At 32.5% G+C, this 72089-nt stretch overlaps 6 protein-coding genes and 1 pseudogene across 6 annotated transcripts; 2 read left to right on the forward strand and 5 right to left on the reverse strand.

Annotated features, from left to right (window-relative positions):
• The first annotated feature begins 7208 nt into the window (after positions 1-7208).
• On the forward strand, positions 7209-11269 carry LOC11408252 (rRNA-processing protein fcf2). The gene is made up of 6 exons (XM_003616519.4): positions 7209-7371; positions 8566-8802; positions 9090-9150; positions 9878-9955; positions 10045-10160; positions 10794-11269. The coding sequence occupies exons 2-6, from the start codon at positions 8567-8569 to the stop codon at positions 10903-10905; spliced, it is 603 nt and encodes a 200-aa protein (XP_003616567.2). The 5' UTR covers positions 7209-7371; position 8566; the 3' UTR covers positions 10906-11269.
• Positions 11270-13866: 2597 nt separating this feature from the next.
• LOC11416901 (transcription factor DIVARICATA) lies at positions 13867-16362 on the forward strand. The gene is made up of 2 exons (XM_003616520.4): positions 13867-14909; positions 15640-16362. The coding sequence occupies exons 1-2, from the start codon at positions 14512-14514 to the stop codon at positions 16055-16057; spliced, it is 816 nt and encodes a 271-aa protein (XP_003616568.1). The 5' UTR covers positions 13867-14511; the 3' UTR covers positions 16058-16362.
• A 2127-nt stretch (positions 16363-18489) lies between these two features.
• Positions 18490-23368, reverse strand: LOC11415803 (coronatine-insensitive protein 1). Its single transcript, XM_003616521.4, has 4 exons — positions 23016-23368; positions 22461-22834; positions 19915-20386; positions 18490-19569 (listed from the first exon to the last, which is right to left on the reverse strand). Exons 1-4 carry the CDS (start codon positions 23115-23117, stop codon positions 18736-18738), a joined length of 1782 nt encoding a protein of 593 aa, XP_003616569.2. The 5' UTR covers positions 23118-23368; the 3' UTR covers positions 18490-18735.
• Positions 23369-39472: 16104 nt separating this feature from the next.
• LOC11426545 (uncharacterized) lies at positions 39473-45438 on the reverse strand. The gene is made up of 4 exons (XM_003616522.4): positions 44802-45438; positions 44606-44721; positions 41354-41597; positions 39473-41189 (listed from the first exon to the last, which is right to left on the reverse strand). Exons 1-4 carry the CDS (start codon positions 45192-45194, stop codon positions 39861-39863), a joined length of 2082 nt encoding a protein of 693 aa, XP_003616570.2. The 5' UTR covers positions 45195-45438; the 3' UTR covers positions 39473-39860.
• Positions 45439-52232: 6794 nt separating this feature from the next.
• Positions 52233-55437, reverse strand: LOC11415804 (probable signal peptidase complex subunit 2). Its single transcript, XM_024783242.2, has 5 exons — positions 55265-55437; positions 55006-55157; positions 54027-54108; positions 52690-52832; positions 52233-52544 (listed from the first exon to the last, which is right to left on the reverse strand). The coding sequence occupies exons 1-5, from the start codon at positions 55343-55345 to the stop codon at positions 52448-52450; spliced, it is 555 nt and encodes a 184-aa protein (XP_024639010.1). The 5' UTR covers positions 55346-55437; the 3' UTR covers positions 52233-52447.
• Positions 55438-58107: 2670 nt separating this feature from the next.
• LOC11413740 (peroxisomal nicotinamide adenine dinucleotide carrier) lies at positions 58108-64574 on the reverse strand. The gene is made up of 11 exons (XM_003616525.4): positions 64284-64574; positions 64107-64184; positions 63474-63548; positions 61112-61242; positions 60973-61027; positions 60746-60856; positions 59796-59864; positions 59633-59725; positions 59438-59506; positions 59174-59228; positions 58108-58609 (listed from the first exon to the last, which is right to left on the reverse strand). Exons 1-11 carry the CDS (start codon positions 64362-64364, stop codon positions 58416-58418), a joined length of 1011 nt encoding a protein of 336 aa, XP_003616573.1. The 5' UTR covers positions 64365-64574; the 3' UTR covers positions 58108-58415.
• A 2363-nt stretch (positions 64575-66937) lies between these two features.
• LOC11409681 (receptor-like protein EIX2) lies at positions 66938-68345 on the reverse strand (annotated as a pseudogene).
• Positions 68346-72089: the final 3744 nt, after the last annotated feature.

Raw genomic sequence — 72089 nt, forward strand, 5'->3', positions numbered from 1 at the left:
TAAAAACACTAAAAATATATATTTTCAAAAATATTTGTTTTGAAGAAAAACTAAAAACAATAATAATAAAAAATTGAAAAAAATGCTTTTTCCTCCGCCATAAAAGGACCTCCAAGGGATTATTTTTTATTTGGCACGCAACTATACGGTTAATTTAGAAGATTCACAATGATTTTATTTTTTCTCAAAAAGAAGGTTGTTGTCCGATGTTGATTCAATTAAGAGTATTTCTTGACAATGACATTTGGGTAAGAGGAGTGATATTTGAACAACCCTTTATTGGGACAACTTCTTAGACAACCATCATATACAAACAAATTTAGATATTGGTACAAAAATCAAAGCAATAGAGAGAAAATAAAAATATAATGTGAGTATGAGAGAAAAAGTTGTCACATCAGTTGTCAAAAAATGATTGTTCAAATATCATTTCTCTTTGAGTAAACATTCATGTGTACCGTTCTTTTTAGTGAGTGGTTTGTGAACTTGATGGATTGTATGATTAGGTAGACATCTTGTTTGTTGTTTAATTTTTTTGGTTGTGGGGGTGTAATGTTAACCGTTGTCTTTTTCAATAAAATCTTTGTTATGCAAAAGAATATAAATTTTAAGTGTGAAAAATTAATTTGTGCCCTAAGAAACTAAAGATATAAACATTTTTGTTGAAAATTGTGCATTCAATATTCTAGAAATTTAAAATCTTATCTTTTCAAGACAAAAATTATGATTTAATTCTATTTTTATATTCTTAACTTATGTCTTAAGGGCACACGTTAACATTACCCTATTATAAATAGTTGTACTTATTCGTAATTTTTTCATGCAAATATTATTTTCACATTTTTATAAAGATAAAGTTATTTTTCATATTTGTCTTCGTGAAAACTGATCATTCACATACTACACTAGTTTCTATAATTTCTAAAACATGTCGCTAACATTTCCAAATTGATAGTAATAACTTAACCAAACTTCCTTAAAGAAAAAAACTTAACCAAACATTTTTTTTAAAATAACTTAACATAAGTACTTTTATGAAGTTTTTATTTGTTCATGAAATTCGAGTTATTCGATTAAGGTCTAACAAACAATTTAACTGTGTAAATAAGACTCTGTAAAAAAAATATTGTGTAAATAAGACATTAAATCCACTGAATCTATTTTTAAAATTTTATTTTGGGGTTATGAGGATAATAGAAAAATCTCGTGGATTAAATGGGAATCAATTTGTACTTCAAAGGAGGATGGAGGGTTTGGGGTAAGGAGGGTCGGTGCGTTTAATTTATCTTTGTTGGATAAGTGGTGTTGGAAGATGTTGATTGATAGGGATGGTTTGTGGTATCGAGTTTTGAAAGCTCGTTATGGTGAGGAGGGGGCGCGGTTGAGAGAGGGTGATGGGCATAGTTCACCTTGGTGGCGGTCTTTGTGTAGGGTTAGAGAAGGGATTGGTGAGGGTGTGGGAAGTTGGTTTGAAAGTAACACTCGGAGGATGGTTGGTGATGGGAAAAATACTTTATTTTGGCATGATATTTGGACGGGGGAAATTCCGTTAAAAGTGAAATTTCCTCGCCTTTTTGAGTTGTCAGTGGTTAAGGAGTGCTCGGTGGACGAGATGTTGAGGGTGATGGGGGCGGATGGTGGGTGGGAGAGGTTGTGGCGTCGTCGTTTACGGGCGTGGGAGGAGGAGAGTGTGAGGGAGTGTTCTATGTTATTACGTAACATTGTTTTGCAGGAAAATATCAGTGATGACTAGCGTTGGTTGCTTGATCCTTCTCATGGGTATTCGGTGCGGGGAGCTTACCGTTTTCTCACTAATTCAGGCGAGTTGGTGGATCAGATGTTAGTTGATGACATTTGGCATAAACAAATTCCCTCAAAGGTGTCTCTGATGGTTTGGCGTCTTCTTCGCGACAGACTTCCCACTAAGGACAACTTGGTGAGGCAGCAGGTTCTTCATATTGATGGTGCAGCTTGTGTTTCAGGTTGTGGGCATTTGGAAACAGCATCCCACCTGTTTGTAACTTGGAACATTTTAGCTCTCTTTGGTTTCATGTTTGGTCTTGGTTGGGCATTAATTTTGTACCTTCAGGTGATCTTCGTCAACATTTTATTCAGTTTACAAAGATGGCGGGAATGCCTAGATCAACTCATTTGTTTTTCAGGATTATTTGGTTTGCCTATGTTTGGGTTCTCTGGAAGGAAAGGAATGATCGTGTCTTCCAAAATACGACTTCTGATCTTTCAACTCTAATGGCAAAGGCCAAACTAAACTCTTACTTATGGTTGAAATCAAAACAGGGACTATTTAGCTACAGTTATCATGACTGGTGGAATCATCCTCTCCTTTGTATGGGTGTCCAGTTGTATTAGTCTTTCTCTGTTTTGTTTTATTTTTTGGGAGGTGCTGCCTTGTTAGGTACCTTGTTCTTGTATATACTCTTGGGTAGTCTGTCTTTTGCACGCCTTGTGCAGGATAAACCATGTTGTTAATATCATATCTCATTTTAGTTTGTTTAAAGAAAAAGACATTAAATCCACTCTACCATATATAATCAACGTACAAACATTTTGATTGAGATGATAGTCGTTTTTGTTTTAGACGAAAGGAGAATATATTAAATAAAAATAAGATTATACAGAGATTGGGGGACATTAGACCTGACCCAGGTTTAAATGAGAATACATCGTGTTAATCCATGGAGCATCCCTAATCAATCCTAACAAACAAACATTCCTCACGGGCCTAACCTAGCGAACCCGTGTACGAGCGCGAAACCAAGTTACAAAAAAAGATGAAGAGTGTGTGAATGTATGGATAAAAAGGGTTATAAAATGGCGAATGGATCGACCGCCAACACGGTTTCAAGATCCACGTACCAGAAACCCCATGAAGAAAGCAGCAGGCACAGTAGCTCTTTCGAGTATAACATTCCACAGTCACAGGGACTGAGACGAAAAGGAAGACGGTACCAGAATGCAGGCTGAACTGAAGACTTAAGACCTGCTGATCTCAACAGACCTGAAACATCACATAATCAATCACAGAACCACCAACACACCGGTTTCAAGTAGCGCTTGAGCCCAGATCGTGGAATCAAAAACATTAAGGGTGCCTTAATTTTGGATGGAAATGATAGAGCGGAGGAGATAATTATCTTAGATTTATTTTGTTTGGTTCAATTATTTGAAGATGATGAGAGAGGAAGATAACTTAGCGAAGTCTCTTCTAAGTCAATTTACCATATACAAAAGATTCTATAATTTTTGTAAAAAAAAAAATCTATAATTTCTTCCATCCTCTCTGTTAAATAAAAATTGCTTTAATTTACATTTTTTTTTATATGCAAAATTTGTAATACTCATTTTGATCTCTAACTTTTCTCAATTTTTATTTTATTTTGATCTCTATATGTGTAACGATTAACCATAATAATTCTTCACTGTATCGAAATTTTAAAATAGTGTATGATTGCGCATTATGGTCCCTTTTAGATTAAACTTATTTTGAACTTATGCAAAACAACTTATACAAATAAATAAGCTATTATGTATTATTTATGAGTTTATATATGTATTTATGAAAAAAAATACAAAGAAACAATTTTTGTTGGTGAGAACTTATAAAATTAAAATAAAAGATTATTTATTTGCATAAGTCTAAAATAAGCATAATTCAAACGTGTCATATGTTAGTTAAAATAGACCCTTACGTTAAAATACTTTATTAATATTGTCATTTCAATCTCTCAAAAAAATTACTTATTAATATATTGGTTTTTATAAATACTTATTTACTATTGTAACAACATATTTATGAAAAGAGTTAATATCAAAATTGATAAATTATTTTAACTAACGAATTGCACAATAAACAATTATTTTGAAATCTCAATACATTAAAAAACAAAACAACTGTGACTACTCTTTGCACCAAGGATCAAAATCTTATTTCCCTTAATTTAAAAACACAACCACCCTCACACAAGACATGAAAGAGAAAATTGGACAGGAATACAAACATGCACAAAAGCACCACCTCCACTAACACCACTACTACGCACACCAAAAGTTAAAAATAAAAATAAAAAATGCAAGTTGGGGTTTTATTCAATAAATGTGAATTTATAGATGGCCTCCGGCTATGACTACAATATCTGTATACAACATCATCTCATGATTCAATGCAGCAATGGAAGAAGTATTAACAATCTTTTCGTTAGCCAAGCTACGTTCACACATGTCAAGTGCATCGCTAGCATATTTGACAGCCAAGCTTATCATTTCCGGATCCTCGCGCAATGCACCTTGTACCTCGCTAACCACCGTATTGTAATCATCACCGCATTCTTTGATAGGTTGAGAAGAAGGATATTTTTTCACAATTTCTTTGACTCGATGTTGGGATTTTATTGCCTTCTTTATTGCCACAGTCTTTAAAAAGGACCTGCAAAAGGTTAGATAATCTTTGATCAAGGTAATTTTAGGGTAAGCTTCTATAAGTTTGAGACAACGTTGTTCGAATTCTTTCTGACGAGGTTCTTTACATACACTTTTGTACAACTTGGGGCTTGGTGTTGGTAGTGAAATGGCATGGGAAATAAAGATCATTGAAATAACGAGCAAAACGGATAAACAAGCTGAAGGTGCCATTTCTCTTTTGTTAATTATAATGAACTATAGAACTTACTTTATGGTTCTTAATTTATAGGCAAATTTTACATGTCATCTCAAAAATGACGGTTTTAAAACCGTTCTTTTTAACAAAAGAATACTAAAGAGTAAAGACAGTTTTTTGCGTAAATCGAGTCAAGCAAATCCACCAGCCATTAATACTCTTTGTTCTTTTTTGTTGACCCGACTCAATTCACACCAGTATTGATATGCTGTATTTTTCAAAAAATTGCCATTTCATTCAATTTTCACAAATCACGAGATATTAATGGTTGTCATTTCCTATATATACATATACTCCGATTGATGAATTTCTTATGTATAAGATCTATAAACGTGATCTTCAATTATCCTCGTGAGAATAGTTTAATTGCAATATCTAATATTCCCTCCGTCCTAAATTGTATGTCACTTTAAAAAAATATTTGTCTCAAATTGTATGTCATTTTAGAATACCAATGAAACATTAATGTTACTTTTCCTATTATATCTTTAACTATTTATTACTCTTTCTTTTTTCAAATCTTTCATTTATCTTTCTCATATCATTTATTAAGGATAATTTTGTAAAACAACTCATAATATCTTTTTCCCATACAATATTGATTAATATGTGTGAAATGCCCAAAACGTCATACAATTTGGGACGGAGTGAGTAAATGAAGTTTAAATTTTGGATTCCCCATTTATTTATTTTTAAAAGGTGGATTTTTAATCACCAATCTCCTTGACAGAAAAAAAAAAATTCATCTCCAATTTTAATTTTTAATTTTTTTGGTGTGTTGTCATCTTCAACTTTAAAATCAGGGCCGTTCCTACGAATCTAGAGGCTCGACTCTGTAAGTGAAAAGAGGGCCGTAATAAAATAAAAATATTTTTTTTAAAAGAACAATGTTTTATTTAAATTTTTTAAAAGATAAATATTTTTTAAAAAAGAACAATATTTTTTGGTGTGTTTGATTTGAATGATGAGATCTGAATATGAATATTCCTAATATATGTGTATTTAATCAGAATCTGTAAATTAAATTTTCTTTATTTTTTATGTTGGTTTTGAGTTTTATCTGAGTGTGTGATTAAACTTTTGTTAGTTAATTTACTTGTTTACATTACCGATTTTCAATTTGAAATGGATTGAAGGGTAATTTTTTAATGTGTTTAGCATACTGTTAAAGAAAAACAGATTTACATGAGATTAAATGTTGGATTTTGAATGATGAAAATGATGGTGGTGATGAATTTTGCCTAGATGAAGGTGATGACCTTTTTATTATTTTTTTGGGTTTAAAAGAGTATAAAGATAAAAGATGGATGACGATCTTGACCAAAAAAGAAAAAAAGATGGATGAAGGTGATGAAGAAATAGATGGAAGAAGATGAAGAAAAGGAAAAAAAATCATGTGTTTGTGGTCCATTTTAAGATTCAATGGTCTTGCCAAGGGTCTATTTTGTTTGAAAATGATCGAATGGCTAAAATTAAAAAAATTATTAAGGTTTATGGTGGACAACTCTTAAGGTTGATCCACTATAGACATTTGAGGTTAAAGTTAACGGTTAGTGATCAATTTGACTAATGGAGGTTAACTTGAAGGACCAAAACGTTGATTTTACGAGTTATGGGACCAAAATGAAAACAAACAATTACTTAGGGGACCAAAAGTCCAATTAAGCCTATATTTCATGTTATTAGGTAAAGTTTGATTCGACGCAATACCTACACGGAAATCAGGGCTTACATGGGTATACCAAATGAAAAATCTAGTTTGACCGATCCATGATCTTTTTCGTGTTCAATTATATTTTACGTTAGTGTTTTTTGTTCTTGAATTATCTTGTTGAAATTGTTATGTTTAATTCATGTTGTTTTTGTAGAATTTAATTTAATGGGAGATTTTTCTGTTTTGTGTGTTTTGAATACATTCAGATTATATAATCAGAAACACACCCCTTACCAAAGCACAAGTTTTTACACGGTACGAGAAAACTTCAAATTATATAATATGAATTAATTAACTGCTTGTTTTAGATTATATAATCTTAACTGTATCAAGATTGGGAACAATGGCGTGGTCAACATGGTTCGGTCGGTGGCTGGTTTGTTTCATTCAAGTTGGTCATTTTTACACATGTCATTGATTGTCGTTATAGTTGATGCTTTGTAATGTGGCTATAAAAAATCATTCATCATTTCAAGTTGATCCTTTTAACACCTCAAAAATACCAAAATACTTGCAAACGATAGTTAACTACCGTTTCAAATGCACTTTACTACCATTGAATCTTTCTTTCTCGTTGGGGACGGAACAATAATCAACAATTTATATCCAAGTGAGAAACACAAATATCCCCAAAATGAGAAAGAAAGGTTTAACGGTTGTCGACGGGACGATAGTTAACTGCCTGCTGGGGGGTATTTTGATATTTTAAGGGTATTAAAAGAGCAATTTTTGAAGTTAGAAGAAAGGTATAACAAGCGGGCCCATTATCCCAAATCCAATTCAATAAAGACAAAAATAAACATGATTTATCAATTAAAACCCTAAATCCCTAAAAAATTGCAATTAAAACCATACGAATAAAACTCAGTAACACAACAATTTGGAATCGAACTCATCTTGCCGGAAATCAAAAGGCTTGCCGGAAAAAGCTGACGGAGTTGGTCGTTGTCGTCGAAAAGCCGCCGAAAGTGTAAAAGTTCAGGTTTTCATCTTTCTTCGTTTCTTTTCGTAATATTATCTAATGTATCAGCTAGTTCAGGTTTTAATTGCATTTCTTTTCGTTGAATCAATTGATTTTGAAAGTTTATTATTTGATTTGAACTCTTCAGAATGTGAAATGAAACTTTAAGCATTAGGTCGAAATCTTAATTTAATCTTCTACAAGAATTGTAAACAGTGAATAATTGTTCTTCAGATGTTCTTTTACATTAAATAAAAAATGAACTAAGTTCCAAACAAACAAAAATCAAACCTTGTAGTTGTAGCAATAAAACACAAAAGCTCCATCAAAGCTACAAATTGAAATTGCAATCTGGCCGGGAAACTTAAACAGAGTTTGTCGCCATAAACAGTGAGAAAGTTCAGGTTTTCCTTCCTCTTAATGATTTTCCTCCCCCCTTCGTATGAATAAATCGCTATTGTTTTACTATTTTGTACAATGTGGCGTCAAATAGCTGCTATAGTGTTGTATCTTAGAGAACTTGAACTAATTACTATTGTTTTTCCATACATTAGTATTTACTGTCGTCAAATAGCTGCTATAGAGCTGTATTGTAGCGGAATTTGAATAAACCATGGTTGGAAATTCATTTGACATACCATTTAAAACTGCAGGTATCCCTGAAACAAGTTAGGCTTATTTTTGAGCTTATGCAAATAAATAAACTTTTATATATCCCTGAAACAAGGTAGTTTATGAGAAAAACAGCTCATGAAATTAAAATTTTCATCAGTGAGAACTTATGAATTAACATAAAAGCTTATTTATTTGCATAAACTATTTATCATAAACTCAAAAATAAACCAATCCAAACGGGCTCCAAATCTAGCTGTCTATATCGCTAAGAATTTTAAACAGAGAAAATTTGTTCTTAAGATACATTCATTAAAAATAAACTAGAATACATCATATCTATATTTTAAGGTTTTCCTCTTCTGGTCATTCATGCCCTCACTTTTTTGAATCTGATTGGTCGATTCTTCTATCTAAAGAATCACTCAGGCCTTAAGTTTATTTGATTCATATCATTTAATATTTGGGTTTTTTTTTTCATTGCATTTTGTGAATGATCTTATTTTATGTAGTTTCATGAATTATCATTCAGCTTGAGCTTTGATTTTTTAGGCTTAATGTATTTGGTTTTGGAATTTCACTGTGCATTTCATTTTGTTTCAGAATGTTAAAGAAAAAGCCAGTGGTCGGCCTCTCATGGCAACCACAGTTGCCTATTCCATCTCTGTCAAAGGCAACAGGTGATCCATCTCATACCACATCTCAAACAAAGACACCAAGTAGCACTATTTGGAAACCCAATTCAGAATTGGTTAATGGGCTATTTGTTCCTCCAAATGATCCGAGAAAATTAAACAAGTTACTGAAACAGCAAGTTAAGGATACTGCTGGGAAACAATGGTATGCAATAGATTATGATCTTAAGCATGTTACTGTTTCTTAATGCAATCAAGGTTGAATTTTTTTGATTGATTGTCTATATCATTTTTACGCTACTTAACCGGGTCATTTAGTAATAGGTTTTGTTTTTAATCAAATATATTTCGTTTAGTATATGATGGAGCATTATGACGTTGAATTTTTTTGATTGTTTTTAATCAAATATATTTCCTTTGATTTCTCTCTCTGTTTTTTTAAGTTAGAAATCATTAACGGGAGTTATCTAATTATATTTAAATCTTTACCAGGTTTGACATGCCTGCTCCAACCATCACCCCCGAGTTGAAGAAAGATCTGAAGTTACTACAGGTGCTTGAGCTTGAACTTTATCATTTATTATCCTCCCTCCCCTTCAATGTGAATCTGAAATATATTCATTTTCAATATGCCGATGTGATATTTGCTTAGATTAAACTGATAAGCATCACATTATACATGTGCGTTAGCATTCTAGATGATAAGAAAGAATGAAAAACAAGTCTAGAGTACTGCTTTTCTGCAAAGATGCGGTGTTTATCATTTCAGTTAGATTTAGGAGAGTAGTTATTTTTGAGGTTTTCTTATTAATCTCTCACATCAATTCTAGTCCACTTCACAAGCTAGATAGGTTAGTGTTGCCTTACAACTATCCTTCTCACAGCATTGGTCTCATGCTTCTTGCTGGAGATATTAAGTTTTCAATGATCCGTGGATTTGGCTACTTCACCCGAGTTTTTGCCCTGATCTATAAATTGAATTTATATGTTGGTTAGAGTATTGATGTCAGACTTTCTTGACATTGTGAAATAAACTACAATGCTGATGGATGTGTACATTGAAGTAATTATAAATGTTACCATAGTTCATTGGTTCATTTCTATAACATTTTAAAATAATTAGACATATTTTTACTGTATTTGCTAACATGGATTCCAATGTATCCAACAATTTATGTCAATTTGCTAACTAGCTTTGTTGTGTACACCATTTCTCTCATGGCTTCATTTGCGGGTAATATGATCCTTACATGTTGATATGTATATATTGGTTGATACAGTTGAGGGATGCTATTGATCCAAAGCGGCACTACAAGAAGAGTGGTTCAAAATCAAAGGCTCTTCCAAAGTACTTTCAGGCAAGTTCAGAGTTGTTGAGCGTCCCATCAAAATTTGATTTCTGTTCAACATCTTTTTAACCTTTTTGTTGTGATTTGAATATGATCAGGTGGGAACAATGGTAGGTTCTCCACTGGACTATTACTCAGGCAGATTAACAAACCGTGAGAGGAAAGAATCAATTGCAGACGAGTTGCTTTCCGATCAAAACTTTTCAGCTTACAGGTAAGATAGGCATTGGAAAACATATTTGCCTGGTTAAGTTTGAAAGAGCATGCAATGCATCCATTTTGTATGCGCTTGTTCTAGCTAGCCTTCATTTGAGTGAATTAATATTGGAAATTCCCATTAGAGTTTGGTATTATCGTTTTATTTTTGCTGCAGTCCTTCTGCTTAACAAGTGAATGGTATGAAAATATGCTCATAATGTTTTGGCGGTAGCTAGAGTACTGTAGGTGCAATCGCAACTGATACACAATTAAAAATTATGTAACCACTTTGATAGGGTTTCATTGGTTACTGCGGTAGCTAGATTACTGTAGTTGCACTTGCAACTGATATGCAATTAAAATTTTTGTAACCACTTTGATAGTTCATGTTTCATTGGTTACTCAACAACTTCAATGTTGGCTAAAGTAGTTTCCAAGAACAAATATTATGCATCAACAGGAAATTAATATTGGTAAACAGAAAGGTTTAAGGTTCAACTTTATGTGCATTGTGCATATTAGAAGGTTTAAGGTTCAACTTACTTATATGAATTAAACAAGAATCTCTTTATTGTTATTAGAAACTTGTTCCTGGTTGCTCTTATGCTTTTTAGGCACTTACTTTACCCCCTATTAACATCTTTAATAGGAAGCGGAAGGTTCGAGAAATTGAAGAGCACAGGCGACCAGCTGGGAATGAAAAGTGGAAGATCCAAGGTAAGAGTACTCGTAAGCGTGCAAAAGAAAGGAGGAAGTACTGAGTTTCACACACCTCTTGGAGCTAATCCATGGAAATTTGACTTCATTACATTCAATCTTGTTCACATGCCAAGAGAATAATGCCATGAAACAGGTTACAATTACCGAGTTCATGTAAAATAGCTAAAGAATGTTGTTATATTTTGGAGGTTTATTTAAAGTGTGGTCAATGTTTTGAGTCTTATTTTTTGTATTATGGAAATTCATTTTCGTGTTTTCTTTCAACGTTACTATCTTTTTTGTTAAGAATTACTAGTTATTAGTTCTTATCGTTGTTAAACGACTTTTTTAAAAATGTATGAGAAAAACAGTAGCTGAGCAAACAAGCTGTCTTGATCATAATGATAAGATCTAGAGTTAGGTGAATTGTGTTGGCCTGTTTATGCAATTCTTGAGATATCCATTTGTCGATTCTCATCAATCATCAAACCTTCTCCTTGAGCAGAATATAACCTTTCAGTAGCAACTATTGGTTCTTCATAATTCCACTACAACATGTGTGTCTGCAGTGAGAATGGTAATTTTAACTTCATGTTCTCTTCTACTGGGAACCTTTCCCATATCCTTTATTTCCAAACAGCATCATTTTAGTGCTTAATCACCCAAGGCCATGCTCCTTCATTACTGCATCCTTATTGCCTTAAGAGAAACATTGATTGCTCATCACAGCAGTTTTTTTTTTTTGGCTTAAATATGCATTCTGTCCCTGTAATTTGGACGCGTTTTGATTTTCATCTTTGTAAAAAAAAAAAAATTAAGATCCCTGCAAAATAATTTGAAATATGAAGAAAAAATTGGAAATTAGTTTTTTTAAAATCTGGAATTAATGTTTGAAAAATAAAAACAAAATTTATAACTTTTGAAAATATAATTTTCAAAATTAAAAAAAAAAAATGAATTTTTGAAAATTTAATTTTCAGTTTTTTTTATGATTTTTAAATTTATTTTCAGATTTTTTAAAAAAGAATTTTCAGAATTTTGAAAGAAAAAAATTAATTAAAAATCGAAATTTTAATTTTCAGTTTTTTTTTTATGATTTTTATATTTATTTTCCGATTTTTTTAATTTAAAAAAAGAATTTTCAGAATTTTGAAAAAAATAATAATAATTATGTGGCATGCCACTTCAACTGAATAGTGGGGCCAGAGATATTTTTAAAACAAAAATAAATTTGCAGGGATGTTTTTAATATTTTTTTTTTGCAAGGACAAAAATCAAAATGCGCCCAAATTAAGAGACGAATTAATATTTAAGCTTTTTTTTTTTTTTTTACAGATCATTACACCATGCCATATTAGACTATAACATTATATTTCCAAAACCCTTTAAATCATCATTCCAAATCACCCTCAATATGTTTTATTAAAAATTTGATTGCAATTTGTACATGCACACAATTGGGAATATCAGTCAAAATCCATTCAATCTCTGGATTCATCTTTTTATGAAAAAGTAAAATAAACAAACTATTAGCTCCCTTATGGGGTATGGATGCTCCAATTAGTGTTCAGTGATGAATTTCATGAAGTCAACCTTGATATCATTCTAGAGCTATTTAGAATCCAAAGTTCATTCCATTCGAACCAAGAATTTTGATATTATCGTCGTCTCAACCTCAAACTACTTTTCTAACTTTGCATAAATACATGTTTAGAAATCATTCTCTATCCCTTCAATACTTTTGAAAATCAGTGTTACATGTCTGGCCTCTCCCATTTTTTCACACGGAATCAAAGGCAAAAATGATCAAAGATTTTATATGACCTCTTCAACCCCTTCCCTCCTCACCCCATTGACGTTAACACAATTATGTTTAGCCTTTTTCTCTATATGATCATAACCTACACCAAGTTCCTATAAGAAATTTGTAGTAAAATTGATGTGTACATTGCTAAAATAAATTTGTGTGTAGATATATCCAATATTGATTTTTCATCTTCCAAAAAAAATAGTACGATTAATTTTCTTGTGTATAGATGTTTCCAGTAATGATGAATATAAGTTCATAGGACTAAAACAAAAGCAAAAGTATATTAACAAGACTAAAAAAATGACAATTGTGAAACACAAAAAAAATTTGGTTTGAAACCAAATAAAAAAAAGGTTCAAACACAAGGGAAAATATAAGTACCAGTACAGGACCAGAAAACATATTAAAGTCGTGTTTTTATCTAATTTGGGAAAATAAATAGAGATAACGTGTCTAAGAGTCTTTTTATTTTATTGATAAAAAAGGTAGTGTATCAATAATATTATGAAGACAAATGCTAGCTAGTGCTCAAAGTATACAGTTAATGAAATAAAAATGGAATCAATTGGATTGAGTCTATGAAAATGGCTAAATTTGGTGACGAAATAATGTTCAAATCTTAACTGAAAGAGATATTTATATTTGTCTAAAATGTCTTGAATATGATTACTTTTATAGATGAACATTTTCTTATGTATTTTTTTAGATTTGGTATTATACAATCATTTTGTGATAGTTTTTAGACAATTTTCATTCATAGTCACATTGTGTTCTTTCTCTCTCTCTTTATCAGAGAAAAATAATAAGATTGTCTCATAAGTTATTAAAAAATGATTATACAAACATTATTACTCAATTTTTTTTATATTTCTATAAGACTAGTTTTATTTTCTTCATATTCTTTCTTCATATTTAATTTTCCAAAACTAAATAACACAACCCACCAGATTAAGGTTAATTTGATACTTGCACGACATTACCTTCATTTCTTAGATCAATATATGAATAATAAACTCATACTTTACCCCAAAAAAGTTTGTGTATATTTTACTAATTTTTGAACCATATCCTAATTTAAACTCATTTGAATACTACAATTAATTAAGGACAACACTTTGTCGTTAGTCATAGGCTTATAGCTACAACCTAGTACCTACTACCACCTAGTGTCACATTCTAATATCAACCTTATTATTATCTTAACTCTTAACAAAAAAAAAAAAACTAAAATTTCTTCTTCTTCCTTTTGAACTCACTTCTACTCTCTCAATACACAATTTTGTATACATTTATGTATGTATGTGACTATGTGTGTAATGCCATTTGCTTTTATTGTTGCTTCCTCATGAAGAAACGACAAAGTGAAATAGTTATATCCATCTTTTTTCCTTTGTTTGATTGAAAAGAATCTATCTTTTTTTCTCTATTGGATCTTCTTAGCTTTCTACACCCTCTTTCACCCTCTTGCTCTTGAATGTTCCTATAATATTTTCATATCTTCTATCTTTTTTGGTGCTCAACTTTTTAGTCTCACTTCAAATATTCAACCTTTCTTTAAGAGGGTGGTGTATAATATTCTTGGATTCATCCATCAAAATCAATAGTCTCAAAATTCATTATTTTCACACTCACACTAAAATTTTTAGCGCATAATGATTTTCATAAAGATTCTGTATGATACTAAAAGGTATGACTTTGATAGATTCTCAACTTTATCTTAATAATCACACAAGTAAAAGATTCTTGTTTCTGTTTTCTATGTGACATGTTGATCAAAGTTGTATAATTTCCTCTTTTTTGTGGTTTTTTATGTGTGTTTAAAACCAAACCTTTTGTAGTAGTATTTGTGATTTAAGGTATGGATTTGGAAACCCTTTATTCTCCTTATTTTATGTTGGATACAAATTGGCTTGTTGAAGAGAGTTACCAAACAGAATGGAGTAGAGAAGATAACAAGAAATTTGAAAGTGCTCTTGCTATATATGATAAGGATACGCCAGATAGATGGCTTAAGGTTGCTGAGATGATTCCTGGTAAGACTGTGTTTGATGTGATTAAGCAGTATAGGGAATTGGTAGAAGATGTGAGTGAAATTGAGGCCGGAAATGTTCCGATTCCTGGCTATCTTGCTTCTTCTTTCACCTTTGAAGTTGTTGAAAAACAAAACTATGATGGAAACAGAAGAAGGCATGTCACTGTTAGAGGTTCTGATCATGAGAGGAAGAAAGGTGTTCCTTGGACTGAAGAGGAACATAGGTGAGTTTCATCAACCTAGAATCTTCAATTGTCTTTTTGTTTTTGTTCTTTTACTCCTTTCTCTATGGAAGTTTTTTCTTAGATTATGGAGGAAGAAAATATATACTACTAAAAAAGGTTGAAGTAAGACAGAAGTTAGAGACGGAAAAAATAAAATTGGTCACTAAATTAGCGTCTGTAACACTTAACGATGGAACTAGAGACAAATTTCTCTTTTTTTCCGTCTCAAGATTTCTGCCGCTGTTTCAATTTTTCTAGTAGTATTGATATTGAAATTTTGCTAATGAATCAAATTCATGGATATACTGAAATAGCAACTCAATTTTTCATTTCATTTTCCTAGATTTTAGGTTTTTAATTTCTCATAAAATTCTAATCGACTTTTATAACAGCTGATTTGTTAATCTAGTGAAATATTTTGATTTTAGTCGCAGTCACGTTGTGATCTTTGAGATTGCGAAAAATCACAATCACATGCAGATGATGCAGCCTCAATTGTATCTGTGCTACATTTTTAAAGACGGAAAAAAAAATTATATTTCGGACTCTTTTTAAACGGAATAACTTGATCATTAGTTTGGATAAGTATATTAAATTTTGAACTTCATGCAAAGGCACAAATCAATTGACATGTTAAATTGAGTTGGTTTAAGAGTTTGCCTTTACCCCTTTTAAAAGTTACTTGTTATTGAATTTACTCTTTGTGCATGTTTGGAATTACGGCGTACAGACGTTTTCTGATGGGACTTCTAAAGTATGGCAAAGGCGACTGGAGAAACATCTCGCGCAATTTCGTCGTGACAAAGACTCCAACACAAGTAGCAAGTCATGCACAAAAGTACTACATAAGGCAAAAGGTTTCTTCTGGAGGGAAAGATAAAAGAAGACCAAGCATTCATGATATCACAACTGTCACTCTCACAGAAACTTCTTCTCCATCAGAAAACAAGTCTTTATTAGTCAATGTGTCTCCTATGCAGCAGAAAATGGGTTGGAGTACTAGCCACTACAATGATGGATCACCACAAGGGCAGGATCTTTATGATTGCTCTTTCCATGAGGCTTATGCTAAGCTGAAAGTTTCCGGTTTCGCAACGGCTTCTAGAGACTTCAACAAAGGAGCTGTTTTTGGTATTCATGCACTGTAATGTTGATGACATGAAGCTACTTGGTTCATGAACATCATGAACCTTAAAGCAAACTGCAATAATGTCTCGATCCTTTAACAGAATTTGGAGTGGACTTCTTTTGTTGTATTTTTTTTTTCTTCTCTTTATCTTTTAAGTATGATAGTGATCATGTCTATCTTTTGGAGTACTAATTTGTATCATATGATGTCCCATTCAGACATGCTGTGTCTCAAGAGCAATATGACAAACATCACTAATAATTAAATTCTAGTATTATCACATTGAACATGTAATTTGCTTCTAATAATAAGTTCTTATCTAAATTTGGATTCTCTGCTATCACAATTTCAATAGTCGAGAGTCACGTTTCTAAATAAAGACCATATCACCGTATATATTTTAAAATTGATTCGGTGAAGTCAAAAGACGAACCGTCAGATCTTCATCTAAAGAGAGCGTGGCCAAAAACAAGATTTAGAATTGAAATGCCTCATAATATTCAAGGCAAGCTCAAAATTGCTGGTTTATTAATATCAACTCCTTGGTTAGGTCTAATGTATGAAAAATAAAAAACCTCAATTTAAAATTGGCTTATTAGATATTCCAAAATTGAAAAAAGAAATACTAATAATACATGTAACCAACCATATAACAAAAAAATATATATCTTTAGCAGCCAGGTCATTTGCTCATGTGGCTGACTCATAAAAGCACTTCCACTGAAATTTAGAGCAGCATATGTTACAGTTATAAGCTTTTTTATGTGATTCAAAATGTTATTAATCATTTGTTTTCTTTGTAAGTGCAATATGGCCAAGTTGACCATATTTGTTTTATGAGAATCACTTTGTTAGTAGAATCTGAGTTTGCATTCCACTTAGTAAGAATCACATGCTTCATTGGGTCAGAAATATTGGCAGATTCACGTAAGCATATGCCAATATGGTTCACACAAGATCACATTTTACTCTTTTATCAATATCTCATTCTCAACCAATCCAACTCTCTCTTTTTTCTTTCTTTTCTTTTGATTTATTTTTTTGTTGCATTCTCCAATCAACTTTTATTTGGTGGCAGTACTATTGCATCAGCTAGTGTTTTTTCTTTTTACTCTATAGTAGTCTTGCAAAGCATCATGCTTTATTTTATTTTGATTCTTTGTTTTACTAGAGAATCCTATAACATATGCAATGTCTACATTTTTGTTGGTATGAACTCTATTACTAGAAATAAAGAGTGTAAATTCAGCACTTCCTAACTATTCTTTCATATGAAATAGACTATAATGTGTATCTAGTCTACATAGCTCATCTCATGCTTATTTACCAACATTCTATACCAAAGACCACTCCTTTATGATCTAATTTTCCACTTCCATTTTCCTAAGAGGGCAACTTTAAAAACCCTCAACTTTAGAAACTTGTTTGATGTTTGTACCAGATTAATCTTTACACTTTTTTAATATCAAATTGGCCATTTAAGTAATAAAATGTTTGCACGGTTGCCCTTTTTCATTTAACTTTTTTTTTTTACCACATCCAACTATGGTAAGATAAGATAGATATATGTGGCTATTTTGATGTTGATTTGGATAAACCCCACTTCAACAAATTTGTTTTTTTTTTTTTTTTTAAATTTATTTTATTAAAATAATAAAAAAAATGTAGAAAATTACCGTAATGGAGAGAAAAAATAGAGAGGATCTTAACCCATACAGTACAGTTATCTTATCTCGTCTCTTCATTTATCTTTCTTATTCATTTAAGGATAGTTATCAAAAGATAATGTACATATTAACATATTTAATGTGATTTTTTTTTTTGAACAAGTTTAATGTAAAAATTATTATTCTGGGTCTTGAGATAGAGATGGTACAAAGGACATTTTGAAGCTTTTTTTAAAAGAAAACTACACAAATCTTTTTTCTTTTTACCAAAAAAAAAAAGTATACAAATCTTAATCATTTTAAAACTGCACCCCATGTATATCTACTTTCCAATATGCAATATACAGATCATCCTTTTTCATGCAGTTGTGATGGGTGGCATTGATTGTGTGGGTGCTTACAAAAGTAACATCACTGATTTTAAGGTGCTGCCAAACATCAAAAGATATTTTTCTTAGTATAACTGTGTCTGATGAACCCAAACATAACATGTGGAGTTGATTCCACTAGAAAGAAAAGAAGAAAAAAACAAAATCAAAAATTTGAATTCCACGACCACCTTAAAAATTTCTAAAATCATTTTTGTTTTAGTTTTTGTGGATACTTCTTTTCTTCAACATGTTTAATTAGAACGGTCCAAACAAACAAATCTCACACATTTGTGAGGGAAAATCCATATCAGTACCCTGGATAAGCAAAATCTCAATTCTCACACACAAAAGGACATGAAAAAACCTAGCAAGATTACAAAATAAAAGTAGAGGACAATAATAACAAATGAAAATTATCCTTACTTCTTATTCATAAAATTGAGCATCTTAAATGAAGAAAAAAAATTAGATGTACGAGTTGGTAGAAGCATATCTGAATTACAAAATAGAATATATGCCTATTACAATACTAATGTTTAGGAATGAAGTGAAAATTGAAACCCTCTAACAAAACACTTCAACCACATACAAGCAAGATCAAGTGACAAAAAAAAAAGACTTTAAAAAAGGGGTAAATTTTGGTGTATACAAATACGACCTTACGTGTCAACACCATCTGCTGCTGCAGCAGGATGCAAAGGTCTAACAGTATCAGGACAATCTGCTCTTGGTCCAGCAAGGGAGTAATAAGCAAGAATATGAGCTGGATGCTCAATAACAACAGGCCGCCGATCCTGTTGATTATTAACAACCATGCGTCTGGAAGGAATAACCTCAATATTCCAATAGGGTCGTGCCATTGCCAAAAGATCGTGCCCAGAAGCTGATGCTCCATACCCTTGAACCCAAAGATACCTCAAAGATGTTAACCTAGTTGCAGCAACAGCTAGTGCATGCTCACTGAAAAATGAACACCCTCTCATTTCGAGTTTCTGAAGACTCGGACAACCTTTGGAGAATTCCAAGAGCCCTGCATCAGTTTCGCCGACATAACCGAGAAGTATCCATCTCACGTTTGGACTGTATTTTCCTATGTAACCTAGGCCTACATCGGTTAAACCACCAGGTCTCAGGTATAGAGCAAATCTTCTAAGCTTTTTGCAGCCTGTCAGTAGAGCCCTCACTCCATTGTCAAGTGGCAAATCGGTTATCTTCTCCTCACGGTCGAGCAAGACGAGTCGAAAATCACAAAGGTTTTTCAAGTGAGTACTGATGTGCTCAAGAGATTCGTTGGTGATGTCGGATACATAGACAGCCATGTATTCAAGCTCTGGACAGCCAAGTGATAAGGCAATTAGTCCTCTTTGGGAAACAACACCATCCACATCTTCCATTCCTTGATCATCATCACCTCTTTCAATCCTTAGCCTTTTCAACTTCTTACAACAGCGAGCAAGTACTTCTAATCCTCTATCTCCAATTACATTCCTTGACTGTACATGAATAAAAGGTTATTCATTCATAATTAACATTACAAATGTAGTCTTGGTCATTCAAATCAACATATGTATGTATGCATATTTGTAATTTTGAGATCATAGTTTTAAATTGCGGTCAGCAACCACAACATAAAGTTTTTCGAGGTTTCTGTGACTATACTATTGTGGCTGCACCGGAAACAATTATCCACTACTGTGAAATATACATATACATGGTGGATAAATTTTGAAGGCTAGAGGACTAGAATTTAAAGACCACCAAACTATGCCGTTTAAAAGAATCATAGCAAAGAATTGAAGGGTGAGCAAATTTAACTAGATTAAGTTCTAGAATCTTACCTCAAGGATTTCTAAGTTGGGGCATTTCTCGATTAATGTACAATGATCCTCCGTATCCAGCATTGCATAGAGAAGATCCAATTTTTTTAGTTGGCTTGCATAAGGGAATGCAATTGGCATTTCATTCTTTCCAATATATGTCAAACCCAGTCGACTTAACTTTGACGGTAACGATATAGCAGCATACTTCTCTGGATCTTCATTGTAGGAACCTCCACAAAATTCTTCTAGAGAAGATGCATATCGAAAGAAGTTCACCAGATTCAACATTTCACAATCCGTAATTTTCACAGAGACCAGGTTTGGGCAGTTTTTAGCTAAAAGTTCAAGGTCCTCAATTCTGATATTGGCAATATCAGTCAAGTAAAAATTCAGTGTCTCCAGAACTGTATTATTCGAAGCGAGCTCATGCAGCCATTTTCCATCATTCTCAAGAACCGAGCTTTCCTCCATGAACAAGACTCTTAAATTCCTGCCGGAAAGAAAATTCAGTCACAATTCAGTAACAAATGATTGGTAAGAGCAAGCATAGTTTCCTAATACCAAGTTCTAAGAAGAAATGACTTAGACGGGGCCATGCTTGAATCAGCCTATTTGAGTTTATCTACTAAATAAACACTAATGAGACTGTTTGGAAGAGCTTATGGAAATATCTTATGACATGTACATATGCCGTTTTCAACTTATTTCCATAAGCTTTACAAGATAGCTCATGAAAACAGCTTGTTGGTACGGAAACAATTTGACTTTATTTTATCTTTTGTTATAGAAATAGTTTAAATATAAGCACTTATATGATAAGCGCTTAATTAGGCTGTTCATCCCAACATAACCCAATAAAGTTGAAAAATTTCATGTCTGCCCTCCCCCGCCAAAATAAAAAATTTAATTTGAAGGACTGAGAGCAAATCCATAAAAGAAAGGGCACTAAACGAGGTTTTAAATTAGTTGCTATCTTTGCAAAGAGTCCAATCTAACTGGTGATTAGGGTAGAAGCTCCAAGATAAATAAATTAAAAAAAACTAATTAATCTGAAAAGGTATAATAACCTAAAGCCTGTGATTAATGAGTGAAAGGAGCATATACTTAAAATAAGGCAGCTTGGAAAATGAGGTTGAGAAGTGTATGGTGGCAAAGTCAGAACAAAGCAGTCACAAATACAATAATACAATTAGATGTGTAAGTATTAGAAGTGAAGTATATTGGCTAAGCTAGTTGGCGACTTCTCAGTTCCCACTAATTTGACATATACCAAAAATTTGAATCGTCTGTAATAAAAATCCAATAAAAAACAATGTGGAAGAAATATCCATGACCAACTCAAACTACTATAAAAGAAAGCCTTCAAAATCTAGAGAGTAGAGAAAAAGACAAAAGGATAAAAGTGTAAGGTATTTATTTAATGAAAACTATAGCATATAATTGATTATATCATCCAGATCAAGTGAAAAGGTCAAGTTTGAATTTTCACATAAAACAAAAGATTATAACGACTTCCATGATTATGTTCCTAAGGAATTGGTCAGCATAATTTTAATTTAAGAGTTATAGTAATTCCATCATTTTCAGTCTTACTCATCAATGATCAATCACTAAAATGTTCTGTTCATTGGCAGGAGTGGGGAAATCCAGCAGCATTAAATGAGCCAATTCAGTATAATGTTGACAATTGACATTAAGATATTTTGATCAAACTGAAACTTGAAAAGGCATGTCTACCCACCAATGTAAAGATAATAGAACTCATACACCAATTTCTTTTTCTGTATAGATTGAATATGAATATCCCCATGTAACTACTCATTTTAACGTTTTGGATCAAAATGAAATTCGAAAAGGCATATCTATCCAACCCATATACAATTACCAGAACTCCTCATTTAACATCAGTATTTTGGGTATAGTTTAGATATGAGTAGAAAGACATAAACAACACAACGATGGCTCAAAAGTTTTAACACAGTTTCATTCTCTGGCTAGCATGTTAGCAACAATCATGACATCAAGGTTCAATGCGATCTAAACCACAATATCAAAGTTTTTTTTTGAAATGACAAATATTAGTGATTAATTTTAGATTAAATTTTTCTCCTTCGTACGGGTTTAAACCCAGACCTCCAACTTCTTTTTCCTTGACTCAAACCAGTTGAGCTACCAGAACTCCTCATTTAATATCTGTCACTCGCATTTGATCGTGATTCTCCATAATATCAAGGAGATGGGAAAAGAACAAAAGAAAATCCTTTCAAAACAATCTGAAACTCAAGTATGAAACATAACAATAACAGAACAGAGGATTTTAATTTTCATATGAAACAGAGGATTTTCAAATCAATACAAATGAAGCACTGAAAACTCATAAAATATAAAGAAAAAATTGATTTCTCAAAAGTATTAGAAAAATAGAATTTAATTCAGTTCCTTTAACCCTTACAATTGACCACAATTTTCGGCAATACTATATAAAAATTTACTACTTAAACGGTTAAACCCTATATTCTATTATTATTATTATTATCCAGAAAGAAGAAAAAATGAGTACTTACTTGCAAGAATGAGAAATATGGTAAAGTCCATGAGTAGAAAAACCAGAACACTTCTCAAGCTTAAGAGAATAAAGACTTTGATGTCTAGAACGCGCAAGAATGGAAAGATCATCATCTGTAACAATCATTCTCCGAAAGTGCAAAGACTTTAAACAATCAAAATAATTCTCAATCTCTCTGACCCAAGGATTCACAAAACCTCCCCAATTCTCTGGTATTAAGTTAAACATCGCCGCCCTGGGTTTCCCTTTCAGTTTCAAAGATTCCAGATGAGGAAACCGTCTCCGAAGTCTGTCTGGTGTTGTTGTGTAACATAAAGCAATTGTCACGTGCTTTCGTGTTTGTGAATCGATCTCATACCATCGCCGACATACCTGTCCATATATTAGATGAATTAGTTAGTTACAATAATTAGTTAAGTCAGTTAAGTTAGACTAGTTAGTTGTTTTTTTTTTAAACTCAGCATCCGATTCAAGAATCTTAAACCAGTTACTTGTTCTCATGGAATATAAGTTTTCTTTTATTAATGAGTTCTATGAAAAATTGTAATAATACCTGAGAGACCGCGTCTCGGTCTTTCGGGTCATGGATGTACGGCATCACACAGTCAAGAACCACGTCGGATAATCTTACATTCATTCTTCCGTTATCTTCCATAAAAAACGGTTAGCGAAGATCTCGGGATTTTTATATAGGGAAGGATTGGATGACACGTGGCATGAAGGAAGAAGGTACCGGCGACGGGGCTAATTGTGGGAGGAATTTAGAGGAAGAAGGAAAGGATGAGAGAGAGGGTGGAGGTATCGGATGGTGACAGGTGGAGTGGAGTTTTGGGAGATAGGAAGCTAAAGTCTGAGATGAGAGAAGCTAGAAATAGGTGTCAGAATTTTAGTATACTACTATATCTTAGTGTTGATATTTTTGGTTAGTGTAATTTATGTGACAGAGGAATGATATTTGAACAATCATTTGCTAATAATTTTTATGACAACTTTATTTTTCTTTTTTTTAATTGATCAAAAATAATGGAGAGAGAAAAATGAAGAGAAAGAGTAAGAATATAATATGAGTATGAGAGAAAAAATTGTTTAAATGTTATCAAAAAATGGTTGTACAAATATCATTTCTCTTTATCTTATTATGCTGCTAAGGTAAGGGGAGGGTGCGGGATGATGATAGGTGGGAGAGAATGACATGAGAGAAAAGGGTAAAAAAAAGGAGGAGTGTTATTTGAACAACCAATTTGGTGACAACTTATTTGACAATCATAATTTACAAAGAAAAAAGTGGTATTGACACGGAAACTATAGCAATAGAGAGATAAAGTAAAAAATAATGTGAGTATGAGAGAGAAAGTTGTTGCAAAAGTTGTCACTAAATAGATGTTCAAATATCATTTCTCAAAAAAAAGCTAGAAGTAGAAAACCTGCAGTCAAGGAAGGAACATAGAAGGACAAAACAACCAAACTCATTTTGACAGAGTTAACAATTAGTATTCGACTGGATACTATATTTTTCTTTTTTTATCAAGTAGTCTAATGGCTAAAACTCACACAATTTAATTATGTAGAAGTGAAGTATTTAGAGTTCGAACCTCGACCCCTGCATATAATACGCAATATCTGTATCAATTGAGTTAAGTTCACGGGATCGATTCTATATTTCTATTAACTAATAGAAAATGTTAAAATAGTTAACTCGGATGAAATGGTATACGTCTGAACTTCTATTTCTATATTTATGTATGTGAGTTTGTTTATCGTTATTCTCCTTTATTTATTAAAAAAAATAATATCCAACTAATGCAATACAAGAATGAAATCGTAGGAAAGGGTTGATGTCTTGTTGCATTGAATCTAAACTAGTTAGTTACAGGGTACATTACATCATAATTTGTACTATTTTTATTAAGTACTTCTTCCGATCTCAAATGTAAGTAATTTTTCTCTTTTTAGATTCATTTAATAAATGATGTATCTGGACTTTTATTAAATGAATCTAAAAAATGAAAAAAGTTGCTTACATTTGAGACTGCTTAAAAATAATTATCATGTTAGTTGAATTTGGTAAATATACTTACATTGAAGTCGAACATAGGGCGCCACTATCCGATTAATATACTTAAATAAATATTGTAGACCACATCGTTTGGCTATAAAGCAATAGTTACACTATAAATGTCATGGTTATACATTATAATTAACACATCCAATCAATCTTTTAGAAAAATAACATATTCAATCGATCAAACAAACTTATTTCACTTTTTTTTTTTATCCATTCATCTTTCTAATTTTATTTATGAATTTTTCAGTGTAGCTTATAGAAAAAATAACCACACCTAAAATTCTTCTTAAGAAATTAGAGAATCCATAATTAAAGGTCAAAATCCATCTCTCAAAATCATGAATCAAGACGTTGCAATTTTAATCTTTTTTTAGCTCAAAAAACAGTTTTATTGAAATTAATTAATTTTCTATTAAATATTTAACATTATTTTATGGTGTATTTTTTTAAAAAATAAAATATATTAAAAAAAGTATAAAAAACTGAGTGGGCATAAAATCAATCCGATAACCTCATAATCATCGCTAAAAAGTATTACAACAAAGACTAATAAAAGTGGTAAAAAAAACACAACCGAACGAAAATCCCGTAAATGAACCCAAATGCGTAAGAGACGAATACACATCATAAGCACGATCCAACAAACCGAACTTGGGGCACGAAACTAGATTGTATTGTCAAACATTTACCACCTAAGTAATGTTTGACCTAGATTATTTTAAAATTTCTTCTCCTTAAGGATATGTTTGGAAGAGAAAAGAAAGTAGAAGGAAAGATAGTAAGAGGAATGATTGTTAAAGGAATGAAAGTGGGAAGAAAGAGAGTGGAAAGTGAGTTGTTTTTTTGGTTGTTTGGTAGTAGTGAAAGTAAATGGATTGTGATAGGAAAGAAAGGTGTATATTTATTCAATGACATAATTACCCTTATGTAACATAAATATAAATATTTTAATTAAAAACATATATTTTTTAAAATATATAAGCATGTGTAGTAAATATGTTTTTGTAAGGTCTAAGATATTTGTAAATAGACATCCGAGATTATATTTTATACTTATAAATTTAATGATGATAATATTACATTCATAGGCATAAATAAATATCCATTAGGCCAAAATAGTGAAAAATGATAAATAAATATCCCGCCCCGCACCCGCTTATTGAAATTTATCTTATTAAATTTAATAATCTTATTCCTATTTTGTGTCAAATAAGTATCAAACTATTTTTTTTTAAGACATAAAAATGGAATATATTAACAACGGCGGTGAAACACCTAAGTACAAGATGTACTAAAAGTGCCATCCCTAATAACAGTTAAACATACAAAGTAGAGTCAAAGCAAAGGTCGATTGATACTCAGACATAATAAAGGGTCCGACCACCATATTTTAATATATTGTTCCTCTTTATAAACATGTTTATTAGAATTATCTTACTCTTTAGAAAAGATTTATTAGATCTTTTATTATTAATATAATTAATTTTTTTTGTTGCTATGAAAAACATGCATTTTGATTTTAATTTTTTTAAAAATACACTTTTCACGAGTGGGTGGGGGTGAATAGGAGCGGGGGTGGTAATGCTTAAACCCGTCCCGATCTACCCTGTTACTATGCCTAGTTAAAAGCCAACAAAATTCTATTTGCTTTCAACCATCAATAAGATTGAAGCTTAATTTTGTCAAGAAGATGTTGAAACGTTTCTTCTTTAGGACCCGGACATTTTTTTCAAACCAAATCATCCACACACTAGATAACCAAATGAGTTCAAAAGTAGCATATATGTTTTTTTGAAAACCCACCTAAATGTTCAAATTGAAGTAAGTGGTTTGCTACATGTTCCGGGTGCATCATAGTGAAATCAAACCAATTATAGATACCTAGCCAAATCAAAAAGAGAGAAAATAAATGGTCGATATCCTCCATTTTACCACAACCACCCGCACACAATTGAGCATTCAGATGAAGAACATGCCTCCTGATTAAATTATTTGTTATTGGTAGTTGGTTACGAAGCAAACACCAAAGCAAAAAAACTGACCTTCAGAGGAACCTCATTGTTCCAAATTACTTTTATATGATCAACTGCCACAAGATTAACCGGCGACAACAAGTAATTATAACACTTCTAACATTATATTTGTGGGAAGTATATGTAAGTACCATAGCCATTTGCCTTGAGTATTAAGCTCCAAACCAATATTAGTTAAAATAACACAACACTCCATAACTTGATCTTCCTCCTAAGCTAATAACCGACGCCACCATTTTATTATCAACAATATTAAAAAGATGAATAAAACTACTTTTTAAGATCATACTGTCGAGCCATGAATTCCACCAAAATAAAGTTTGAGTACCATCGCAAACTTTACTTCCTAAATGATCCCACCAACATTTACGATTAATTAAATCATTGGACAAACCTATATACAAATGTTGTAGAACAAAAAGCTTTTTGATATTCGTTATGGTGGTTTTCTTAAATAAAAATTTACCGACAAATAAAAAAATAATTACTTATACTTCTAACCTTGAATAATCACCACAGCAAAAATATTTTACCATTAAAAAATCAGTCTTAGAAATGATTTATCTATTTTAAGATTTTAATCTAATTTAGTGAATCAAAATTTTTAATCAGTGTTGATGGCAAATCTGCAAAAGGTATTTGTACTTTTACATAAGGATCTTAGAAATATGGTATAAAAACAATTTTGTGCTAGATGACAAGCAATTTTGAGCTTTTTCTATTTTAAAATTGAGTACCTCGAAGGCTCATCAAATGCTCACTTTGACGTCCTCGTGAGGTTAGCTCAGTTGGTTGGGATGCATAAAATATGCAAGGTCTGTGATTCACCCTTAAAGAATTATTCTTGGTGGGACAATCTATTAACAAACATGACCGTTCACCCTTGGAGGTAAAAAATATCTTTAAGTTTAAGATTTTTCATATTTCTTTCCAATCCCAAAGTATTTAGATGGTTTTTGTGTGATTTTCATTTGATCGGAGTACAATTTTTTTATATTGTCTATCAACAATAATCATCAAATTATTAAAATTATTGACTTTAATTGAAATTGTCTTAAAAGTTACACATTTGTGATTGTTTGACAATATAATAATTTTACATTGGTGTTTAATTTTTTTCATTATACATTGATATAAAAGGTGTTCGATTTCGATTATTTTACATATTTATTTATTCATGACACTTATATTAACTTGTATTACTCGATTAAAAGTACCAAATTTTTCTTAATAGCTTCCAAAGTCCATGGTTAAGTGGTTCAAGTTAATAAGTTAATAATTGGGTTCCAAGAATATTTTTAAAATGAGCTAAGATAACATTATCATTAGTTCTTAATAGTTTCAAAAGTCTGCTATAGAAGAACGATAGAACATAATAAAGAGAAGATACGGGTATATCGTAAGTGAATTAATGAAACATGGTGTCAACGAATCATATATTTTTAAAACAGTAACTTTAATAAATCATAAGTAAAAAATATGGGACAACCTAATTGGAATGACATAACTTTCACTTGATATTATTGTACTCTACTGCTTTATAAAAAAAGTTATAGAGCAATGCAACACAATTCAAATATTATTATTTCAGTGTAATATGATCCATCATGTATACACATACGTACACACATGATTTCTGGTGCAAAAGTAAATGAAATCCAAGTGTTTGTTTTAAAAAAATATTAAAAATAAAAAATCGAGTGCACATGAAGATATTAGATCTCAAACCACAAAAGATTAGTGTCAAAGTCAAACAAATAATATGGACTAATAAAATTTGGTTCAAAGTATAAGATATTATGATTATTTGAAAAAGTACCCATATTTCCTTCAACTAATCAAGATCATGCAGCTATTCACCACCAAACTTGAAGAAACGTTGCCTTGGTTTGCAATATATTGCAACTTACAATTTTTGATATGAATTCAACATAATAATTGGAGTTTTTTTTTTTTTTAAAGAATAATAATTGGATTATTTGAAAGTACATCATGAGAATCGTCGAACCCCATCATTATATATTGGTTTTTTTATATTATGAATATTAGTTTTGCTGTCACATTAAGTTTTTATATAAGAATAAAAAAAAAAAACTCCTTATTCATGATGCTACAGTTAATTTTTATATCTTTGTTCGGTAAAATGTGAAATTTGAATCAAACATAAAAAGTAAAAAATATAATAAAAAATTATTAAAATCCTTGCAAGAAAATGACATCGGCAACATGAGTTATTAAAATGGGCCGCAATGGCCCCATCCTAGGACACATTCCTCGATCAACTTGTAATCTTATTGGCTTAACAAATAACATGCTGAGACACATGATGTATTTATTAATTAACGTTAGAAAATCTTTCGTTTGATCTGTTTATAATCAATTTTGTCAAATTTATCTGCTATTTTATAACTATGAAAACGCATTCGGTTGACTTTCAGAAACACAAAACTATCAAATTGTTCATATAAAATAGTTTGATATCCAATTATTGCTCATATCATTACAATCCAAAAATACTGGCAATTAGTTTTTATTTAGAAAACTATAATCAAATATAGAGTTTTTCTATAAAAAAAAAAAAAGTATACCATAAAATTAATCTCTAACTTGATAGAGCACTCTTAATTAGGTCTCTAACTTTATGCATATTTTAAAAACATGTATGTCTCTCTCAAATTTTATTTTTATTAGTCCTTCAAATAATATGTTAGAGAATAAAATGATAGCAAGTGAAAAAACTTTGAACCAAATTAATAGTAAGTTGGTACATTAGAATTACTCTTTTTTTATTTTTTTTGGTGAACAAAATAGAATTACTCTAATGATAGTAATTGGTTAAATATAGAGAGCAACTTAACAATTGAATAGAGTCAAAGAAATTTTTAATATTCTTACAACATCAAGGACATATTTTAAAGTGCACGTCAAAATCAAGATTGTTATGAATAATTAATTTAGTGGATGTCCATCCTTAATCTTTCACGTTAACTCTCATAAGTGAATGGATAGTTATATGTTGAAATTCAAACACTTTTAAAATGTCCCACGCTGTAGTATTATAAAAGGAGATGGACGCCAAACACACTGACATATATATATATATATTAAGGTTTTTAACGAGGTAGGATATGACACAAAAAAATGTTGTACTCTTTTTTTTCACTAATTTTTTTTTTTCATCGAGTTTTTTTTAGTAAGGTTTTAACGAGGCATATCCTTATGCACATCCATGGAGGAGTGTTATGATAATTAACTTAGTGGATGTCCATCCTTAGTCTTACACCTTGCAATAACTCCCATAAGTGAATGGATGGTTAGTGATCCTTAATTACTTTGATCATTCACTTTGCTCATACTGTATCTATAAATAGGACTCATATTTTAGTGTAAAGACATACTTGAGAAGTAATACAACATACTCTTTTGTTATCTATCCCTTTCTCTCCACTTTTCTATGTTGTACAATATCTTGCAATATTTAATAGTAGTTTAATCGTTAAAAAATAATGGGGGATCCTACTTGCGCTGGGTTTCAAATCCTCAGTTGACATAAATATGCACGGATACGTATATTTTGTTCGAGGAGTGATAATATCCATAGGACCACATGTCCTTTTTAATTTTAATAAGCCAACCCTAAAGTTGTGTAAAATTTAGGTAGCCATACATATCTTGATAGCCATAGAGCACTCACCAATTGAAGTATATATCCTTATTGTGTAGGGTTCTTGATTTCTTAGGCATCCGGATAGTAAAATTGAATTGACTCTTCGTGGATAAATAAATCTCGTTTTAAGTTCGAGCTTACCAAGAAGCGTTTATTAAAACCAATTAAATTATGTTACCAGCATTGAGAGATTAATCTTCAAATAAGAAGTGTAAGAAATCTAGTCAATGATTCAATCAATTCAATATTTCAAACAAATTGAATTGATTTGCTTTGGTTGTGTTTAGTTTTTTTGATTTTCGGAATCAAAACTAAACCAAATCAATCAAACTATATATCTATTCATTTGAATATTGATAAAAATTAATTATTTACTTGATTTGTGAAATATTGCACAAATCCAACCAAACAAATTGACTATCCTTTTTTGGTTCAAATTCTTTTTCTTCTAAAAACCAAACTTATGAACCGATAAGTTAAATCCCACTTCAAGTACCTTTGATTAATGATATGAAGAATTGAGATTTAATAACTAATTACAAACGATGAAACTAATCTTGCTAATGGCTGAGTGAGAAAGTGGTCCTCCTCCACTTTATGTACAAATATAGTGTTTTAACCTCATTCAGACATGTTCTTGTGGAACACAGTGGGGGTCTACTAATCTTTTGTCGACATATATTCCACAAACATAATTTCTGCAGTAACATCATTTCCATGGTGAAAAACATAGTATTTTAGCGACCGAGACATTAGAGTAAAATTATGATAATGCATAAGTTGGACGACAATTTTTGTGTTATTTGTACGAAAATAATATTTGGGTGTATGCCCGGGTGCTGTTGTGTAGGGAACAATATAAAGAAGTGTTAGAAACATCTTTTTTTCAACATTATCGAACACTCGCTCTCTTATTGAGTGAAATCATTGTAAATTCTACATTTTAAAAATGGATAATGTATATAATTGTGGAATCTATTTAGATTTCACCAAATAAAAGAATGAGTGCTGGGAATATATATAGCAGTGTCAGCATTTCAAAACATTATAACCTTTGTCGCAAAAAAAAAAACCTATGAAGGGAATGCTTCATGTTTAGTGATAGTAATAATGCCTTTGTCGTTTGAGAAATACTTGTATGGACACAACACCAAATCAAATTATTTAGGGACACACTCATTCAAATATCTATCATTTAATTATTTCAAAAAGATATATTATTTAATTTACTTCTCTTTCATACTTTTCACTTGTATGTGTACGCGCCTAAATGAGTTATATTTATGTTTGTGACCAAGCAAGTGTTTCTCTTGCCGTTTATGTCACTCCGACTCTTTTGTGACATTATTTTTTCTTAAAGACAAGAATCCCTTTCTAACATGTATATATAGATTCAAAAATCATATCGGTGATTTCATGATTAATAAACAGGTGGGGTTTGGCATGGGAAAGGCTAGTTTTTCCTATCATGGGAAAGTTATTTTTTAAGCATCAGATCATATGACAACCATAGCTTTATGATAGACCACTCACACTAGATTATTTTTCTGCAATCATATGCATCCCATTTACACACCCCAAAAGTAAAAAACAATTTCAAAAACTGCTTTCCATTGTTGTCGCTTTTTTCTTCTCCAAATGTTCTAGTAACCAAGCTTTAATTCTTTTTTACGGGATTTATGTGCAGTTATTCTCTATTTTTTTTCGAAGCATTTCTTCACTTCTTATTTTCGACGTGTTCATCCACGCTTATTTCTACAAACTCATTAAAGACAATTATTTGCTATAAAGTTGACGAACACGTTTACAGTCATATATCTGCAGAAATATAAATGGCTGAAGAAACAACGGTAGTAATCTTATCAAAGTATTGAAACTAGAAATTGAGAAGAAAAGAAAAAGAATTTGAAACTGGGTAACCCAGTAAGGTTGGGGTAGATTGGGTTCGTTGACTCCAAAAAAAGAAGCGTTCTTTGATTCCATAATTACATATAATATTCCAGCCATTAAGTTAATCAAATTGGTGAGATATTTGCGGTAGAAAACAATGATAAGATTCAGTGTGGAAGAGAGAATGGTTGGGGAATAAAGTGAGAAAAAATTCAGTGTTAGAGGAGCATGGTAAGATTGTGTTCTTCATTTGATCAAATGGTTCAAAAACAACTTTTCTATGGTGGGAAAAAATAGCATTTCTTATGCTAAACCCCACCTAATAAACATCAATAGTTAATCAAAATCACCTCAAAATTTTTTATTTTATTTTTTTTAAGAAAAAATAGTTTTGAAACTTGGTTCAATTAAATAAAAATTTAAAATAAATCTTTTCGAATTTGTGGTTGGATCTAACACAACCATATAAAATGAGTTTGTGACGTGAGGAGTGAGGACTATTCCCACTTATAAATACTTGTTCATGATATCTCTCATCCAATATAAGACTCATAACACACCCTCTCATGCTTAACAATATTGGGTTTCTTTGCAAATCTTTGAAGAAGCTCTAATTTCATTTTAGATTGTGGTTGAGGTGATGATTATCACCACTTATAAATATTTGTTCAAACAATTTCTCATCCAGCAAGAGACTTTTAATAGATTCAAATGAGCTAAACTCAAATTATGTTAACTTACCTTGTTTAGTTCATAAAACAACTTTAAATAAGAGATATATGTATTTTTTTTTATTAAGTGTATCTTTGGTTTCACTTTTAGAGAGGTCAAAATTGATTTTGGAAGTGTATAATTGATTCTGACATATTTGATTGCGTAAGGGTGAAGTTAAATTTGTCTTCAAAATATATTTTACTTGAAGCTATTGTTTGCAACTTTTGATTTTAAAACTGATTTTTACACGCAAATTTATAGTTCAACACACATTTACATGAGTTTATTCAAACACAAATCACTTTATTTTCAACTAATTTTTATTTAAAATCAATTTTACAGAATTAATTCACTCAAAATAAATTTTTTTCATCGCAAAACCAAACATACACAACGTTTTGATTTTAGAAATTGTGTGGCAAAACTTCAAATACAAGAAAGATAAATAGACTCACTAATTTAAGACAACAATTTATATGGTTGAGGAGTGATCATGTACGAGCACCTAACTTGATCTACTGCATCTGACTTTATGCTGCAAACTATTAAATGAAGATAACAAATTTCTCTCTTAATTCTTGCTGGACACCGTGATATTTATTTAATGCAAAAAAATAGGTAAAGGTTACACATTCATGCCAAGTTCGAAAACGTGGTCCTTAAGAACTCCTAATTTTAGTTAGGGCTACGTTTCACACTCATTTCTGAAAGTATACTTTTTAAATATATAGTTTTAGATTTGCACATCCAAATGTCCCTCAAGGGTAGGGTAAGTTTTAGCCCTAATTTAACAAATGCCATATTGCATATGGTCCCTCCCCTATTGCATCTAGGACAAAAAGAAGTGGATGATCAATTGTGGATTTGGACAATTCGTCGGCTGCGCCTGTTGTTTTCTCATGAATGTTACTGGTGTGTGTTCTCCCTTGTTTTCCGAGTAAGAAGAAATTTAATTGGCTGATATATGTCGAGATATATAACAAATGTTGGAGTAACTTTCATCCTTTTATCAAGATAATGAAGTAATGACCAATTGGTAAAAAGTTTTTACCATAATGTATCGACATTAGAGAATGTACTGCGCCATCCATCCCAAAATAATTATCTTAGTTTGACCATATCTACTATTCACATAATTTACTTTGATCATTTTTCTTTTACTAATATATAAAGACAAATGTTAGTAAATAAGATGTTCGATTCGACTTAATGAATATTTTTAAAATATTAATTTTTTTTTATAACTTTTGCTAATAAATAATTAAAAATATCATTAACATGTGTTCAATTTAAATTGTGACAATTATTTTGAGACGGTATATGGTTGAAAGAGGTCTCTTGGCGAACGTCCACGTGAGCTTAACTCAGTTGGTAAAGACAATACATAATATATGCAAGGTCCGAGGTTCGAATCCCGGACACCACAAAAAAAAAAAAAAAAAAAAGGTCTCTTGGCGAACACATGTGTTGTTGCTTAGGAATTAATAAGGTCCAGTTTTGATATATTTAACTTTGAACTTAAACTTTGAACTGCAAAATATATGAACCAGTTTGAGATAGAATAAGCAGCTTAAATGTGTGCTTGTCATTCGTCGGTCTCTGAACTTAGTTTGAGTTTTTTAAAACACACAAGTGTTCGGGAAAATTCAAAGTTTAAGTTTTTGGAATACTTTTATATTTTGGAAAACTTTTGATAAGTTTCCTGGTGTAATTTAAAAAATTTATCCACCTATAAACAGTGTAAAATATGGGATAGGGATATAACAGTGAAAGTGGTTTATGTAAAAAATGAGATAGGGATATACCAGTGAAAATATGGGGTAAAATCTTTGGAATTAAGAGGTCCAAGGCTATATGATTTAGTTAGTTTAGGTCCATCATCAAATTTTATAAGGAATTAAGTGTACCCTATAGTTTTGGAATATTGCTCTTCTCCCATCATGTTTTGCTCACTCCCAATCGAACTTTCTAAAATATTCATGCGTCACGCAGGTGTTATACCTAGTGTGACTAAAGTCACATTAAAATACAACCCGCGTGACGCTGAAAAACACCAACATGAGTTAGGTTCTCTTCTTCCCTCTCTCTCCTTCCGATTCATTCAATCTTTTACAAATCCTTTGCTTCTCTTACTTACACTTAACAATTGATCTTGTTTATAATTCGATTCATGCGATCGATCATTTCTATCTTGAAAACAAAATCATAGTTGCTGATGTGTTACTTTTGAAGAATTGGCGTGGAGGAGTTACGGTGTTTCGAGCAAGCCGATTACAATTTCTTATTGTTTGTTCCTAATGTGATTTCACAAGAAGCAATATCACATGAATCTTCTCAATTAAAGTGAAAATTACTAGGATATTGCTTCTTGTCATGATTTTGTTTCTTTGGGCGAAATCTTCTTAATAGGTATTTCACTTCTTCACGCAGCACGACAATGGAGTTGTGAGCCAAATTGTGTTTTTTTCAGCATGACTTAGGTCACGCCGGGTACAACACCTGCATGACTTGTATTTTGGAAAGTTTGGTTGGGAGTGAGCAATTCTTGTTGGGAGAAGAACAATTTTCATAGTTTTGCATTTCAACTGCTTTTATACACTTATAAATTCCTTATAATATGGATCGAACTTGTTTACATGGGCCAATCAGTACTGTAGCTAGCCACAAACTTGATAATTATTCATGTAAGGTTTGAAGCTAATGTCGTTTTCATTGTCAATGTTGGGACGTATAAGGTGGCCGGTCACAAATACTATAAAGAGGTATTTCGATTAAGACAAGACCTTAGACCCATTAGCTTAAATTTGGAATCCACAATTGGCATCACACGTGGGTGGCTTTCTTTCTTTCTTCCTTCCTTAGGATTCTGGATCTAAAACCTTGACCATAGTTGAAATTATCATGTTTTATCATTTATATGAAAAAGGTTACGTATGTACCATTTCATAGGACCACGCTACTCGACGGATGAGGCTCTCCACTCATTTTCATCTTCATAGGACACACACTATTGATTTTTTCAGTGAGATAAATTATAGGATAAGGGATGATGATATATGACTGTTTTTTTCGATTCAACCTGAAACCCTAATATTTTTATGATGTGCGACTTTGTTGAGACTCTTAGGTAGGGCCATAAGTAATGTTTCAACTCACAAAAGATGAAGATACAACATCTTCAACAAAAAACTTTAGAGTGTGTTTGGATGGGGAATGTAATGTTTTGAAGGAATTCAAATATTTTGATGTGAGTTCTATTGTTTGGATAATAATTTGAAGAACTTTCAAAATGATGAAAATTTATGAAGTATTTTGTTTAAGTTAAATTTAAAGAATTTCAAATGACACCTAAAAGTTAAGAATTTCAAAAAATTTCATTGTTATAAATTTTCAAAATTTGAAATTTGGTCCTCAAACTTTCCAAAATTTTCAATTTGACCCCTATAAATTTATAAAAAATTGCAAAGTGACCCCTCAAATTTCCCAAAAATTATATTTTGACCCTTACATTTTTGAAATTTTCAAATTGACTCCTAATTTCATTTTTCAAATTTGGCCCAAAAAAAAATATTTTATAAAAGTTGCCCAAAAATATGACAATAATTTTTTTTTATTACTTCATCTAAACAATAACATTTAAGAATGAAAGCAATTGAATTCCCTAGAATTCTAAATTCTTTAAAATTTCTCAATTACCCCATCCAAACACACTCTTAGGTTTTAAGTATATGAATCATCTCTGTTATCTATTCAACATTATTTAACTCGTTCATAGTTGATATGAAACTTACTAATCACATTGAACCCACAATCTTCCCCTCATAATATGTGAGCCATGCATCACATACCTATACCATCATCACAACTAACATAACACACCTCCTGACTACCACTTATTGGGAGTCAATGCTCCATAAGAGACACACACTCCACTTATTACCTCAAAGGATTAGATATATGGACACCTATCTTATAAATTCAACATTTAGAGTATGTTTGGTTCCAAAGAAAGAGAAAGGAAAAATAAATGAGTGGATTGAAAGAGAGTGGAATGATGCACTTTCTATAGTTTGGCACAGCTTAATAAAGCTAAGGAAAGAAACTTTTTTGAGGGTCCCACATAAGAAATGTTTCCACTCTAAATTGGACAGAAAGCGGAGAGACGCCACTACTTTTATTGAATGTACTAGATTGCCCCCCGGTTTTGTATATTTTTACAATCCATGTTTCAATGTTTATTTTTTTTTTCACAGTACGTTTTTTTTTTTTAGAGAGAGAATATTTTGCATAGTACTCTCATACAATATTTTTTATTGATATACTCATGTAAAGCTATTTTTTGGGTGACCAATTTTTACACTGTGTTCATACCAAAACTATTTAAATGTATTTTCAATAATGAAAATTATTTAATTAACACATTAACATAAGGTTATTTATGTCTTTTACTAAATTCATCTCTTTCTTTCCTCTTTTACTTTCACTCTTACCAAACAACCAACAAATCATCTCACTTTCTACTCACTTTCTTCTTACTTTCTTTCCTTTAACAATCTTTCCTCTTACTTTCATTCCTTCCACTATCCAAACATACCCTTAGCTTATTCATAGTCCATAGGAACTAGTCACACACATTTGAACTCGATAATGATTGTTGGTGTTGGTTGAAATTCAAACACTTTTAAAATGCGCGCACACACACAGAGATATGTGTGTGTGTGTGTATTCTAGTTATTTGTTACAAGAAACATCAGCCATAAACACTTTTAACTTTAGATGTGACTATTTTCTTTCACTTATTCTCTTGTTTTAGAGTGTTGCGATATTTACTTAGGAAAGTGAGTTCTTTTTTTTTTTTTTTGGTCTAGTAGTTTAGTGGCTAGAGCTGATACAATTTAATTGTGGAGAAGTAGAGTGTCCGGAGTTCGAACCCCAACCCCTGCATATAATATGCAATATCCCTATCAACTGAACTAAGCTCACGGGAATACTTAAGAAAATACAATTAAAGAATGTGTTGATATAACTAGAATTACACAAGATGCTGAAAGTAAATATTTTCAACATAGACAAAGAAAAGTAGGGGAATAAGATATGAGAGCTGCTAGTACAGAAATATTGAGCTTTGAAGAAGTTGTCAAAACAAATATTTTTGAAGAAAAACAATTGAATAGTGAGAATTTTACTTCTAGAAAACCATGAAATTATTCTATGATGCTGAAAATGTAGAAAACCCGAGTGTGTAAGGTATAATTGTCTTGTGGAGCAACATTAGAAAAAAGCTTTGGGAGAATTCTAGAATATATCCCTTTTTATGGAAGATGGTGGAACTTTCTAATAATTTAAAATTTTATGTTCTGCCGTGGGAAGATAAAACTTATTGTTTGTATTAGAAAATGCCCATCAATTAACATTAATTCAAAAGTATATTATGAGATTATGTCGGTGGTTGAAAAACTTCTTGCTAACATGGAAGTTTCAAAATAAGTTTCTTGCTCTAAGTTTTGAGTTCGGATATGCTCCATTTATCATTTGCTCTATTTAGTGACATGTGAAATTTTGTTGATGTTTACCTTAAATGAATTATACTCTATATAGTAGAGTACCCTAACTCTTTTGAACTATGATTGTCGGTCATACAATAGAAGCAGGTAAAGACTATATACATATGTTCTAATTCAGCCTTAGAAGTCCCATCTGTAATAAACACTTCAAGGTTTATATATGAGTTTTTTCTTCCCTTATACTTTTGTTTTATAGTGTTGTGAGGTGTAGATTATATTTTTTACTTTCAAGAGTGTAAGTGTATTTCTGTCGTTGGGTGTTTGAAAAAAGTATGTGTTGTAACAATTCTCAAATAACGTTTTTTAATAGTAGGCATTGACAACAATCATGATTCTTTAGTTTTAGATTTTTTACGTTATTTTCTGTTTTTCCCAAGAGACTCTAACTAAAATCCGGTCTAAATGATAGTAGACGAATAACCTAAATCACGAGTCCCGCATAGACTACTTGAGTACTTGACTGATATACTATAGAACATAGTTGAAATTTTAAGAAAGAGCTCCAGAATTCAAATTATCTATATTCTAACATAAACTATACGATTATCATTATTTTTTAAGGATATACACATTACCATTTTTTTTATAGAATTAATCAATGTACATATCAATTTCTCTTACATGTCAACTTGAACCCATTATAATTTTTCAATATGAATATGTGTAATACACCACTTTATGACTATTTAACAAGACTAATTTGATTTCTTCCAAAAAAAAAACAGGACTAATTTGATGAAATTTCTATTTGATATAATAACGTAAGACATCCTTTTGGCAAACCGACTTTTTTTTTTTTTTAATAAAGTGTTTCTTTTATAGCATTTAATTTCTACGCACCGTGATTTTAAAGATTTTTTGCCAATCAATTGTAAATGTCAGCTTAATAATCGTTGAACTCTATTCAAAAGTAGCACTACTGTTTAATTGATTCATTTGATTGGTTACCATTTACCATTAATGCAAAACAAATTACTCCTACATTGAGACTATACAGGTCAAAATCTTTCATATATATGCCATTTTGTATTATTCTTTTTTTGTTTTGTTGAAGGAATGCCATTACAGGTCGGAGAGTAACCATAAAGGATTTCTAATTTATTAAATATCAATAAAGAAATACTACATGGGAACACGGCTCAAGAGCCATGAAAAACGCACTAATTCCATTAGGTGATCGAAGCAACTGCACTTTCCGGTTTTAAGTGAATCATCAATGGCTACTCTTTGCACACTACATATGGTTACTCTTTGCATACTACATGGTTACTCTGCAATTTGGAGAGTAACCATAAAGGATTTCTGATCAATTTAAGATCAATGAAGGCATACTGCATGGGATCACGGTTCAAGAATCGTGAACCTTGCACTAATTCCATTTAAACGGGCTACAACGCATATCTACATTTTCTGGACACGAACGAGATTAACAAATGAAAAAACACAATTGCATTCTAGACTGTAACTACTTGGAATCCAAGGAGGGTCCACCCTCATCCGAAAAGGCACCACCTGCATCATTGGATTTCTTCATTGCTTCCAAAATCCCGTAATTGCCACATACCTCCGAATCACTTTCATTTTCTCCATTGGATACCCCAGATAATGATACTAATCCCATCGCAGCAATGCTGTTTGCGATTACATTTATATCTCTGGTTCCTGTGTAAAGACCACGACTGCCAGCAACAAGTACATTGTTTTGGTTTTCATCCAGATTGGTTAAAATTGCAGGCAAAGGGTTCATCATAACCTGTTGGTTACCCTGGCTCGAACCACTAATCAGCAACCTTAGAGTCTCTCTTGCACCTTTCACCACAGCATCAGATTCAGAAATCAGTGGGTTCACAAGATTTGGATGCAGTGGTGGAATACTAGTTGACATTGCAGGACCAGCACTCACAAGATAGCCCTGCCCCGAAGAACAGACATCAATTATTGGGACATGAACAATTGGATCACACATTAGTGGTGTGAAAGTGGGAATCTGTTGAGAAGTTGGTAACGACATCCTTACTAATGGTTCAGGAAAAAAAGGAGGAAAGTCCATTGAGGAACCAAGATTGAGAGGCTGTATTGGTTGAAACAGGCTAGCAGCAAGAGTGTTGGGTATAAAAGAGGCACCTGAGGCAAGAGGCTGTGATCCAGCAAATGACACAGGAGATTGTGGAAGTGCTGCTGCAATGGATGGAAAGGTAGAAGAAATCCCAGGTGGACACCAACAATAGTAGGGGGAAAAAAGAGGGGACACTACAGGGGGGACTTCCCCACCTGGTCCAAGGCTTGATGGAACACTATACATTCCTGCTGATCCCATGAAACTAGGAGAAAAGGCAAGAGTTTTTGTAACTTCTGAAGCTTTGTCATGATCAGAAGTTGATGATAAATCCAAGTTGTCAGCTGCTAGCGGCTGGGTGTCACCACGGCGCTTAATCTTCTCCCTAGCAGCAACTCTATGGGAAGACATGTTTCTTGGGGGAACCTCTTTAAATGAACTTGACCTCGGACTAAGAATACTCTGGCAAAGCATTGAATCTCCCTTTGTCGTCTGTACAATATGTCGAGATCGAGGAAATTTTGATGATGCTGATGAAGCGTGTGAATTTTCAAATGCAACATCACAGTATGTCGAGGAATTTACAGATGTTGAAGCATGAGCTGAACTATCATGACTACTCCCCGCTGTTGACCCCACAAGAAAAGCACGAAGCTGAGTTGCAAAACAATCAATCCGCGACTTGCTAATGCCACTCAATTCAGCAATTGATGGTTTCCTCTTGAGTAAATCCTTCATCTGGTTTATTGGAAAATGAGTTCGATGAAAAAATATCAAGAATCAACGATAGAAATATTCAAAAATCACCAGAAAAAATGATAAATTGTGAAGAATGCAGACTTGTTATTGTATGATTCATATCTAATAGCATGCACTAATTAAAAGCGAATACCAAAAATTACCTTCACGAGTAATTCAACTCCTAGCAGCTTAGACTTTTCAGAGCACCAGAAGAAAAAAGTTCTGTCATCAGGAGTGGTAACATGGAAGGAACGGCCAGAGCCGTCAGTTGGGATTCCCTCAACCACGACAGCAGAGCATTGGGATGTGCTAGAAAGAGTAAATAATCTCTCTGTTTTACCATCATCCCCAATGAATGAGAGACGAAGATCAGAACTTGGAAGTAGAACAAGTGTCAAGTTACCCCTGTGAACAAGTAAAGTTGAGATGTTACCTTATAAATGTGTAATTAAGAAGATAACTAAAAGAAGAAACAAAAAAAACAAAAAAAAACTACACAATGAAATTGTGATGCAGAGTCTTCAAAGTCCAAAACCTTAGCCCACAAATTTTTTTATTCTAAAAACATCTTCCAATTAAGCATGTAATTTTACATCATAAATAAAAGCTAAAAAAATGTACTAATAATAATAATATTTCCCCCAACAAAAGCACAGACTGTTCCTCAAAAAAAAAAAAAAAAAACAAAGACTGCTGTTTTCATCACTAGAAACATAAAATATAACCAAGTTAATTTGCTAACACTATTTTCCTTAAGCATGCCTAAAACCAAGGTATGAAGTTCCTAATAGAAGTTGAAAATCATTGGTATCTTTAAGAACAAGTATTTCTATTTTGTAATAGAATACCAAACACAAAAGTTTAGGGCACAAAGCTCTTGGCTTCCAATCTACATTTCTGAACGACAAATTGAACCCTTTTCACCATAAATTTTCCTGAGACACAGTTGAACCCTTTTCACCGTAAATTTTACTGAGACAGAGATAATCCTAAACACTCTAATCAAATGTTTTTCAAAGTTTAGTTTAGAACAGACATTAAAAAAAATAGAATCCAATAGCAAATAAAATTCAAATCAAATCTGGCTAAGGCCGACGATCTTTGTTCAATCAATCATATTGATTAAAAATTTAGGATGGGAAGGGGTTCACCAAAATAACATAATCAGCATATCAATTTAAACATGTATAAAATGGAATATCATATACACAGAAAGGCACAGAATACACAGAAACGGTCAGTATACAAATATGCAAATAAATGACATAACACTAATTTGCATATAACCTACTAACCTAGTCAATTAGTTAATTTACTCCATACGAAAGTGTCAAACCTATAGTGAAGTGATCTAGAAATCCGAACAGTAGCAGTATATATATAGGATCATGAAACTACCTTTACTTCCTCTTATTTCAGAGATCATAATAGAATACGTCCAGTTACCTACAAGTCAAAAGACATTTTTACTTGGAAGAAAGAACATATTACCATCAATGAACTAAACTACAGACTCCAGTGATCACTACAGATTAATAAAAAAAAAACCTATATATTTCAATAAGATTATATTAAAATGAGTGATGAAAAATAAAAAGCATCCAACTACAAAGAGATTTTCACATTGTGCTGCAAACATCAGTCGGAAGAAATGGTAAGCAAAGTTGCTACATAATAGATATCTTAGTTGGCATATAGAAAAGGTAAATGCTATTTCAATCTTCAAAACAGCAACATGGCAAAACAAAATGCACGAGTAATTGGCTATAACAAGTAGATAAATCAATTACAGTTATGAATTGGCTGCCAATTAAAGTCAGTGTTAAGGAAAGGTCTACAAGGAAACAACATTTTTGAATCTTAAACTATTAAAACTTAAGCGGAATCAATAAAAAAAAAAATACCAGATAGAACAACAACAATCAAGCCTTATCCCACTAAATGAGGTCGGGTACATGGATCAAATTACGCTAAATGTTCCTATCATAAACCATATTTAGGTCCAACTAAAAAAAACTACAGATAGAACAATGGAAGTATATTAATTAGTGGGTGCTGGGAAACAGATTCAGTGTAAATAAACTCATTAATCCTAATGTTTGTTATAAAAATCTAGATCAGTAGATCTAAAAAATAAGGATTTCAGTTTGCACAAATCAGGCCTACTTCTGACTACTTTTCTCTTCCGACTACTTTTCTCTTCCAGAACCAGAAGGTCCACAAGTGAAACCAAGTACTGGCCCATTACCCGGCCCTGAGTTCCTTTGGCTGAGGATTCTACATAATCTAAACATCTATGGAGTTATCGATGTGAACTCTGTTCTTTCTTATGAAGCGATCATACCTTAGCTTAGGAAATGATAAAGAGAAAAAAAGCGAGCAAGGAATAATGGTGGCCCAACATGTGGTGTAAAATTAGGGGAACAGTGAAAAAACTGCCACAAAATTCTGATATTTCAGCAATTCATAACAAAAAATGCAGAAGCACGTATAGGAAACCAATGGAGAGTAATGTATTGGAATAATACATACATGCATGAGTTCAAAGTAACATGTGGGGTCTTATTATACTCTACGGTCACTCCACCTCATCTCATGTGTTGTCTTATTCTAGCAGGAACTATATAGTTAAGAATCCCTGATAAATAATGCATATAGTTCTCTCCTTGCTAGTAGAGGTTTCTAACTAAGTAGGATATAGTTCTCTCCCAGATTTCCATCCCAACCTCAAGATCATCGGACAACATCTTCCAAAAGTCATCCTTCTTAGCTTTGCCCCAGCAAAACAAACCTGCTACCATAGATAGGAGGCCAGAGTCCTATACTTGTTTCCTACCAGGGTGTGAACTGTGTGTGAAACTAGCATCTGTCGAAAGGCACGCCAATAAAGGATCACAGCTCCCTACTTGATCAAAGGTTGAGTAACCAGTAGACACCCTCACAATTTCCCGTGGTTGGCATGCCGTACATAGGTTATTAACGATATTTATTTATATTAATATGTGATATAGTAATTTTTTTCAACTGCCTTTACTGATATAAGAACTAACCAAGCTCAAACAAACAAAAATGAATTTACTAATGTCAATATAGCACAATGCTAATCCTATGGAAAGCATTATGTAAATAAGTTGCAAACGAAAGCCATAAAATTATAATTTTATAGTTGAAAAGATTTGTCCCTTACACCATAGCACAGACACTTCAAATCAAAGGTGGTGAAGAGGTGTCAGATGACCGAGTCTGGCATAGACACGACACTGACATATGTGATTACAAATTACTTGTGCTATTTTCTCAAATTTTCACAAATTATTATTAGTGTCAATGTGCCGGTGTCGATGTTTCATAGGTCCCCTTCATATGGGGAAAGAATAGTGAATGTTCGCACAGTTTTCAAAAGGTATTATTACCTATTAGCAGTTGGACACAAGCGAGTCCCTTCCTTGCTGATCTTCCCAACTCGAATCGAAACAAGCGGCAAACAGAAGCATCTTGCTAACATCCCAACCTCCGATGGCTCAAAATGCTGCAAAGAACACGAAGACACTTTATAACAACCATCACACGATCACATCATTCATCATCAAGCCTCAAGATGAACCTAACCTGAATCAATTGAGTCAACAACGGATCTTCAGAAACGCCAGAAACACTATTCATCTTCAACAACGGTTTCAACCGTTCATCAGCTCGACACGCTCCCATAACTTGCATATCAAGCGCTTGCAACCACTGCATCAACCGATCTTCACAATTCGTCGTCTGAATTAACAGATCGCCGTCGCTTTCATCAACAATAATATCCGTCAACCGCTCCGTCAATCCAATCTCACTCCTCGAACCACCACCGCCGCCGTCGCCGTCATTTCCCGGTGATGAACTACTCACACCGGAACCGCCTCCTCCGTACGATTCAACAGACGAAGAATCGTTCAAATCGTTGAAATCAAAATCCTCACCGTTGGATGATTCCAAATCTCGTTCTCTACGATTGGCCATATCAAATTTCAAGAAAATTATCCAAAAATCAAATCAAAACAAAATCCGTAACCAAACCCAAGCTTTGGATACAAAATCAGACTCAAATGCTTAGAAATCGTTATCGAGAAATCACACACGCACAGTACAATGAAGATTGCGTTGTAAAGGGTTTTAGAGAGAGAAAGAGATTGCAACAAAACGGTTTTTAGAGAGAGAAATAATATCTGCAACAGATGGTAGTGAGAAAATGATCGAAACAGAGATAAAAAATGCAAGTTGTTGCATAAATAGTAGGCGAGTAAAGGTGACGTGGCGGATTTGAAATGAAGTATAGGGTGAGTTTTGGGTTAGTTTGAGTTCCAGAGGCAGTGGTTGGTGGGGTCGATTTTCCACGTAGGATTTAAGTGGGTCCAATATGTGAAGATTAGGGTGTGCCACATTGGAAGCTATGCTAGGGCCGACTTTGTTTATCTGAGTTGGTTGAAAACGACAGCGTTGTGTAAGGACGGTGATACTGATTGATGGGGCCCACTCGATGGACCTACCCTGAGAAATTTTTTACAGGCATCTATTTCTTTTGCAGATATTTCTTTTGCAGATAGTAAAGACTAATTTGATGTCACTTGATTTTTTCGTGGATCAAATTAATTCATACTATTACAAGGAGTTGCAAATTAGTCGCCGTGAACCTATTTTAATGAGTTTAGACACATTTCTTTGGCGGGACGTTTGTACAAAATTATAGCTAAATTGCTAGCAAATAGATTGAGATTGGTGATTGGTAGTGTGATTTCTGAAACGTAGTCTGCGTTTATTAAGAATAGACATATCTTTGATGGTATTCTTATAACCAATGAGGTGGTTGATGAAGCTAAAAAGTTAAAGAAAATCTCATGTTGTTTAAGGTGGACTTCGAAAAAGCGTACGATTCTGTTGATTGAAATTATGTGGACTCGGTTATGGAGCGTATGTCGTTTCCTGTGTTGTGGAGGAAATTGATTAGAGAATGTGTGGGTACTGCTACAGCCTCTGTTCTTGTTAATGGTAGTCCTACCGATGAATTTCAACTGCACAGGGGCCTGCGTCAGGGGGATCCCCTGTCCCCTTTTTTGTTTTTTATTACGGCTGAGGGGCTTCACATTTTGATGAAAGCCATGGTTGATAACCATATGTTTACGGGGTATTCGGTTGGGGCAGCCAACCCGGTTGTTGTTTCTCATCTCCAATTTGCTGACGACACTTTGCTGTTAGGCCAAAAAAGCTGGACTAATGTTCGTTCTCTTCGGGCGACTCTTGTCATCTTTGAGTTGATGTCAGATTTGAAAGTGAATTTTAATAAAAGTTTGTTGGTGGGAATTAATATTTTTGATTCTTGGTTGAGTGAGGCGGCCTCAGTGTTAAGTTGTAAAGTGGGTAAGGTTCCTTTTTTGTACCTATGTTTGCCTATTGGGGGTAATCCGCGGAGACTTTAGTTTTGGGATCCTGTTGTGAATAGTATTAAATCTAGACTGTCGGGATGCAATAGCCGATTTCTCTCGTTTGGTGGTCGCTTGATTCTCCTAAAATCAGTTTTGACTTCTCTGCCTGTCTATGCTCTTTCCTTCTTTAAAGCTCCTTCAGGTATAATCTCTTCCATTGAATCTTTGTTGAATAATTTTTTTTTTTTTTTTTTTGGGGGGGGGGGGGAGTGAGGACCGTAGGTAAATTACTTGGATAGATTGGAATACTGTATGTTCTAAAAAGGAGTCTGGAGGGTTGGGGGTTAGGAGGTTGAGGAAGTTTAATGTTGCATTACTAGGGAAATGGTGTTGGAGGATGTTAGTGGATAGAGAAGGATTGTGGTATCAGGTTTTAGTCGCCCGTTATGGCGAAATAGGTGGAAGGTTGGAGGTGGGGGGCCAGAGTTGTTCTTCTTGGTGGCGGGAGGTAGGGAGGATTTGTGAGGGTGTTGGTGATGTAGGGGGTGGTTGGTTTGGGGATAGTGTGCTTAGGAAGGTGGGGGATGGTGCTGATACGTTGTTTTGGTCTCATAGGTGGTTTGATGATGTTCCTTTTAGTGAGCGGTTTCGTAGGTTGTTTGACTTAGCTGAGAACAAAACCATTTCTGTGGCGAATATGTTCTCTCTTGACCTGGAGCAGGGAGGGGTTGGGTGGAGGTGGAGACGTAGGTTGTGGGCTTGGGAGGAGACTTTATTAGAGGAGCTTAGGGCTTTACTGCTTGATGTTTCTTTGTTGTCTAATGTTTCAGACAGATGGTTGTGGTTACCTGACCCTTTGGGAGGTTATGCTGTTCGAGGAGCTTATGATCTTTTAACAGAGGGTGCCAATCCTCTTTTAGACGACGCTTTGGAGCTAGTTTGGCATCATCAGGTCCCCTTGAAGGTCTCGATTTTTGCTTGGAGACTTCTTCGGGATCGGTTACCCACAAAAGCAAATTTGGCAGCTCGTGGTGTTCTTCATTCAGAGGCGACTCTTTGTGATACAGGATGCGGTCATGTTGAAACAGCCGAACATTTGTTTTTATTTTGCCCAAATTCTGTTTTATTGTGGCAGCAGGTGCGAAATTGGCTAGGTTTTATGGGGGTGGATTTTAATAATCTTCCTGATCATTTGGTGCAGTTTACTTATTTGGCAGGTGTTGGTAAAGCTAAACGTTCCTTTTTACATCTAATCTGGATTCTATGTACTTGGATTGTGTGGAACGAACGTAATAACTGCCTGTTTAATAATGTTGTAACGGACGTCCCGAGGTTGTTGGATAAGATTAAATTGTTATCATTAGGGTGGCTGAAAGCTGAAAAAGCCATGTTTGTTTATGGTACTTAGATGTGGTGGTCAAGTCCTATAACATGTTTAAGAATTGGCTAACCACTGCTAGATTATCTTATTTTGGACTCTGTAACACTTTGTATCTTGTAGTAATTTCCTAGGCACGCCTTGTGCTTGAAAATTGCTTATGTTGTGGTAATATAATCCCATTTTGATTTGTTCAAAAAAAAAAAGTAAAGTATAAGATTCAAACTCCAGCAAAAAAAAGTCGGAAATTATTTTTTTATATTTTTAAAAAAGTTTATAGATTAATTTGAGTACTTTCTGTTGTTGTAAGAAATAGAATAGAATGGGGTCATAATTGTCAATACAATATTGACTGTTTCCTTTTCTATAATAAAAATTTACCATGAAGGGATGGTGTTGCAGTTCAAGAAAATCTTAGCTCAAATTATCAGTCACAAAAAAATAATAATCATATTACATTCTTTTATTACCAACAGATTGCATTCTTTTAAGACTATAAATTATTTGAATTTTTTTTTGAGGGAAAATTATTTAAATTTTAATATCAACATTATTGTTATAATATTTAAGGGAAGTGTTAAGGACTCGAATTGTAGTTTATTATAGAGAAAATCTTTGCTCAAATATCAATAAAAAAAATCATCTTTTAAGAGAACATAATATTTGAACTTTTATTTTACATTATTAGGGAAGGTATCTTCGATCAATGTCATCATCATCGATGTTTTTACATTATTATACATGGTGGTTGACTTGAGTTTTTTTATAAAGGGAGCATGTTGTCTCATTTACTTGCTTCGTAATGTTATTTGATCATGAAAAATTGAAGCAACATAACATATCCAAACTTTTTCCTTAAAAAAAAATAAAACATATCCAAACTTTTGATGAACGTGCGTTGGAAAGGAATTTCAATGTGGTTTCAAATGACTGCTTAATACTATATTATAGAATGATTTTTGGCCTATATTATAGAAATATTAATGCATCACTACAATTATATGAAGGTAATATGTATTTAATCAAAGAAAGAGGTGTTAATTAATTGTACCAAAAAAAAAAAAGAGGTGTTAATTAAAAAAATCACTTCAAGCACAAGATGACCAATGGTATTCCAAAGTTTAAAACACTCCACATACAGTGCAGTGCAGTGCACACCAATTACTTGTAATAGACTTGGTGGAGTGGTGGTCCAGTGGCTTAATATGAACTGGCTTGTGTTATTAATCTTCTTTTTACTTATTTTTTTTTCTTTTTCGAAGGGGTAGTTTAATGCGATGGATTCCAATTTTAAGGAGTTAAATCATTGTTGTAGGGACTGACTGGATTAAAATATATTGATCTGGGACCATTGATGACATGCATGGGCCCTCGTTTCACGGACATCTCTTTCATGTAGGTCCCTCTAATGCTACTTGCATGAACACATTTTTGCTTTGACATCGACACACTTGCGTATGTAGAGTTAGGAAACGATGCAAACAACTTGGATAGAAAAACCATTAGTCTCTGGAAATAGAAATGATATTTGTACGACCACTTTATAAAAATTTGTTGACAATCACCCTATTTCATACTCATATTATGTTTTAATTCTCTTTCTATTGATTTTAACCAATAATAAAAAAAAAAAAGATAAGTTGTCTCATATAGTTGTTCAAATATCACTACTCTAGTCTCTTAATCACAAGATGAGATTAGAAAAAAATGTAAAATCAAGTTTAAAGACGGATTCTTGTAATTTCTTTTAGAATCTTTTTGTAAAGTTATTGTTTTGATCAGTGGAACAGAGAGACAAAGAGCTGCTCTCTCCCTCCATAGTAAGTTAATATTAGATCGAATTAGATAAACAATATTGTGTGTTGTTCTTCTACTTTATTATTATTTTATCTTGTTCTTCGATTCAATTGTGATTTTGCTTTACACGGTTGTTATACCTGTTTTTATCATTCTTGATTGTTTTGGTTATTGGTTGTCGCTGATCAAACTCCACACATAAAAATTTATTGATGTGACTTTTGATTCGAATTCACAAAAACATTAATTTTAAAACTATTATAAAATCATACAGCATGGAAATGATAATTTGTACTCTTAAAAGTACAAAATCATGTTAGGATGCTAAAGATATATATTTTTTCTTGAAAATTATGTATTTAATGTTTTAAAAGTTTAAATTTGTATGTTTTCAATAAAAATTTATTTTTTTAGTTCCATATTTTTAGTTCTTTAACTTGTGCCCTAATATTGTCCAAATTAGTATGATCATATGCACTATTATGTCAATGATAAAAAGACAGTTTCAACACAATTTTAAGTGTGAAAAAAAATGTGAATCTCGGAGAATCAGAAGAAGAGATTCTTGAGATATGATAGGTATCTTTTTTTTTGGTGGGGGGGTGGGGGGATTCACGAGGTGGAAACAAGATAGATTCCTTTTGAGGATAGAAAGACTAATGAAAAACAACTTAAAAGATTTTTTTTAATTAATACCTTTTAGAGACTATTATTAAACATTTTACACTTTCAATACCAAAATGAGTATTTATCTACTCACATCTTTTATATATTTGGATGATGATTTTTTTTTTTTTTTTGAAGGAAGGAATATTTGGATGATGATGATAATAAGAATAATGCATTTTAATAAATGATGCTCTAATGATATGGAATAGAGAGAGTATTTTGTATCATGAAAACTTCAAATTATTTATCACAAAAATCTAACTAGATTTAAATGGTCTTATATCCAGAACTACACCTATCAACGGGATGCTGTCACATTCAAATTAGCAACGACTTTGGTAGAATAACATCTCAACTAGTTCTGATAGGATTTCTCAATAATGAATCTTTTTATAGAGACAACATCGACAAATTTACTATTCCCAACTACATATAAGAAGATTTTCCAACAAGCATGACTTTTGGAATCCAATTTGTTATTGATGGAGATGAGATCGAATCACCTTTAGGGCAATGTTTTGAAAATGAAACTAAAAATCAAATCGGCCATACGTCTAGATTATTATAGTTTAACTAGTGTAATTGATTTATGCCATTATAATTCAACCTAGTTTGTCTGAGAATGCCGTCGGAGGAAGAGGGATTGGAGACGGGTGTTCATAAAATTTGGTTAACCTTAACCAAATGATTAACCAAACCTATTCTATATTTTAAAAACCCAATCCAATCAGTGAAAAACCAAACCAAAATTTCAGAAAAGTTAAACCGATTTAGCATTTCATTGAACCAGTTTAAAACCAGTTTTTTCTCAAAGGAATACTCACTTTCTGAACCAATTCATTAAGTTTCTCAAATTGAATTGATTTTTCCTTCAAATCGTGTTTCTCTCATAGTGTCAACCTCCTTCACAAACTCACTTCAAATAGCTTCATACTGTGTCAAATTGCCACAAACACGATTCTCAAAAAAGCGCTTCTCATAAACACAATTCAGTGCCAAATTTATGTAAAAATGAATGAGAAGGGGAACAGATCTTAGATCTAATTGAGTATTGGATTGATTGATTTTTTATGAAGAGACGAAGAAAGAAGGGTAATTACATCGGTATTTTTTATGAAAAGGAGAAGGGTATTGATTTCAATCTCTCATTGGCTATTTGCGAAAAAACTGATTTGAGTGAAAACTTGTTTAAAACCGATTCAATTTCACCAAAACAATTTTTTTTAATGGAAAACCGGGGTTCTGATCCAGATCCAAACTTCTTATGCCAGAAAACCGGATTTTAGTGAAAAGGGTTTAGAAACTGAACAGGAACCTATATTTGGTTTGGTTTTTAAACCATGCACATCCCTAATTGGAGATGTAATGGGAAAGGAGAGGGGCCAATTTGTAATTTCCAAAAAATTATAATCTAAACTATTTTTTAATAAAATAAAAATAGCTGCAAAAGTTCCGACTAATGGTGTACAAAAAGGACACCACCACCTTTGGTCGAAATCATGGCCAAAACTGGCAAGACTAGAATTCATGGATGACACTCCTCCAATGCAAAAGCAAAGTACTCCAATAAAACCTTGAATCCAAAGTAGATTGATAGCATAAGATTAGACACCTAAAGTTGAGATCCCCCAAAATGAGAGCACTTAGTTAAACACAACCTTTAGGATTAGGGTTTTTTCCATAGATATCGACCGAGGAAGGGAGAGAGAGAGACCAAACTATTTTCTTTTTCTACCAAGCTTAGTCTAAATATAAAATATTATAAGATAACCATCAAATGGATTTCTTTATAAGAAAAAAAAAAAAAATAACCATCAAATGGTTATAGGAACCTTTTCCTGTAAAATAAACGGATGAAAAATGGGAATTAATTGTGTTCTAAAGTTGCTGAAAGCTTAATTTACTCACTTTCGTTCTAAATGTTGAAAATGTATAGAAATGTAAACCACATCCAAATACATGTTTATCCTCATAAAAGCTCTTTGCAGAACTAAGTTCATGACTCCATATCACTTACTCTTCTTTGGTTCTTTTGTATATTGAGCAATTAGAGCTTCAACTTCCTTCCAGAAGAGGCCCTCGACCAAGACTCCATCCTTAGTGAACCTGAAATCCAAACAAAAGACAGATTGATGCATTTCGATTACCAAAAAATCAATGCACGCGTGATTACTGATTCACATGTCCGGTGTCTGTGTGAATGATTATATAAGGGATATTATATAAGAGATGAAGGGAAAAAGAGAAATACCACTGGGTAACACTTTTGGTAAGATGTACTGGTTCATTTGCAGAAACCGATTTTGGATCGGCGCTTTCTATGGTAAGTGTGTACATGTCAGAAAATCTGGGTAATTTGGAGGAAACTACCAAACCGGTACTGGTAAAGGAACCCTGTAAAAAAGAAATAAAAGCCAAGTTGGAACACACTGATGTATGTCTGAAACTTCTGCTGAGAGAATAAAATCAAAAGCATTACTTGATTTGTTAACACAGTTCAAAGACGAACCTAAATCTTTTTTAGATAAATGAAAATAATATATTCTATCACCAGCAGCCACTACAAAGACAAAACATGAGATATCTACAGTCTACACCGAACAGTTTGCATCATCACACGTGACACTAATTGATACATGTCATGACTTACCCTCTTTAAATCACTATTGAAAAATGAAGCAACATCCAAATTATGATTCAAAGCAACCAAAACCATAAAGAACTTTAGTAGTTTAGGTCAACTCAAATTTCATATGAAAATGAATGAAACTTAGAATAACAAAGATAAAGGCGGCACTATCCTGGTCAAATTTTCAACCTAAAGACATGCCATAATCTGCATAAATAGTTTGGTAGCCTTGTTTTTAACCCATGGATGTGAAAAATTATCCTGCTGTAACTTTTATCAACTTAAATTGAAATTCAAAAAAAGGATGTAGAGAACATGATAGAGTGCTACCGGATTATATTTACCCAGAGGATTGCTACACTTTTTTCAACACTCACTCTAACATCCACTCTCTTATTGGGTGCAACCAATGTGAGTCCCAATAAGAAAGTGAGTGTTGAAAAGAGTGTCCCTTAGCATTAATTTATTTGCCCATACATAATAAAATGTTAAATGCAACTAAATATAAAATAAATATTACTCGCTTATCAAACCACAATTAGTTTCAGCTATTTGTCAACTTCGTGTATGCCCTGTTTAACATGAGTGCTTAATGTTTATCATGGTTCTTGAGCTGAAACAGTCATCTTCAAATAAATGTATTTGTATGTATCTTTATGCCTTACTATAGTACAGTCCTAAATAAACTAACCAGACATTAGCATTATTTGTCCCTCCAAAAGAGGAAAAGGAACATGCTAATTGAAACAGTAAGAAAAAGGTATACTCTTGTCTCAATCCCTTTCTCTAACAGACACAAAATGGCACACAATAGATTATAGAAATATGACAATTCTTAAATGTTATTTCTATATGTTGAAAGTGGATTAAAATGGTCAGATTAAACAACAATTGAATCAGTGCACAAAACAGGGGGCTATTTAAAGGAATGTGCTTTAGCTAAGTTCACAGAAACTTACAGTCAGAGGATAAGTAAACAGAATGGCATTCTTCTCCTTAGTGTATATGATCAGCTGCAATACCAAGTTGAAGACTACATACGTACGAGAGTCAAGGATCAAACAACAATGAAGCAGAAGAATGAGTAGACTTACAAACACAAACAATCCCATATCCCTTTTCACATAAATCATCAAATTCATTTAGGCAAAAACCTCAACAACTTTCAATTAAAGCAACTACCACATCACACTCTACTTCAAAAAGTTAATTCCAAACATTTCATTTTCAATACACACACACACCTTTCAATTTAAACAATTCCCACATCCCACTCTACTTCAAAAAATTAATTGCAGATATTTCATTTCCAATACACACGCTCCTTTTAATTTGAACACACACTCCTTTCAATTTGAACACACACACACACACAAAAACACACTCCTACATACAAAAAAGAGTTCTCATTTTGAAAAATCCTTAATTTAGATATTTATTTATCAAATTATCCCCATCCAAACCATAAAAAACATAACAAAAACAGTACCGTCAATCACAAATCACAGAAAATAGCAGTTTGTTAAAATTCCAGTAGGCTACAGTGATATAGTTCTCCTATAATTGTTATTTCACAACACTTTTTATTTTAATTTCTAAATTGCATATTGTGAATCAATAGTGGTTTGCTCTGTAACACCGGCACATCTGATCAAAACCGTAACCGACTCTGACACAACATCGACACATGTGATCTCATTCAATTATGCCATTTTCTTAAATTAGTACTGATATATCCATGTCTGTGTCTGTGTACGTGGTTTGTTAAAACTCGGCTACCCTATATCAACATTATATCCACTATTTGACAACAGTAAACAAAAAAATCCAATTTTTCTCTCTCACTAGGCAATATCATCAAGCATGTATATATATTTTTTAAATTAAACACACACACATATACACACAGTGAATAAATAAAAAGTATGGAAAGGATATAAGGCAATGCAAGCAAGAAGGAAATCGCGATTCTCCGGAAATTTCTTCTTGTAAAACTGAGCAAAGAGAGCAATGACGATGATAACAGACCCAAGCAACAACCTAATATTGCTCAATTTCACATCCTCAACATACCCACGACCCGTTATAACCTACAATCCAAAATTCAAACCAATTCAATCCCAATTAATAAACAAAAATACAACAAAATTCGTCAAAAAACAACAAGATCAAAAAAATTAGGGTTTAACGAACGAACCTCAGAAGCAGACTCATCGAGAATGTGCTTGATTGAATGGTGATCTAACAGATTCGCTTTCTTCTGTCCTTTGGTTGCCATGTTTCGAATTCTTCGCTGAGACTTCGCTTGACCCAGATGAGAAGAAGAAATAAAACTGAGAATTTGCGCACTGAATAATAAAAACCTTCGTTTTTATTTTATTGATTGTTACATCAGAAAGTGACGATGCACGTCATTGTAAGATTTTGGTCCAATCAGATTTTATTATTTTTGCATTATATCAATACTAATATTTGATTGGATAAATTATGTGGCAAAATACGATTGGATGGAAGTCTAATTCTAATAAACTTGCTAAATCCCTCAAAAAAAAATAATAACTTGCTGAAAAAAATTCTATTAAACTTATTTTTTTGGTTACAAGTCTACTAAATTTTTTTCCTTTAAAAAATAAAAAATCTATTACATTTTTTATTTATTAATTTTTTAAAATTTGGTAATATAACTTGTATGACATCATTTAAAACCATAATAGAACTCTATATGGACTCAACCCATGTAAAATGACACTAGAGAATTGCATTTTATTTTTTATTTTTAATTGAATGAGATTAAAAATTAAAATAAAACTCAGTGTCATACTATCCTCGTAAGCTTAACTCAGTTGTTATCGATAATACATAAAATATGCAAGGTTCGGAGTTCGAACTCCGGCCACCACAAAAAAAAAATCAATGCCACAAATGAATTAGGAAAATAAAAATAACGAATAATGTAACATAATATTTGTACAACTATTTTATAAGATAAAAAAAGAAGATTATAAAAATTATCACAAAATCGTTGTACAAATATCACTACTTCAATTTAAATAAATTTTACATATTATTTTTGACAAACACAAACTTAAATCATTTTATTCATCAAATAGTTATAATACATGTTAAAATATAAAAATATGTGCTATGATAAAGACAAATAGACAATGTCACTCTGGTTAACAAAAGAACAACTTTATTAGTTTATTAGTTTGTGTTCCAATAAAACTTTACCGAACTTTGATAAAGAAAAAAATAAAAAATCTACAAACATTTAAAATAGTACTAAATTTTGAGGTATGACACTAGCTTGATATTTAGTTCTTCTGTCATTCGAGTAAAACTCCAATTCAAAAGCCACAAAAGCACTTCCCGCAGGTAATTTTTTAGAGAAACCGGTGTAAATTAACTTTACACGAATGTGTAATCGTGTTTGTCCCCTATGATAGCATATAAAAGTTTTGAAACAATGTTTTACTATTAATCTTTTTTTTGGCAGTGAATGTTTTATTAATCTTTACAAATGTTAAAAGCTCGCAAAGACTTGCTAAAAAAAAAGTTTGCAAAGATATTAGATATGTTAGAGTTCAAATTATAATCTGCAAATTTTCATAACTCTTGTGTATAATTTCGTTATTTGTTTTTTTTATTTACAAAGTTATTTGTTTCTTTCGAAAAGTGTAATTTCGTTATTAACTTCCTTTGAAAAGAAAATGTAATATTTAACTTTTTTATGATAATGTTTTATTAAAACGCGAGGAAAAAAACAAATATTTTCACAAAATAATTGCTTGTGAAAATCCTTTTTTATTTTTTTTAAGAATTAAAAATGGAATATATTACTACGATAGTGGAACCTCTTTAGCACAAGATATACTAAAAAGACCACTCCAAAATACAATCAGTCAGTCAAAATATGTAAAACTTTTATATAGATTTGACTTTTCCTAAAAGGTTTTTTTCAAAGAAAAAAACTTTTATTGGGAAGGGAATACTATTTGATTAATAAAATAATGAAGCATTTCATCATGTAAAAGTTTGGAAATGCTTCAAAAGATATATCAACTATGTTTTTTTTTGGTAGAAATATATTAACTATGTTAAAAACATAAAAGAGTTTTGTTTTAAAAAAAACATAAATAAGTAGTAAAAATAAAAATGTTTAACACAGTTAAAAAGATTTAAGAGCATTCACTACATATTGAAGCATCGTCCGCCTTCTCACATAATTTAATAAAGGGAAATGCTAACCGGTGCCCCCGGGACACTGGTTAAGGATATGAAAAAGGAAATTATATAGTAGTTAATACATTGAAATTGTGTAATTAATTTATAATAAAGTCAAAAACAGTTTTCTTTATGGTAATAATTCTCTTTTATGGTATGCTTAACCAATGCCCCGGGGGCACCGGTTAGCAGGACCCTTTAATAAAATCCATAATAAGTTTTTTTTACCCAATTAAATAAAATCCATACTTTTTTATCACTGTATTAAATAGCTGGAGGTTTTTTTTTTATTTATAAATAAAACACGTTAATCTTCTTCAAAAAGAAAACAAAACACTTGTTAATATTGCATTTAACTCCTTTTTTTTATAGTCAAATATAACCTAATAGAAGCTTTCAGTTCTCACTTGTCTGTTCAACCTATTCAATAGGGTGTTGGCCATATATGACCACTTTGAGTCCCTAGCAGGGCAAAAATATATAGTACTATGAGAAAAGTGAAAACTAATTCGACCTTTAAAAAATTCAAAGAATAACATGAAAGTTATCATATAATACTTCAATCACATTTAATTGATTCGAGAAAATATGTTAGCATCCGTGATTTAGAAGAGAATCGTAAGTTTCCCCCTCATGTTCTATCCAAAACCCTCAATCCAAACATATCATAAGTATTCTTGCTATTGTGGAGGTGCATGGTTACTTCTTTATCATCCACTAGCAAGATAATTTGGAACCAAACAATATGTGAGTACTAGCTGACCATTCGACTATATTAGGGTCGGTTTGATGGACATGATAGAATATACAATTTGATGCCAGAAAAAAATACTACAACTTCCATTTATTGAACATAGAATTTTACATCAAAAGTGAGAAAGCAAATATTATAAATGACATACAAGTGACTTAGCATGTAAGTTTAAACACAAATTTCCATTTGGAAGCATGTCTTGAATAATAATCATATTTAAACTTTAAAGCCGTATTTTAATCTCCTATTCATGAAGTAACAAATTTTTCAATGGCACAGTCTATTTCCTATGATTAAATTGAATATGCTAAATAAAGATGGTTCGTGAATCATTGAATCTGAGGGAAACTAAAATACTTGATTTGCCAAATCACACAACTTTTGGCTTTAAAGTGTTGGGAACATTCTTCGCAAGCAAGGAACGAGTCTGCTCAACTAGTTTTTCTTTCACCATAAACAAAACAGCTGCAGCAAGAACACTTTGTACAATTTTGGTTCCCATACCTTTGTAAAATCCATTAAACCCTTCATAGCGTATCATCTTAATAATAGCATCCTGTGTACCTGAATTTGAAGAACATACTGCTTCAGAGTGTAATCAAAGAATATAAGGAGTAAAAACATCTTTTTTTGTCCCTAAATCACTATAATTTTGATCTAGTCTACACATGAGTTCTATAATGTTATTATCACTATAGTCTTCATTGAAACTATATGTCGCACTGACACTTGAGATTAAAGGCATGTCCGAGTGTCCTGGGCACCGACACGACACTGACACTAATAATTACATACAATCCCTTCTGCTGTGTCCGGTGTCCATGCTAGTGCTTCATACTACCTAACACCGTTCAAATTATTAAGAGCAAATAAACATGGATGCCATGCCACATAGTATTTCCTTATGCTGACTTGGCCAATATGCATATTGACAGGGAAGCAATAGCAGAAGCATTTATAACAATGTTAAACAAGAGTCAAGAGCAATAATCATAATCTAACTCAAGCAAAGCAGGGCTCATGACCTCGCATTTGGAAAACCAGATCGAAAGTACATATAAAACACGCAGCTATTGGATTATGAACCGTATTCACGGTATAATAAGAAAAGATTGTCGCAACTTAAACCTTTATAATTGTGTCTCTTGTCTCCATTGTTAACTTGTCTAGCTTGAAGCCTTGCCTGCGATAGCAACAAAATCAACAAAACAGATTCAGAACAATATTTTGGATGCACTTTCCTGGTTTAATTTTGTCAGTTCCTTCCTCCTTTTGTTCTTAAGAATAATGATATGCCAGCACAATGTAATTAAGAAATGAAACATATCGACTATTGACAATGGAGTATATTAACAAACACAACGCAAAAAATGGCATGAATGCATGATATACCTTTACAACAAGAAGAGGATAGGTTACAACTGTAGCTCCAAGCTTAGCGACAGCTCCGAGAAGAAATATCTAGTTACACAAAGCAATCTTTAGTCTAATGTTGCGGAAATTTTAAAACTTACGTAATAGAAAATGTGAGTGAAATCATTCATATGTCATTTTAGTTTTACCTACAGAAGTGAAATGAGAAAATACCTCTAAAGCAGTTACGCTACTGCTAGCACGTCTTTTTTTCAACTTCGCCAACAAGGTTTCATACAGCATGAACTGTATAGAAGGATTGCTTACCTGAGATATGTAACAAAACAACAAATCATTCAAACTCCCTTAGCATGAAAAAAATTAACTATCAACGTACCATGACCAATGTTGGTAATACACCCTTCCAGAAACCCAAAACTCCAGCCTCGTCATAAACTTCTTGAATCTGCAAATATGTATTAGATTTTTCGATTATACTCTAATTTATGAAAGTGTAAACTGTCATCAGGAATAGTTGACAGGAACAAGAGAAGGGACTCTTCCGAAAATCAGTGTATGATAAGAGAGAAAACATTATGAGTATGAATTATTGATCAATTAATTGAAATACTTTCCAATCACCTAAACTGATTGATAAATAAATGATGCAAAAATTAGCATACTAAGAGAAAACATATGAGTATGAATTATTGATCAAATCATTTAAATACTTTCCAATCATCTATTCTTTCTTTTCTTTTTTTAAAGCAAAGATTATAGGGCAAAAGCTTCACATGGCAGTTTTGACAGCCCAACTAAGTTGGCCCCCCAAAACTACGCAATCACCTATTCTGATTGATAAATAAATGCTGCAAAAATTATCATACTAATCAAGAATCTTAAATCAAGACTAAAAGCTCAGGTCACCAAAAATCTCATTGGTAACTAGGACCTGTTTGGATTAACTTATTTCAGCTTCTCTACTGACATAACCACTTGTGATACTATTCGGGAGAGCCTATGGAAACAACTCATGACATGATATAGCACTCCGGAATATAAGCTGTTTTCAAATTATCTTCATAAGCACTCCGGAATAGCTTATGAAACTTATAGCTTATATGAAAATAGTTTGACTTTATTTTATCTTTTGTTATAGAAATATCTTATACATAAACACTTATATGTTAAGCACTTATGCTATGAGTGTTGAATTAAGTTGTTTATCCCAACAGGGTCTAGCCAACTAGCATAACTTAACAAAACTGCCACTGAATATACCATACTAGTAATAGTTCTTTTATAATAAGATTACAGAGGCTATCAATAAAGATAGACTTTACCTACCACATGGCTAGTTCCATAAGCAAGGGGCTCAACAGTAGAAAGTGATGTTTGTTCAATGGCACCTGACAACCTCGGATCAGGGAGAGTTTTCCTCGACTCTTTTCTATGCGTCTGCACAGTAAAAAGCACTTTTTATGTGAAAAAAATAAATAAATATAAAAAATGAATTTAAGACTTGTGTTTATATCATATTCTAATAGAGGTGAAAATGTAATAATGCTAATCACCTGCATACGAGTAACAACTAGCCATATCGGATTTGTCAACAGCACGTTAACACAGCTGCATGAAAGATTTATCAGGAAATTGAGTCATACCATGCGAGTAATTCAAGTAATTTGTTTGTACAGTCAATGTAAATTTTACCCGGATAAAGCAGCAACAATAAGTGAGGAGAACATTCCAACTGATCCATCACCACTGCCTAGTCTCATATTCTCTAGTGCAGCTGCTTCAGCTCTATTCCTGAATATTTGATAGAAATAATAGTAAACACCCTGTACCATAAAATTGCAGAAATTAAAAAAGGGGAAACTTATATATAAAGAAATTGAATAGGTTGCCAGAAAATTCAACAAGCAGGATCAATTACTTATACAATTTAAATTCATTTTGATTTAAGAAATACAAAAAGAGTAACATCGCAGACTGTCCAACATCATTAACAAATTCAATATCAAGAATAATCTATGATAACTCAATAGGTAACTATTCTTTTGTTCTTTTCAAATATGTCTCATTAACTTTGCAGAGTCAAAGGCACTATAGATTTTCGGCATAAGTAGGCTTTAAGCTTTACATGAACCTACACCCCATTAAGTTCAGATCAAGGTTATCAATATCTAGATTTAAATAGTAAAATTGTAAGATTTTACAATCCTGTTCACACCCTCCGATATGAATCGGGTGCAAGGTCCCATTTTTGAGCAAGATTGATGCGAGGTCGTACCAAAATCGTTTCTGGATCGTGAAACTGCACAATTGTGTGTCCTGGGTGTTCTCGGGTCATACACACTAATATTTTTTGTTTTGGCAGAATCATACAATCTTGGTTACGATCTTGCTATACCTTCCCGATCCTTCTTAATTAGTTAGGTAGGACCTTTCGATCCTAGTTGCAATCTTGCTACCCCCTCTTGATCTTGATCAAAAACTCGATCTTGAAACAACCTTGGTTAAGAGGACTGTTTTCTGATCGACTGGATCATTATGCGAGTGAATAACAGAGGAAAAGAAAAGGACATTTGGTTCTTAAGCTGTTTTGATGGACGCCATATTTGAGGTCTAATAAATCAATCTGTTCATCTTGACAATTTGAGCTTTGACTACCGTTCAGTGTTGACCTATAATGTTAAGACAAGGGCTACTAAAATGAAAATGCGGTTAAAAGACCTTAAATCTTAATATAAGTAATTGTAATCTAAAGTCTAAACTTGCCACCAGGACTAACTATGCGCGACTAAGGGGTTGTTATGGGGGAAGACTTGACTAAAGGTTGTAGGTTGAGTTACCCTAACAACATCCAATTGTACCCAAAACATAATAGGTATCTGAACAACTTTTCTCCTGTCTGGTTTTACTCCTCTTTTACCCAATAACAATGCCAAAACCAAGAGAAGCTTCCCAGATTTTCTCACCATAATAAAGGCCCTAACACTTGCCAGTGAAAGTACGAAGTCTTGTCTATTCTTAAAATCGAATGTAATCAATTAATTCCAGCAACACTTCCTTCGAATTAAGACTTTCCAATCCCTAATGAATGTATTGAACTTTAAATCCTTATTTTCTCCCTAAAGTCATAAAAACTACATAAAGATTTTCTTGTTCATCATCATACCTAACCAACCCCTCAAATAACCTTCTACAATAATACGGGTAGTAAACTTGGAGGGTTGGCAGTTGACAACAAACACGAAAAAAACTCTTGAAACTTCATGACATCGAATAGATTAACAATGTGATAGTGTTATACTTATTACTAGTTCATTGCTCATGATGTTTGGCCGCAAAGAACTTCAAATTACATGATTCTAGAGAAAATTTAACATGTGCACTAAATTGACTACTTTTAGTTTCGCTTTCCATTATTAATCTTGCTCTTAGCAAACAAGCAAAGAAGTGTTAACATCTTCAAAACAAATCAGATACAATAAAACTACTGCATAACTATAGTTTTCCCACTTCTTCAACAACAAAACTAAATAAATCAAGAAACGAAATACAAAAAATACAACCAGTTGTAAGATTACGAAGTTAAGAATGGGGCAATATGACATGAAAATCAAAAGGTAAGTCAGCATTTCAGTCCTTAAAATTGTCAGGGTCAACTCATTTTAAAAAATGTAGGGGTCGAGCAATTTAATCCCTCAAATTTACAAAATAGCAAATTACTAGCAGTTCTTCAAATTAAAAAACTCCGTTCAATTTAGTCCCTCCATCAAAATATCTATTTAATAAACATCCATCTAAATCAATAAACGACCTATATATTGATTGATTTCAATAACAGTCTCTTGCTTCATCAGGAGAAGCATAAAACCTTTAAAATGTGGTGCAAAATTTGATAAAATGACGAAATTGACTAACATTGTTCAATTTAAGGGACTAAATTGCTATTTCGCAAATTTGAAATACTAAATTGACCGATCCTTAAAATTTCAAGGACTACATTGTTGATTTACTAAAAAATCGACATATCTCCAAAAACAATGAGCTAAAATGAGCTCACCTGAGATGTAGCTGTACCGACAAGTGATGGCGCCAAGCCTCCATACAACCTCTCCCATCCCTCTTGTTTCACAACCTACAATGCATTCGCATAACCGCAATCTCTAAACAACTAATCCCAATATAACAAACATAAAATAAAAAATTACCAACTTTCATTCAGTCCCAAAAACCATTATCAAGTTTCCATTTTTCTGTGTGTTTTTGTCTCCACTTTTGGAGGAGCCAAAATCGATTCTACATGTGCAGAATTTGAGTGAATTGATTATGTAAACTTGATTCTGTCTAAAATTGAGTTGAAGGTAAAATGATTTATGTTCAGATACATTCATATGAAAGTGAGTTGAACAATAAATTTGAGTGGAAAAAAAAAAAAATCAATTCTAGGATAAGAACCTATGATTTCTAGCTTCAAGTAAAATCAATTCTAGAGGCAAAATCAATTTTGCACCTCAAGAATCAATTCAAGTGGAACAAAAAATACAAATTTTGCTTCTAGAATTGATGTTTACACTCAATTTTTTTTGTTGAAACATAAATGACTTTTACCAAACAATTGACTCAAAATCAAATTTTCCTCACGGCCAAACATTAACCAAACAATCACATGATCTTTGTTAAAAAAGACATAAACCTGACACATTTGTTGAAAAGTTCCAAGATTCTTATTGCCCTTCTTCGGATCACGATCGGTTTGTTGACGAGTATTCACCTATAGATCACAACACAAAAACAAATAAAAAATCAAATTTTCTTCAATCTTACGAAACCCAATTGAGAAAAGATTGAAACTTTGAAACCAAAATCATACAGTTTGAAGAGGATATGTAATAAGTTGAGCAATGATCCCTCCTCCAGCTCCAGCCAATCCATTGATCAAAGCGTCCGACATGTTTTGAGGATGTTTTTTTCTTCTCGAGAAAATTAATTTGAGGATGTTTTTATTTTTCTCAGGAAAACATAGTATCAAGAGAGAAAATGGGAGTGAATTTGTCGGTTTAAGAAAAGAGTAGTTTTCAATTACTTGGGAGTTTAAAGTAGTTGTTGTACATGGTCGTACATTGTTTTTTTTTCAGTGTCAACGTTGCGTTTGGGAAAGGAAATCACGTTAACGTTGTTGTTATGGGGTATGTGAATTGACTACTGTACCCTTGAGAGACAGGAATATGCTGTTGTGTAAGTGTAATTTGCTTTGATGACAATTTCTTCTTGAATTGTGTGCTTTTCAGATTACTGCAAGAGAAATTATAGTTGTCTGAATTTTCAGATTTTATAATCCTCCTTGTTTAGGAGTGGAAAACATTTTTAAATAGAGCGTTTTTTTCTTTTCTTTTGGATCGTAAAATTTGAACACTTCTAAACACATCTTGTATTAAGAATTTAGGAAAAAATAGTTTGGATTATATAATCTGAATCATATAATCTGAATCATATCAACACAAAGACCGAGCCTATTGTAACATGGGTAACCATTTTAAGAACCATTGTCTGTGTTCTAATCCTAACCCCAATTGTGATGTTAGGTCATTGTTTGCTGCTTCCGCTATGTCCTAGTGGAAAATTCGATTTTTCGACAACTTGATCAGATTTCTCTGAAACTTTCTCAGAAGATCAGAAGAAGAAAAAAAAAATCAAGGATCATCACTCCCGTTGAAACGGCTTCTTACGGGACTTCGCCTCTTAAAATACAAAATTCCATCATTTAGACTCATTTTTAAATTTTTTTATATTCTCAGGAAAGATATGAAAAATTTGCATTAGTTTAATTTGATTTTTAAAATTTTTCGGTGATATTTTTATATTCTTTTGATTTTATTTGACAAGTTTTATGATTTTTTTACTTTATTTTTTTTGTTGTTTTTAAAAGTGAAATTCGCAACCGCTGAAATGTGATAGATTCTAATTTCTACTTATATATAAGCATATTTCAGATTCTATAATCCTAACACAAATGGGTAGAATCCGAAAAAAGTGCCTACTCTAAAAGCAAGTAATGTGGGTCCACAAAGTAGAGAAAAAGAACACACATGTAATCTCGACCCTTTGATTAGAATTTAACGACAACTCAAATTGTATGGCGGGTGGAAACTCTGATCTTATATATAAGGAGCTTACCATTGAAAAAGAGATACACTCTCTCATTCTAAAAATACCTCAAAGCTCTTATTGACTTGAGCATTGGAGTATTTTTGTAGGTAACCATCCAGGTGCATGACTACGTGAGGAAGACAATCTCATGCACCTAAGGTGCATGCCTTACTTGTGTTGTGCAAGAAAAAAAAAAGTTTTTTGTTGTTTTTTCTACCACAGTTAGGAGGAAAAAAACCTAATAACCCAAATGTGAGTGTTTCCGAACCTCCTTCCAATTGTTCTCGAGTATGTTTCGTTTTTCCATGATTATGTATTGAGTTATCATGAGTAACTAAACACCTTAAGATTAGGATTCTAAGACAAATCTCTATTTATTCGTTGGATATTTTTAATGTGTAATTTCTTCATTTAATTACGATCTGAGTTATATTTAATTTATATATTTATCATGCTTAATGCTTTTCGAACTCGGTCTTGACACCCCTAGACTTTGATTTTAGGTTAGAGTTTATAAATTGACATCTTGCTTTAACCATAATTGTTATTTATGTATTTTTCTCAAGTGTCTTTAAGTAATTAGCGATTCTTAGTATGATGGTTAGGTTCAAAGAGACCTATGCGAGTGTGAGTCTCAACTTTACGAGCAATACGATATTCTTATGCCTCTTGCGTCTGTGTGAGTATAAACCCCTTAAATAGTTGAGGAGAAACATGATATAATGGAGTCAATTACGTTTGGGAGGATAAGTCCATAGTTTTTTATAACCTTAAGTTATATATATGTATGAAACAATCCAACATATGGAGGGACGAGAATCTTCGTCCCACGAGGTTAACCATCGTATATATGGTCTTATGGTATTTGATAGGAAACTTGCAATTAATCATAATCATCCTTAAAACATCTGAATCAATCTCATTTACTTTTCGCTTCAAACCAACAAATCTTGCAACCCCACCCCTCAATTTAATGTTTTTAATAATATGAAAGCTAGTTGTAATCATATCTCTCAATCATTAAATTGTAATCATATCCGATCAGTGAGCTATTACTTCTCATTATATATACTGAAAGTGATGCAGGACTAAGAGTGGCATCATTATGGTATCCAATGATTAGTTTCTAGAACATGTTTACAGAATAACAGTATTAGTAGTGTCTCACAACATATACTTCACAAACTGATTATTTAAATTATTGATACATATCAGAGAACTTTGATCAGAGCAGCTACTTGTTCTGCTACCTTTCTTCAAATAAAGTTACAAATGGTTCAATTGGAGATGTTTAGACAAACTTTTCCTGTGGAAAGTACAAAGTGATCCAAGTACACGCTTCAGTTTGAGTGAAGTAAAATAAACAAAATAAATAAATAATAGATATATTTTGAGCTTGCAAATAAATCAGCGGAAAAAAATATCTACAAAAATAAAATGGGAAGGATAAGTTGACATTAAATAAAACTAAACTCAATTGATATCAACGCAAATGGTTGATGCGTAGTGTGAACGAATATCGTAAACTTTAAGGTACCGAGATCGATTTCTACTTATCAGAATAACTCCATTGGTATCATTGATAGTATAAATATGTTTAAGGTCTGTATGATTTCCTAAAATGTATAGGATAAGAAAGCACAAGACTAATTGTTCCATGTTTGATTTGAGAATTGGTCATCGAACTAAACAAATCAAGGGGCTAAAAAGGTTACCAGCAAGCCTCTAAGCCACTTTTGAAATTTAGTTGCCTTCAGCACCATAAACACATACACTGTGTCAAATATGTTGTTCAAGAACAAGACATATGCATGTCTCCAATTCTGGCAGAGAAACAAAGAGCCCCAAAGTCCCGAAAATCCTGTGATAAATCCCAATGCCACATTCAAATAAATTGGTTTTTTTATCTTCTTGACTACTTTGTTCATGTGTTTCTGGTTTCAGATGTGCAACTTCTTCATATGGACATTTTTGTCAAGTGGTTTCCCACAAAGATTGACATTACCTTTATAACTCGATGCATCGAAACTCTGCAACTGCGTACTAATTGGAATTTTTCCAGATAGGTTGTTATCGGACACATTCAACATGGAAAGGCGATAAATTTGAGCTAGAGAAGGAGGAATTAAACCAGAGAAATTGTTTCTTGACAAGTCAAGAAATTCAAGTGATGTTAACCTTCCAATCTCTGAAGTAATTTCCCCAGTCAAATTGTTGCTTGATAAATTCAATGACACCAATGCTATCAAGTTTCCTATTTCTTCCGGAATGTCTCCTGTCAATAGATTGCTTGATAGATCAATACTCCTCAAAATGAGTTTATTATTCTTGAATAGTCGTGCTGCACCTTTCCACATTAATAATGCAACCAAATCATAGCCTTCATAGAGAACGCTTTTTCCAAATCCAACTGGGTAAAGTAAATTAGAGTATTTGAATATAGTAGAGAAAACCTTTTGAGACATTGCAGAAAAATTATTCAAGCATTTGAAAATTTGTCCTGATAGATTGTTTTCTGAGAGATCCAACAACTGAACGTTTGTCAAGGAACAAAGACTCTGTGGAAGGATTCCAGAGAATCGGTTCCTTCCTAAGCTTAACATTTGCAATTGTCGCCCTAACCAATACGGTATTGGTCCTGAGAATCTATTATCTCCAAGATCTAGCATGACCAGGTTTGTGCAATTTTTCAAGGATAAAGGTAACTTCCCGTTTAAGCTATTGTTGCGCAATATCAATACCTTAAGTTCAAGCAATGATCCCATTGATGATGGCACTTCACCAGACAAAGTATTGTCACTCAAATCTAGAAACTCCAATGTTTTCAAATGACTCCACAATCAGGGAGCTTCCTTGACAATTGATTCTTTGATAGATCCAATATGCGCAATCTAACAACAAATGAGTTTCTGAAAATTTGTTCTTCGACAATTGTAGCAATGTTGCACTTCGAAAAAATGGAGGGATTGAACCTTCAAATTGATTTCAATCCAGAATTGATTGAAAAAATTCAGGAAATCTTACAGGCAAATTTGGAATTTGACCTGTGATATTATTGTATGAAATATTCAAGAACCTAATATCTGTTCCTTGAGTCCAAAACCATACTGGAACTGCATCTGTGATTCCAGCATCAGAAATGTCCACCACCTCAAGATATTTTTGACTCTGCAACCATTTTGGAAAACTAGGTCCTAATATACAAGACCTTAAACATATAGTGAACAATTGAAAAGGTGGGACCCAATTTTCACTAAATATCACAGACAATGAGTTGTAACTTCAATTCTTCTATTTTTGGGAGCATACCAATCATTTGTAACCAACCATGAGAGTAATTGAGATTAAGTACCCAACTAAGGTCAAGATGCGTTAAAAGAGTGAGATTGGACAACCACTCACCTCCCGCAGGATTCTTGTCATGAAATTTTAGTCCCAAGTTGTATTCAAGATGAAACACCTGCAAATTTAAAAGGCTTCCAAGCTGATGAGGAATGGCTCCGACAAGATGATTCGAACTGAGATCAAGATGCTGCAAATGAGAGAGATTTCCAAGTTGATGAGGGATTTCACCCTCCAGTCTGTTAAATTAAAGATCAAGATATTGCAAGTGTGAAAGACAGGCAAGATCATTTGGAATTCTTCCATGATGAAACGAAGCTTGGAGGTCAAGGAATCTCAAGTTTTTTAGAGAGCCTAGCAATTCTAGGATACCATTGTGATAGAAACTGATATCAAAATTCAAATTAATATTAATAATACAATAGTTTTCCTAAGAAATTCGAGAGTCTTGGTTCTCTCCCCTCCAAGAATTCGAGACCTTGGTCTCTCCCTTCCAAATAACCACTTTCTACTTTTCAGAATAATTCACAACAGCCTGTGGTTACCCTTTTATTCACACACAATACATAACTAACTTACTAACTGCTTGTTACACAATAACCGCCGTAACTGCTATTATAAAATATAATATTTATTTAATAATAATGAATAATCTAACACATTGTTTCTAATCTGATTCAAACCGAGGTTCAGATACTTTAAATACCGCAACTCGATCAAGGATGCATTGATTTCACCTCGAAAAGGACCAAACTGATCGCCATTTACATCAAGCACTTCAACATGGCCAGTTTGATTGCTACAAACGACCCCTTTCCATTCACAACAATCTCTCTTACTCTCCCACGAAGACAATAGGTAAGTAAGTGTCTTCCGCCACAAGGCCAGCCTTCAACTGTAGGAGACCATGTCTCTCCTTCTCTATGCAACCTAAACCAACATGTTTTGCAACTACAACTCCACAATAGTTGGACAAAAGAAGCTCTAACTGCAACAATACATAGATTGTTCCAACTAACTTCATAGACCCAACAGTACTCATCATCTTGCTCTGCCTAAGTAACAACTGAACGCCTTACTTCTCACGTTCAGAGACAAAATACTTAAGAGTAAGATTTAATTGGAAGATTCAATTAGAGCAAGTTAAATAAAAGCATCATTCAACAAAATGAGAAGACTGAGACTAAGAAAACTATTATTTTATTTGCATGCTATTTTAATGCATATATAACCTGGAAACTGCCGTCCCAAGGAAGGAAATTTGGAATTCAAAGATGCACAAGTGGACCACTGTTTTATTATGAGTCATGATCATGACAATTATTAAACATATATATGGAAATATAATATTTCTAGGATTAGATAATTTCATATTGATGAGGGTGAGAAATAAGAAAATCAATATTTTCACCTTACAATATTTTCGGTGTAAGTAGACTTCTAATAAGAGTTTTCTATTTTTCTCATATCCTTACTATGAAAATGAAACAAAACCCCTCTAGTTTTAAAACTTACACTAACCTCCCTCGAGTTCTCATAAAATAGACAAACACATCCCTTACTTGTTAACACAGTTACTTTTCCGTTAATTTTCACACATATTGATTCATCTTCCTCACTCGTCCCTCATCGACGTTGTCGTTACTCTGCCATCGCTCATGTCATTGATCTCACCCTCCTACACATCGTTGATCTCTTCATCCTTTACTTAAAAATATGCATTGAAGGACAAAGTTGTTTTTAATGAACAATTGAAACTTTAGAAAGGCAGACATGGTATGATAATGCCAATGATGAAGATTATATCATAGGTTTCTCCTCTTTGGTGGGGTCATTCTAACAATCAAACTAAAGGTATTCAATGGTTTTCCTGAAATAAGATCTCTATGCACAAGAACGATGCATGTATGGGATTTAAAAACCTTATTGCATTTAATTTTGCTATGTAAGGAAAACAAGGTTGGAGGTTAATGACAAATCAGAACATTCTAATTCTAGGTTGTTCAAAGCTAGGTATTCAAATTATGATTTTCTTGATTCCAATATTGGTCATAATAAGAGATTTGTTTGGCGGAGTATTTGTAATTCTAAATTCATTTTTCGGTCAGGTACTAGATGGTGCATTGGTCCCGGTAACAAAATGATAGATCAACTTCAGCTGTTTCAGACAACATGGAGTTTAACAATAAGGCGTCGAACATTCCCCTTGTATCTGCTTTATTTGATTCGAGAGATTCAGCTAAAATCTTGAATACTCCTCTATTTGATTCAGTCCACGAGGATAAGAGAGTTTGGAGTGTGGATCACAGAATGACATTTATTCGGCCTAAAGTACTTATCAACTTCACACTCAAGAATTAATTTGAAACTTAAGTTTTACATAATATTGTTAAGTGTGAAGAGCATTATTAGAAGTTTGAGATGTGAGAGTGTAAAGATCAATTATGGAGCTACTGAAAAAAATCTTTCCCCGCTAAAAACTAATGTTTTGAATCGCCTTATCTTCGTTTTTTTTTCTTTCTATGTCATAATTTTGTGTTAATCATTAATGTTATTTCCTAATGGTTTCATTCACACTTTTTTAGATGAATAAAATCTTGCAAATATTGCAACAACAAAAAAATCTTGCAAATATACATAATTGCTAGAGTTACGAAGAGTGTAATACAAAATCTGAAAAAACTCAAATTGCAGTTTACTAAAATCTCAAAAAAAAAAAAAAAAATTATTCAGAAAAACTTTCAGATTAGTCTGATTTATGAAAACTAGAAAAGTGCAATGAGATATCTAGAAGATGGAGAAAATAAATTATTTAAAATTGGTGAACAGGGCCGGTCATGAGGGGGTGCAAACAGTTCTATTGAGCTCGGCCTCCTATATTGAGCAGTGGTTCAACATCCATTACCTCTATTTTGCTTCTTTTATTAATTTAATTTTTTTAGGTTCTCCTTTTTGCTACTTTAATTAATTTTAATTTTTTTTAATATCTTATTTTCAGTATGAATAGAGGTTGCTCTTTTAAAAAATTGTGTTTTTATTTTATGAGAGGCCTATTTTTAATGTTAGAGTCGAGCCTCTAATTCTATAGGGACGGCCCTGGTGGTGAAGAGTGGTGGTTTTGAGTTTTGATGATTTGTCTCTATCTTTATCGTAATCAATCATTATCTCTCATTAAAATAATATATCT

Source organism: Medicago truncatula, chromosome 5 (assembly GCF_003473485.1).
Source record: "Medicago truncatula cultivar Jemalong A17 chromosome 5, MtrunA17r5.0-ANR, whole genome shotgun sequence".
In the NCBI taxonomy this organism is placed as follows: Eukaryota; Viridiplantae; Streptophyta; class Magnoliopsida; order Fabales; family Fabaceae; genus Medicago; species Medicago truncatula.

What these genes read in the sequence shown, in the direction of transcription:
- LOC11408252 (XM_003616519.4), top strand. Translation starts at nt 8,567, where the DNA reads ATGTTAAAGAAAAAGCCAGTGGTCGGCCTCTCATGGCAACCACAGTTG. An exon ending in GATACTGCTGGGAAACAATG is followed by an intron (nt 8,803 to 9,089) that starts GTATGCAATAGA and finishes AATCTTTACCAG; the next exon opens with GTTTGACATGCCTGCTCCAA. An exon ending in AAGATCTGAAGTTACTACAG is followed by an intron (nt 9,151 to 9,877) that starts GTGCTTGAGCTT and finishes TGGTTGATACAG; the next exon opens with TTGAGGGATGCTATTGATCC.
- LOC11416901 (XM_003616520.4), top strand. Translation starts at nt 14,512, where the DNA reads ATGGATTTGGAAACCCTTTATTCTCCTTATTTTATGTTGGATACAAAT. An exon ending in TGGACTGAAGAGGAACATAG is followed by an intron (nt 14,910 to 15,639) that starts GTGAGTTTCATC and finishes TACGGCGTACAG; the next exon opens with ACGTTTTCTGATGGGACTTC.
- LOC11415803 (XM_003616521.4), bottom strand. Translation starts at nt 23,117, where the DNA reads ATGGAAGATAACGGAAGAATGAATGTAAGATTATCCGACGTGGTTCTT. An exon ending in CATATTTCTCATTCTTGCAA is followed by an intron (nt 20,387 to 22,460) that starts GTAAGTACTCAT and finishes TCTTTCCGGCAG; the next exon opens with GAATTTAAGAGTCTTGTTCA. An exon ending in CCAACTTAGAAATCCTTGAG is followed by an intron (nt 19,570 to 19,914) that starts GTAAGATTCTAG and finishes ATTCATGTACAG; the next exon opens with TCAAGGAATGTAATTGGAGA.
- LOC11426545 (XM_003616522.4), bottom strand. Translation starts at nt 45,194, where the DNA reads ATGGCCAATCGTAGAGAACGAGATTTGGAATCATCCAACGGTGAGGAT. An exon ending in TGTTGACTCAATTGATTCAG is followed by an intron (nt 44,722 to 44,801) that starts GTTAGGTTCATC and finishes TGTTCTTTGCAG; the next exon opens with CATTTTGAGCCATCGGAGGT. An exon ending in TTGTGTCCAACTGCTAATAG is followed by an intron (nt 41,598 to 44,605) that starts GTAATAATACCT and finishes ACTTGTTCACAG; the next exon opens with GGGTAACTTGACACTTGTTC.
- LOC11415804 (XM_024783242.2), bottom strand. Translation starts at nt 55,345, where the DNA reads ATGGCAACCAAAGGACAGAAGAAAGCGAATCTGTTAGATCACCATTCA. An exon ending in TCGATGAGTCTGCTTCTGAG is followed by an intron (nt 55,158 to 55,264) that starts GTTCGTTCGTTA and finishes TTTGGATTGTAG; the next exon opens with GTTATAACGGGTCGTGGGTA. An exon ending in CTTCTTGCTTGCATTGCCTT is followed by an intron (nt 54,109 to 55,005) that starts ATATCCTTTCCA and finishes TGACTCTCGTAC; the next exon opens with GTATGTAGTCTTCAACTTGG.
- LOC11413740 (XM_003616525.4), bottom strand. Translation starts at nt 64,364, where the DNA reads ATGTCGGACGCTTTGATCAATGGATTGGCTGGAGCTGGAGGAGGGATC. An exon ending in ATTGTTGCTGCTTTATCCGG is followed by an intron (nt 61,028 to 61,111) that starts GTAAAATTTACA and finishes TCTTTCATGCAG; the next exon opens with CTGTGTTAACGTGCTGTTGA. An exon ending in TATTACCAACATTGGTCATG is followed by an intron (nt 59,726 to 59,795) that starts GTACGTTGATAG and finishes TACATATCTCAG; the next exon opens with GTAAGCAATCCTTCTATACA.